Raw genomic sequence first — 70772 nt, forward strand, 5'->3', positions numbered from 1 at the left:
CCAAGTTCCACTGAGTGGACAGACAGCCTGTGAGCATACAGCACCACAGATTCATAAATTGAACCTAAAACTAGATCCTGCCCCCTTGGACTCCCAGCTCAAAGCATTGCTGAGTTGAGGTGGAATCGAGTGTGTGAAAGAGCTTGTGAAAATAATAACCACAACCACAACCCTGAGCACACCTGGTGTGAAAGGTTCTCCGGAAAACCCTTTCAGGAAGGAACCAACTTACCCCAGGTTCTAGGAAGCTGTGAGTCCAGGACAGAGTTCAGCTTCTGTCCCCGGAGTCCTCCTGTGGTTTCCCATGAGTCATGCAAAGGCTAGGGGCCACCAACTGCAGGTATCGTTCACGTTCTCTTAGAAGGGGGGTGTGTTGCCCACAGGGTTATTTGGGAAGCCCGAGAGCTTCAGAAGCTGCCTAAGAAAGTTGGAGCTGGTGGTTCCTTTTTTTCTTTTTACTTATGAAAACTTCTGACATCAGTGGGGACATTCTGCTTTTTATTGCCCTTAGAATTGCTGTGATTAAAAAATATATATGTTTTTGTGCTTGAGGATGGAAGCCCAAGACCCCAAATCTCAAGTCTCTCTGGAGTGACCTTCAGGAGACATGAAGTGAAAGTGTGGTTTCAGGATCAACCATGCTAAGCTAGTGGGAAAGGGGAACAGGTTCAGACTCCTATTTGCTGGAATTTTTTCGTGGTAGATAAAGTGAGGAAGGGAAAGTTGGAGAGTGGGAACAGGAGCCCGAGCCTCTGAATTGACCTCATTTTGTTGATTTGACTTTGAGTCCATGTCAGTGTTTTATACAATCACAAAATCAAATCAAATCAAAGTAGAAAGCGATCTTTACAAACTAAAAGCAAAATTTTCTTCCTGCTCCTTTGGGCTTAGAAACAATAAGAAACGCTTGGTGTGGTGGTGTACACCTGTAATCCCAGTGGCTCAGGAGGCTGAGGCAGGAGGATCGTGAGTTCAAAGCCAGCCTCAGCAAAAGCGAGGCGCTAAGCAACTCAGTGAGACCCTGTCTCTAAATAAAATACAAATAAGGCTGGGGATGTGGCTCAGTGATCGAGTGCCCCCGAGTTCAATCCCTGGTACCCACCCCCCGAAAAGAAAACCCAATCAAAATCAAAGTGGAACAATAACCTTGTTAACTTAGTAGTTGAATAGATGAGTCAACAGAAAGGGATGATTTCATGTGACTTTAAAGCATTGTAATCAAGTGTACATTCCTAATAGGTTACACCTTAAGGGATCTTACAACTATAAAAAAAAGTTTAAATAGTGTTCAATAATAATATTTACTAAGTATATTTACTAGTGTTGTTTACTAAGTATTTTTATTTGGTGATAATATTGTGTGCGTTCATTTGAAACATCTGTATGTGTGGATATATATGTGTGTGTTCACATAGATAATTAAATTATGTTAACATTATGAGGAACCAAGACATTCAGTGTAAAAAGAGATGCAAGTAGAAAATTAAACAATTATTTCAAAACCCTGTAGTTCTAAATTTAAGTGGACAATATTGACATGAACTTATGATATATTTTTTTCTCATACTTCCCACTGAAAGTTCTATAAATAATCTAGAGATGAGCATTGTTAGCATTCAGATATTTGGCTCTAAAGACCAATTTCCAATAAAAGGAACCAGTGTTCCTTGGAGAAATAGCTAATTGAAGTTCTGAGAAAAGAACTGTACAAGGTGAACCTAGAGCCCACTGATTTACCAGAAGCCAAGAACACCTTCAGGGACTTTTGGAGTTGTGTCAGAACTCTGGAGGCTCTCCATGGGCAAAGATGGGAAATGTCGAGCATCAAAAAGAGTCACAATGACTACAATTAACAGAAGAACGGCAATGAATCATACATGTCAAAGCCCACGAGTTAATTATAATTTTGGTCCATTGCCCTCATGGCTTCTTTGTGAAAGATGCTCAGGCACCAGCTCATTATTTTGAAAACCAATCAATAAAGGAAATGAAGGAAATCTTGATCCTGTCTGGCTGGTGTGAGCTGGACTTCAGGGTAAGCACGCAGAATGTTCCCCATGGAAGAATTTCAGATAACACTTGCAGAACTAGGAATTAAAGATGACGGCTTTCAACCCCCAGTGAAAGACAGATCTGAGCCATGCTCATGAAGGGCTACTGGAGCCATCAAGTGGATGGCTGGGGGGGCGCTGTACATGGACCTGCAGGTGGAGAGTCCGTGGCCTGGGATTGGGTCCTCGTGTCCCCAGAAGAGAGGCCTCTCCTAGCGCATTCTTGCTAAAATAGCCACGTCTGAAACTGGTCCTGGGATTGTCCACCAGGCGACCAGCACGCTGGTTTCATTAAAGAGGTTCGTGGCATAGAAGTTAACTAGTGAGATCAAAATAAAACACACAGACTCAGTTACCTTTTTCTATGACCAGGTCCGAGACGGCTCTCACCTCTCTGGCTCACACCTTGAACCACCCGGTGGGGCAGCAAGGCTTACTCAGGGCTAGCAGGAGAGAGAGAGAGAGAGAGAGCACGCCAGGGAGTGGCCTTTTATTGGGGAACAAGAAATTCAGGGGAAAATTCCATCCAATGAAGGTCGAGGGGGGCAGCATTCCAAGGTCAGGGTCAGTGATTGGCCTCAGGGTCAGTGGTCAGTCACACCCCCATAACCACGCACGCAGCGTTCTCTCGGGACACTCTACACCAACAGCAAATCCCTCCTCTGGAATTCCCTCCTACCGCACTTCCCCAACCAATGGGAACTCTCCAGGAGTCCCAGAGCTCCAAAGTAGCAGGCCTAGGCGGACAGCAGGGGTCTAATCTCTAATTGAATGCACATCTTAACATAATCATTATCATCTCAATGGCTTGCTGGGGTCACCTTTCAACCAAAAATGCCATGCGTCATTCCTACTTGGCTATGGCTCTCAGCAACTAACCTAGAAACTTGTGAGCAGAAAGGACTTGGGGCATCCTCGCAAAGTGACCGTGTGACCCTTATTTGGATCCTGAGTCACACTAACTGTATCAGTATATTCTTTTGGGCATTTGATCTTTGCCACGGCTGTCAAAAGCAAGGCAATAAGTGAAGACTTATTAAAGGACAACAAACCAAAGGTGTACATACCCCAAAGGCAGTGTGTGGGCACCCCTGGCCTCTCAGAAGAGGAGGCGAGTGACACCTGGGAGCTCAACTTCCTGATCATACATAGGATCATCCTGGGAAGAAAGGTGCAGGTCCCCAAGCAAGCTTCTGTCAAATTCAGATCCCACGTCAGTCATTTGACATTTGGGGTCGGTGTGTTTCTTTCTGATTGAGCAGTCCGGCCATAAGTCACTTGAGGGCACACTATGTAGGTCTTTGAATGTGGTGGCATTTAAATGGACCGTAGTTTTGTCCTAACTGACCTACTACAAGCTCACACTGGTGGCTCTGTTCATCTAACCAAAGAGACAAGCATGGCTGGTGGTGCTGAGACGGGGTTTCCATCCAGCAGGGGGCTCTTTCTTGCTCCAAGAGCCCACCTGCCTCAACTCCGAGGAACAGAATCGGCTGGTAAAGGCGTTCTGTGTTGTTGTCATGGTGATCACAGATGTCAATCATCAGACCAAAGACTGAAGGGAAGTGAGTGGAGTCGGGACACAGGAGCGGACCTGACAGTGACCAGGATGTTCAGAGACCCCCGAGGCCACGACAGGCCTTACCAAGTGACCCCCGAGACCACGACAGGCCTTACCAAGTGACCCCCGAGGCCACGACAGGCCTTACCAAGTGACCCCCGAGGCCACGACAGGCCTTACCAAGTGACCCCCGAGGCCACGACAGGCCTTACCAAGTGACCCCCGAGGCCACGACAGGCCTTACCAAGTGACCCCCGAGGCCACGACAGGCCTTACCAAGTGACCCCCGAGGCCACGACAGGCCTTACCAAGTGACCCCCGAGGCCACGACAGGCCTTACCAAGTGACCCCCGAGGCCACGACAGGCCTTACCAAGTGACCCCCGAGGCCACGACAGGCCTTACCAAGTGACCCCCGAGGCCACGACAGGCCTTACCAAGTGACCCCCGAGGCCACGACAGGCCTTACCAAGTGACCCTTGAGACCACGACAGGCCTCACTGGTTGCCAGCAGGAACTCCTCCAGAGACCTTCAACCCCTGTGAAGTCGCTAGGAGAGGGGTGCTTCCTGCCATGGTGGCGAGTCCTTCTGTCTCTTGTCCTGAGCTTGGAAATGGACCTCCCTGGGTCCCTGCTTTGGGATGAACACCCCCCTCCCTTGGCCCCGAGGTGGCCCTCCTAGCCTGCCCCTTCAGCAAGGCTCCGCAGAGGGACGGCCTGAGGGTGAGGCGGAAGACCTGGGCCCGGACAGCAGAGGGAAGCCTGAGTGCCCTTCTCCCAGCCGGGCCCAGTCCTGAGGATGTTACTTTCCTTCCATAAGAAAAAACAACCCTGGACTGCCATCCTGGATGCTGGAGGGAGAACTTCTAGTGTGTGCGTGCGTGCGTGTGTGTGTGTGCGTGCGTGTGTGTGTGGTGGGATGGGGAAGACCATAGGACCCCGAGTCCTGCTTCTGTTCTCACGCCCCTTTCCTGAAGAGCTGGGGTCCTCCGGGAGCTCTCTGCAAGGCCCAGCTGCTGCAACCACCACGCCGACCTGAGGGGGGCGCTGTTGGCCTGTAACCCCATAGCCCAGGTGGGCTGCAGGGGCCAGTCCGGCCTGGCGTTTGCAGCACTGTGAGGCTTCCCCTCGCTTTAATGGAGGGTCCACAGAAGCCTCCAGAATGAATAAAAGCAATAACAACATGTCTGTGTCCTCTACATGGACATGGGGAGGTTGAGATAAATAGAGCGTGGCTTCAAGTTCTGAAAGACAATATAGTGTACTATCTAAGTGCAAAGGCTTGGAGCCAGGGTGCTGTGTGATCTTGGTGTTGTCCCTTGATGTCTCTGTGCATCAGTTGTCTTATTTGATTAAATGAAGAATTTAACAGCATCTTTTTCCCAAGGATGTTGTGAGAAACGAATGAGTAAACACTTGAAATACACTTAGAGTAATATTAGGAAACTAACAGGCACTCAGTAAGCACTTATGCTAGTATTATTCCTATTTAATGCTCCAGCAACAATTCTCCCAGATTGGTATCAGAGTTTTAAAAAAAAATCCATGCACCTCCTTTTTAAAAAATCCACATGCTTTCCTATCACAGGGCCTGGAGTGTGGGCTCTTAGGTAGTGTCAGAAGCTTCTTCCTCCATAGCTCGAGGGGACCTGGTCCTCGATGGGACATTTTCCATTCAGATAGCTTTCCTGCCAACCTTCTCCCTCCCCAGGACTCTGCCACTGGCTGCAGAAGTGGCCGCCAGGAGATGCTCGTCAGTTTCTTCCCGGGCTCAGCCATCCGGGTGTGTCCCAGCTCATCCCCCGGCTTGGCACAGAACCTGTGTGGCTGCCACTCATCCGGCCCAAGCCCTTGTCCTGGTTGCTGACGGTGAAGCTCCGCAGCTCAGCTTGACTTATCCCACACAATACCCATGATTTAACCCGCACGCGAACCTCACTTCCCTAAAGCCACCCTGCGAATATCTCAGCTGCCAGGGAGCAATCACGTTGTACGACTGTGTAGCGTCCCCCTCTCCCAGAGTGGGCGTGGGGTTTGAACAAAGACAAGCTCTGGACTGGGTTTGCTGAGGCAGCAACTTGGAGCCTTTGGACTTTGCGGGAAGGATGGGACAAAAGAAGTAGGGAAGGTGATCCTTCCAAAATGGAAACCCACTCACCACCTGCTCCTCCCTGCAGGCCCCCTGACCTAATAGAGCGTTTCCTTTGTTTTCATCTCTTCCTTACCCATCCAGTGACGGAGAGATTCCCTCCTGGGTTAGTTAGCTGTCAGTCACTATAACACATTCTCTGAGATAATCAAATTATAAAGAGAAAAGGTTGATTTTGGCTCAGATGTTGGAGGTTTCAATCCATGATTGATTAGTCTCAGTGATTTTAGCCTGTGGCAACCCATATGGCCGGGATCACAGGGTGGAGCAGCCTAGTCACCTGTGGTCAGGAAGAGAGATAAACAGAGAAGTGGCTTGGGTTGGAGACTGGGGTCCTGCAGACTACTAGGCCACACCTCCAGTCCCACTACCTCCCCAAAGCACCAGGCCTGGGACCAAGCCTTTAACACATGGGCCTTTGGGGACATTCCAGATGCAAACTGTAGCACTGTCCGGAGGTGACAGAGACAGCTGAACATAGTGCTGGGCAGATGAGGCTGATGGCAATTCATGAGTCACCTACACATACAACCTGGGAAGGGGGAACCTAACAGGGCCCTCGGGCTTGGAGGCTGCACCAGGAGCACAGCGATGCTGTGGGTGTGTCTGGCCGCTAGAGGGCGCTGTGCCCGCTGGTTCCCTAGAGCAGGTGGGGGGCTTGCTTGAATGACTTCGCGGGCTGGCAGGGAACTGAAACCCACCCTCACAGTTAGGAGGACGTGCGTTTGCTCGTCCTGAAGAGAAAGGCTGCATGGAGGGACGTCCATCACGGGGGACGCTGAGGGGAGGGACTCACAGGCAGGCCCAGGACCCGCGGGTCTTCCTGGATGCTCACAATTTAAACTTACGCCTTAGACCACATGGGATGTCCCCCACTGGGAAGCATAAACCAGAGAAAGGGTCCTAGGCTTGTCCCCTTCGTTCTTGCCTGCTGCAGTCCGGCTGCAGCAAACTAACGGACTGCAGCACTTGCCACCCACATCCCATCAGCCACCAGATTGATGCTTCTGTGTCTTTAATGTGTGGAATCTGTCCATTTCTCATCGTCTCTCCTGCTTTTTGCAAAATAGCACCTCCTCTTGGTGGCTGCACCCAGCCTTCTTCCTCACCAGGGCGCCCAGCTGGGCCAGCGTAGCCTCTGCCCCGTCCACCTCTCTGGTCATCTTGGTCAGGCCTGATTGTGCCACGTACACCTTGCGCAGTGGTGTGATGCCTTTGGTTTAACCTCTAATCATGCTTCAGTGTTGTTCCTCTCCCTAGCAGCCTGCCAGAGCCTTAAAAACAGACGAGACTTCTGCAGCCCTGTGGTCCCGCATCGGGCACATGGGGAGCGCTTGGGAACCTCCATCAACTGAGCCAGGCATTCCACGCAGAGGAAGAGCCTCGCTGTCCTCTGTGACTGAGGACCAAGGACCAGCTGTAGCACAAGGACACAGAGAATTTAACCTGTAGATAATGTATATAGTCACGTGCTGCTTATTGACATTTTAGTTAATGGCAGTGCACGGAGGGCTCATGAACTTGTTGTGGACTATATCTCAGGACTCTCAGGGTGTGAACACCTGCTTCTCTAAGGGCATTTCTCGTGTATTTTCCATATTGAGCACCAGCAACTGCTTTCAGACAAAGAAAGGGTGAGCTGGGCGGGACGAGTGGCCCCTGGCCAGTGCTAGCAGACACAGATTGCTCTCCAATATGGCACCTGAAAGGGCCGTTCCAGGTGATTTAGACCCACTGCTTCTACCCATCAGCTGGCTTTCTGCCTACCCACCGGCTCAGATGGGATTTCACGGTGGTGGGCTCCGGCCCTGCTATCTGCAGGACAATATACCAGGTGGACTCAGGTTCTAAGTCTTGATTTTAAGATCTTTTTCCTTTCCTGAATTATGTGGCGAATCCTCTTAACTCTCTGGCCCTTGTAAGACAGATGGTGAGAAATAAAGGAACTAGAAATACGGATACAATTTAGGACGGAAGTTCAGAGTCGAGGGACCCCAGCCCCCTGTTTTATAATGAGAGGGCTGAGGCCCATAGAGAGGTATAACCTTGGGCTGGGGCTGGGGCTCAGCGGTAGACAGCTCACCTAGCACGTGTGAGGCCCAGGGTTCGATCCTCAGCACCGCACACAAATAAATAAATAAAACAAAGGTATTGTGTTTTATTTATTTATTTATGTATTGCTCAGCTACAACTAAAAAATAAATAAATAAAAAGAAATGTATGACCTTGTGAAAAACCACAGAACTATTTTTTTTTTTTTAATGTAGTTCTGTTTATCTATCCAATGATCTTTGAAAAGAATTTCTGATCAGGAAAAGCCCAGAGGGGGCAGGCACATCTGTATTGGCTTTTTATCTGGACATGAATAATGCTGACCACTTATTTTCTCCATCAAACACCAGCCTTAAAATTAAGGCTTTGATTGAATGGTTAAATTTGCACCTTAATAAATTTTGAATTTAAGTTTCTGAATAACAGAACAATCTGCTACAGGAGGAAAGGTGAGATCAAGGCCCCTTGTGGTGGCGCTGAGGTCAGGTCCTGAAGTACAACCCCTAGAAAGAAAGTGGTACTCGAAGCCCATGTTTTATGAAACAGAGATGTCATATTGATGCTCCAAGCCACTTAAGGAGTAATTCTGTGCAGGTTTCCCAAGCAATTTATTGGACAGGCCTGGAGATTTGTAAAATGGATTTTATTCAATTCATATTTTGGTTCCTAATCCCCCTTCATGCCAAACACGTCACATTTCAATTTGGTATTTCAGAACCTATTTAAATAAATCACAAGAGCTTAATGGAAAATCAAAATCAAATTAAATAAATGGGCTAACTGCTCAGCTGCTAAGTTTTACTTCATCCATAACAGGGTTAGGAAAAAACCACAGAGCAATTTACAATGACCCCGCCTGCTCAGGGAGAGACCCCTATATCCACCAGCCCCTCCTGGGCACACTTAACCCATCTCAAATGACACATGGAGAAAACATCTGTTCTTTGAAAAATGCCTACCCAAGAACAATTCTGATTGCAAACCCACATCTATATCCAATGCACATCTTGGTGTATTTTAATAGGAATGGGGGACAGAGCAATGTGAGTTCTTGGCAAATCATAAAAATTCATTTACCAAGCCCAATGCTTAGAAGGGGAGTGAAGCCCCTTAGTGTGAAGACAGTGCCATGGAATTAAAGCAGAAGAGGAGCTGAGAGCCAAGAAACCACGTTTTCCTGAACCCAGCCCCCCAGGGCCTCCCAGGCTCATGGGTGTCTCTAGAACTTTCCGTTTCCTCTCCATTACGAGTTCTACCATGGCCAGACCAAAGTTCCTGCAGGGTCCTTTCCCCTCTTCCTTAAGGGGGTCTTCTTGTCCTTGTTCCTATTCATCTTCTCTTTCCTTCTGTCTTTGATGTGTCTCGGGCAGTCTTCATGGGGGGCGTGGGAAGTGGATTTTATTGCAGTAACAGCTCCAGATTTTATGGCCTTAGGAAAGCAAACTTTGATTTCTCCCTCCTGGGGCTGCAGGTCAGCCAAGCCTCTGCTGGATTCTACCCTCCTGAACTTCTTGCTCCACTGGACTCGATCAGGCTTGGTTCCCTGAGACCTGGGATGGAGGGGCGATGTCTTCCAGGGGCCTCCTTTTCTCACAGAGGAGAGGAGGAGAACAAGACAGGAAGCGGAGAGTCACACGCCTGAGATTCCCTCCCTGGCCTGGCAGGCTGCTGTGGCTGGGGGCCACATCCACCGGCCAAGTCCAAAGTGGAGAGGGAGAGGATGGGAGAGATTCCAACCTGGGCTGGGGACTCGGCATTCGCTCTGACGGCAGAGGGATGCAGTCTCCACAGTCGGGAGGGAGCAGACGACAGGCATCTCCCAGTTGTTTTTACAAGGGAAAGATTAAGTATTTCTCCAGGTTTTTTAAGGCTAGGATGCTCTGACCTTATCTCCAGTGCTCAAGGTTAGTGATTCCACTTCTCTGGAGAAGAAAGAGATGTAACTAGTCAATGGTCATTCTGGTGATCCTTGAGATTTATTGTGCAACTACTATGTGCACAGGCACTTCATAAATTCATAGAGTGAGGACTCACTTTGGACTTTGCAAAAATATGTAACTTTTTGTGACTGTCTTTAATTTCAACTCCAGTTTCTGTTCAGCACTCTCACTGTGAGACACTGCCAACATCCAGTCCACATCCCTGCAGTGATGGAGTGGGTGGTGGAGAGGGTGTGGCAGGGCTATTGCTTGGGTGAGCTTCACCTCGGAGCCTCCGTGCTCCTATCTGGTTCTGGTCCCCATTGTCACCTCATCCTGCAGAGGCCCTTTGAGTCTGGCTACCCTAAGTGGCTCCTGTGTCTTCTTGGAGCCTGGGAAATGGCCATCTTTGAGATGTCACCATGCCAGCCCACCTGGCTGGGCTCAGCGGACTTCTAGATCCGGGGGACTTCACAGGGTTCACAGAGGCTCTTGAGTTTTTAAAGCTACAGGAGTTTCTGCCAGTCATTTTCCCTCCCTGGGCTTGAACCAAGGTGGGGTAGGGAGGGGCAGCGGGCAGGGCTCTCTCTGAACCAGGATGTAGTGCCAGCCCTTGATTCTCATTAGCCTTTCTTCTCCCAACTCACAGAGTTTTATCTGGTACGGTTGAGATGACTGGGCCTTCTAGAATCTTCCCCAATGTACTGTCTATGGGGTGATTTTGTGCCTGGATTCCTTCACTTTTATTGAAGGTGGGGAAGTTCCTTTAGAGGCAGAGAAGTCACTTTACAACGTTGACTAGGGAAGTGTGTGTGAGGGGGGCAGATTTTCAAATCCTCTTTAAGAGATGATCCTCCCTTCATTCAGCTAAAACAACGCTTCAGAAAAATAATTTTTTAAAGCAAAAAAGGGCAAAATGGGGACCATATTAGACCTTTGACCCACTATAACAAAATTACAGTAGATAAAGTGGCTCATAATATTCATTTCTCCTGGTTTCAGAGGGACCGGAGATTTAGCATCTGATGAGGGCCCCCTTCCTGGTTCATAGATTCCCATCTTCTTGCCGTGTCCTCACGTGGAGTAAGTGGCAGGAGAGCTCTGTCGGGCCTCTTGTATAAAACAGCACTAATCCCATAGCTGAGGCTGCCCCTTCATGACCTATTCACCTTCCCAAGTCCCCACCTCTAATGCCCATCAACACCTGAATTTGGAGAGGGGGAAAACACAGACTTTCAGTTTGTAATAGAGAGCTTCTGGCATCTTAACACCAGAATAAGATTGTAATAACTTGTGAGGGACCAAATCAAACATAATTTTTAATTCAGAATATTCTAGTAGGTTGTAGGAAGGTGGTTTTAATTGTTGAGACAAAGTGGAGACTTGTGATTTTCATCTCTTGTTTCTCTGTCTACAGAACACAACCCAGATGGGAAAGTATGAGGAAAATATCCCTTCCTCTGGGATCTGGATCCCAAAGATCCACATGTTAGTCAGCTGTCTGTTACTATGACAAAATACTTGAAATGATAAACTTACAGGGAGAAAAGGTTTATTTTGACTCATGGTTTTAGAGCTCTCAGTTCCTGGTTCCTTGGCCCTGTGTCTTTGGGCCTGGGGTGGTGCAGTACCTCATGGCAGGAATACAGGGCTGAGGAGGCCCGCTCACCTCATGGTGTCTGGGATGTAAAGAGAGACAGGAAGGGGCTGAGGTCCAGCGTCCCTTTCAAGGGTGCAGTCCCAATGTCCTAACTTATTTCCCCTGAAACCCACCTCCTAAAGGTTCTGCCACCTCCCAGTTGAGCCCCAGGCTGGGGACCAAGCCCTTAGCATAGTGCCCTTGGAGGACACTCCAGATACAAACTATAGAACTCAATGTGGCGGCCAGGCTGTTCTGACCTCATGGACGGCTCAGGCCTGGCATTTGGAAATCAGTCTGTGTGTGCCAAGAAGGCAGCTTAAACATGGCGCACCCCTCTCACTTTCTGAAAAGACCTGGTCAGGGTAAACAGTTGTTGGATCTTGTCTGATCCCGCCTTCTGTGGTGCTTCCTCCCTTTGAAGAGATCTCACTCCATTGCCGAGCAGTGGGAAATGAACTTTGGTAATGAAAGCCGTGTTCACACACACACACACACACACACACACACACACAGTCCACATAAATGATTGACCTGGGCAGGACTTACCATTCTCTTCTTTCTCTGTTGGAACCATGTCACGTTCCTCTGTGTCCCTTTTGGTTTCCCTCTCACTGGTCACGCATTGTGGTGCAAGGAGTCCTCACCAAGGGACAGGCATCAGGAAACAAGACGAGTGTTCTTTCTGTCTGGCTGTTCACCTTTTTTGTTTTCAGCCTCTAAACAATTTGAAATAGATAGAAGTAAGGACACTTCTGATCGTGACATCTGACTTTTTGCCTGTTAGGTGGCTTCTCCGAACCACATACAATGGGAATACTGGGAATATCAATTGGGGATAACAAAAAGCGAGACCCCAAACTGCATATACGGCATTATCCCATTTGTGTTAAAATATATACATAGAAAACTCGCTGGGAGAAAGTACACCCGGGTGCTGATGGCCGTTATCTCTGGATCGTGAAATTACATGACAATTTAAATTTCATCTTTATATCACCCTGCTTGGTCTTTCCTCTTTTTTTTTTTTCACTGAATTTGCTTCCAAATGACTTTTTCCATTTCCAAAAATCACTTTCATTCTCAGAGGACAAAGATTTGCTGACCTATAATAATATTTTTAAGTGCAGAGCTGGCTTGAAGGTCGTCTAAGGGCTTCCGGGGTGGTTTTGAGCACCAGCAGTCCCTGGGATAACCAGGTAATGTGACTGACCCGATGGAGCAGGGTCCCTTCTGGTGCCTAGTTTCTGGCTGATCTGAAAATCAGGCAGGTGCTTTGTAGTTGTGCCTGTAAATGGGGACGGGGGCTGACAGTCATCATTGTTCTTTGTTTTATTTTTAACTCCATCCAGATCAATGTACCATGTGAAGGTGGCGATTTGACCAGTCATCTGGAAAGTTCCTGTATATGAAAAGTAAATATACGTCTTACAGAAAACAACAGTTCATTGAATGCTCTAACAAATCTTTCTGCTTACATAAATAAAAAGAGGAACTACGCTGCATCTGAAACTAAACGGTGAGGAAAAAATGTGATTCTGAAGAATTTTCTCTGATCTTAAATATAGAATATGAAAATCAAAGATGATGTGTTTTGTGAATAGAAAAGCACGTCAAATTGTCAAGTTGGGTGGCAACATGGGCTTTATCCAAGGTTTTACTTCATAGGTCTTTTAGATGGTGGATTCTCTAACTCCCACTTTTTCTGTTAACATATTTTAGAAGGGAAAGGGAAATTTTTATGTTTAATGTCTCATGGAATTGACCATTGAATAGCAGTAAGGTATATGAAATTGATCATGAATAGAGCAGAAATATCTACCTGATTTATGAAAACTAAATTTCATTTGCCTTTCCCCTAGGTGTTCTGTAAATATTTGGAAGTCTCTTTTTTGTGTACTGTGTTCACAGTCTGAGTCTAGCCCCAGGAATACAAAGACAACGTATTTCCATTTTAAAAAATGGGAGTCTTATTCTGATAAAGATGGGAGATACTGGTACAGAATATTTGTAATCAGCATATTTTATGCCCATACTGTCCTTGCAGGATCCCTGTTCTCAATGACTTTGGAGTCTTACCGGTAAGGTTTCACATGTACAAGTATTAAATTCTATATCAGGTTGAGTTCTACAAAGCATTATATTAGATATGAACAGGTGCAAAAATACCAGACACACAAAAAGAAGAGTTTGAAATGACCAAGTTATAAAGAGTCTGGAATAACCAGGCAAGTTTTCATGAAAGAGGGGGATTCGAAGGAGTGGAACAGGCCGTAATTTGGCTTAGACCTTATTTTGACACTTTCATTAGTCATCGACTACTGCAATAAGGTTATGTAACAAATAACTCCCCGAATCTCAGTGGCTTACATCACAGACATTTATTTTTCTTATTCACAGGTCTGAGGGTTGGCTGGGGTTCAGCTGATCTTGGCTGAGCGCAGCTGATCTTGGCTGGGCGTAGCTGGGCCAGGCTCCAGGCTCCAAGTCTACTCTGGGCCTGCTTTGTATGTTTCATTCTGGAGTTGGCTCTGCTTGGGGCACAGTCTTCCCATGGTAATGGCAGAAACAAAAGAGGCCAAGTCAAATCATACAGCATGTTTGAAACCTCTGTCACATTTCATGCACATCTGTCTTCCAACCTAAGTCATTTGGCTGAACCAAACATCCAGGGGGTGAGAGAAAACCCGCGCTAATTCTAGTGAAAGCTACTGCGGACTCAACGCAAGAGCTGTGGAGGTCCAATTTTGCAACAGGGAGAAATGAAGGGATGGGAGACAATTATCCAGTCGACCAGAGTCACGTGTTTGAAAAAAGCAGTCGAGAAATTACAAACAGCAAACCCCTCACAAAATATGAACCAAGCGCAGGATGTGGAGCGGATGATTGTGTTGTCTTCATGAGTTAGGAAGTGCCAGGGGACTGGGGCTCAGGCGTTGGCCTTCCTGGAATGGAAAATGACAGTGGACTTAAGTTAAACGGGGACTTGCCTTGGGAGCAAATGGAGCTGGGAGACTCAGCACTGGCAAGTTGTTGGGGAAGGAGGAGGACCTGTTTCTGGATCTTCAGTGGGAGAGACCGTCAGGGAGGGAGCTTGGTCCCTCTGGGGTGCCTGGACAAGATGAGTGTCTCAAATCTTTTTTGGTTCTATGTTTCTATGATGTCAGTGCTACTTCCTTCCCCAAAACCCCTGCGGTGGCCAAGCATCACTGTCCCACAAGTGACAAGACCCGTGACGGCCTCTGCAAGTTCTTCTTTTGGTTTCTCGAGCAGGTGGCTGATGGAGGTGGAGAGAGAGGCTGAGGTCTGTTTGGGGGTTGCAGTCTCCGGATGTCTGACTGATGCCAAGGTCACCCTGGAAGCCTGGTCACCAACACCTGGCAGCATCCTTGTGCCGGAGAGTGTGTGCGGGAGGAGCCACAGACCCCCAATTCATGCAGACTGGACCCCAAACATGGGCCAGCTTCTGCTTTCAGTGTTGCCGCACAGGACTGGGGGTGGAGCTCGTTGGTAGGGTGCTTCTCTTGCAATGGGTTCAATCCCTACCTCCACCCCAAAGTTGCCATATGGATCAAAGGACCTTCAAAAGTCACCAAGGTGAAACTGAAGCATCATTGAGCATCAGTATCCTCTATGAGCAATGGAAATGCCAGCTAATCTGTAGGCTCCTGGTGCAGACTCAATGAGAAAACACATGGAAAGTCTCAGCACGTAGTCTGCATGCAGTAAGTGACAACTTTAGAAACAACAACAACAACAAATAGACCATAAACATCCATTATCTGGAAGCAATCAGATGTGTTTTTTTTTTTCTTTTTAAAATTATTCAATTTGGGGCTGGGGTTGCAGCTCAGTGGTAGAGCGCTCACCTAGCCCGTGTGAGGCCCTGGGATTGATCCTCAGCACCACATAAAAATAAATAAATAAAATAAAGGTATTAAAATAAAATAAAATTATTTGATTTGGTTTTATATAGACACTGCTAGCCTCAGGCTGTGCCGCCAAGGGCAGGTTGAGGTTCCAATAAAAATATAAATTAAAAAAATTCCTCTGCTGCTCCCGGCTAGGAAAGTCTGTTTTAAAAATTCCTCATGAAAACTGTCTATCCATAGGCATCCTTATCTGGCTTGGGCCCCGCTGCAGAGCACCGTAGGCAACGCGCCAACATCCCTCTCTCCATCGCTGCCCCCACCCCCGATCCCTTAGCCCACCTGGCCTGTGGCTTCCTCCAGGGAGAGTACAATCTTACTCATTGTTGAGGATCCACAGTGCTTGGCCACATGGGTTGTCAAACCCCGTGTCCCCAGGGAAGGAGCACTTGCTGAAGAAGTGAATGAGCACATCCCCACTTCGCCCGAATTCTCAGTGCGTAGCCACCACCCACCTCAGCTCAGGTGCCTCACCGATTTTCGAATCGTGGGCTAAAAGTCAACGTAAGCTCTATGATTATAACAGGTGTCGGAGGCCGTCTGCCTTGTACGACCTGTGTCCCAGCTGAGTTGAGAACAAGGGCTTAGTGTGGTGACAACTCTGGCTAGACCATCCAGGTGTATGTGTATGTGTGTGTGTGTGTATGTGTGCGTGTGTGTGTGTGCGCGCGCGCGCGTGCGCGCGTGTGCATGAAAGTGCATGCACACGCATGTGTTTGGCTGAAAGTTAAGCTTCCGTAGGCCTTTCATCAGATTCCTGAGCACTTACCTATTTCCTCTCTCAAAGCATAAAACTAGACTCAGAGAAACTTCCCCATAGGTATTTTAAGACTAAATTTGGCCTCTTGTGGGTTCTACGTGAGAACTCACCGGAATGTCACCAGACATTGGCTGTCTTCCTGTCCCCCAGTGACCAGGCCAACCTGGGCAGCTGTACCTGTTTACACTATCAGGAGGATCAGGGTTGGCCCGGCCTTGGCGGTGGCCGTGGTCTGTAGGATCAGTCCTTCCGCCAGGCATCCAGTATTTGGGTTTTGGCTTCTGGAATTGCTTCCATCTGTCCTTAATCCCTGAAGCTCCCCATTAGTCCTCCTGCCAATCACTTGCTTTACCCTGATCCTGGTAGTCACCCTAGGTTTTTATCTCAGTGAAAAGAAATGGAGGCCTGATTCTCATTTCCTGTCTTTAATCCATGCTTCTTGGCAGGAATTTGCATTTGCAGTTGTGCCTGTGAACTCAGAGGCTGAGCGGGGCCAAGTGGCCCTATCCTGTGTGAATCTGGGGGCAGCCAGGTATGAGAGGGGCCTCTTGACTAGTCCTTCCGCCCACAGGAGCAGGGCAGCAGTCCTTGACCAGGAGACAAGTGGGGTTTGACACCCTAAATGGTCCCTGGAACCATGCTCTGGTTTCAGCTGTGCAAAGGGCAAAGGGGACACGTGTGTCATAGTTCCAGCCAGTGGTTCTCAAGTCTTTCTTGCTTTCAAGAGAAGGCAGTGATCTAGATTTTTCTGTGAAATACCCCAATTGCTAAACACCGTCTGAGTTATTTAAAAACCCTGGGGTGGTTCATAAAAAAAATCCCAGGGGCGATTCCCAGGCCTGTGGGCTGTGCTGTTGGAGAACTGGGCTTACAGAGGCCCCTCACAGGGGTCAGTGTGACTCCTCACGGTGCTGTTATGATGCTCCCTTGGCATGCACAAGGCCAGCCATCAGGGGGTCAGTGGTCAGGGGCAGGCCTAGACCACGTCCTCTGACTCCAGTGTGTGGATGTCGCCACAGGGGCAGATTTCCCAGTTGTTCAGTCTCCTTGATGCACATCCAGATGTGCTTGGCCTGCTGCACCAGAGGTCTCACTCCACTGGGCCCCAAAGAGGAGTCACAGTGCTTCCTATGAAGCTCAGCCCATGGAGCTGGGGCCTGGGTGGCCTTGCAGATGGCCTCAGAGCACCCCTGTCCCCAGCCGAAGGTGACACTCTCCAAGTCTGCTACCTATAAACAGGCAGGAGCAGGTTGACCCGCTCTGCTGAGGGGGCCGAGGAGGACAAGCTCACTGTCTTTCCCTTCCTGGCTTCTCCTTGGGGTACCCTGGGGAAAGGCCATCTGCCATGCTGGCTGTGGAATCTGCACTTGGAACCAGAGTCTGTTGGTGTCATCTCATCTACGATCTTTCATCCCTTCATTCCACATGGATGGGGACGGGGGACAAAGAAGAGCATCGGTAGACCTCATGGAATGCACGTGACAGAAAACCCAACTCGAGCAGGGTGAGCAGAGACGGGAAATGAGGGGCTCACGGGACGACAGGAAAGGAGCAGAGCTTGATCCAGGGCTTGGGAATATTTCTAGGAACTGACTGGCCAGTCTCTCAGCTCGGCTTTCTTCTTCTCCTTTGGCCTCGCTTCAAGACTGCACATGGTGCCAAGGGCAGATGACTCCAGGCCTATTGGCCTCTGTGTGTAGAGTGGCAGCCGAAGGCTGTGGCAGGTCACCCACTCAGTTGTGTCAGGTGCCCATCCCTGAGCCAGGCTCCCCGGCCAGTGACCAGATCAGCCATGGCTGCCACATGCCCACCCAGGTAAGACCCAGGAGGTGCACCCGAGCTGAGCCTGGGGCAGGGGTACCTCCCCAAGGAAGGCTGGGTACAGCTGGGCAAAGAAGGGCTCTGAGTGCGGGTAACTTCATTACCGATTTCTTTTTTATGTTTCTCTAGGTGAGCATTAAGATGCTATTAGAAGTCAGGACTTGATAGGAACATGTGTGCCGGGAATCCTGGCTCCCTCCCAGGGTTCTTCCTTCCCCTTCCCCACACTCTTTGGAGGAGACCAACTACAAGACTTTTTTATTTGTTCTTCTTGTGCTTCTTTTGTAAAGAGAAGCAGATGTGCTCTAGCCTTGTGTTGTAGTCAGCTTTCCCACTGCTGTGATGAAAAGACCCGAGGAGAACAATTGTAGAGGAGGAAGGCTTTATTGGGGGCTCGAAGTTTCAGAGGTCTCCGTCCATAGACAGCTGGCTCCATTTCTGTGGGCCCTAGATAAGGCAGAACATCATGGTGGAAGAGTGTGGTGGAGGAAAATAACGCAGGACACTGCCTCTGGGAAGCAGACAGCAACAGCTCTGCTCACCAGGGAAAAAATATATTCCCCAAAGGCAAGGACCCAGCGACCTACCTCCTCAAGCCACACCCTACCTGCCTACAGTTACCACCTAGTCTAGTTAATCCAACCAAGTGGATCAATGCACTGATTAGGTTAAGGCTCTCATAATCCAATCATTTCGCCTCTAAACTTTCTTGCATTATCTCACACATGAGGTTTTGGGGGACACCTTATATGTAAACCATAACACCTTGTTGTTTCTTTTCCATCTTTACAAAAGATACCATGCCACATACACTCTGGTGCACTTGGCTCTTTCACGTAATAAGATCTCCTGGAAGCCACTCTTCGTCAATCCACAGAGCAATCCATTGTACATATGCACCATATTTTATCCAACCAATCTTTTCCAACTGATCTCCTATGCTGGGCATTTGGGTAGTTTCTAATATTTTGCAATGATAAATAATGCTGCAGCGATTAACTGTGGGTCTATGTTTTAATGTTACAGGAGGCACATATTTGGAGTAAATTCTAGAAATGAAGTCACTGGGTCAAAAGGTAGGCGTGTATGTAGTTTGTTAGATATTGTCGGGCTGGGGATATGGCTCAAGTGGTAGCGCGCTCGCCTGGCATGCGTGTGGCCCAGGTTTGATCCTCAGCACCACATACAAAGATGTTGTGTCCGCTGAAAACTAAAAAATAAATATTAAAAAATTCTCTCTCTCTCTCTCTCTCTCTTTAAAAAAAAAAGATATTGTCAGAGTGCCCTCCCTGGGAATTGGGCCCTATTACATTCTCACCAGCCAGGTGCCGTCTTTTCATATGTTTCAGGACCGATTTCCTGTCTCTTTCAATGAATTGTATATTTATTTCTTTTGTCTATTTTTCCATAGGATTTTTAGTCTTTTTCTCAATTTTTAGTTTTTTATATTAGTTATTGGTCCTTTACAATCTTTCTGTCAGTTTTTATCTGTGTCTTGTGTCTTGATCATGTTTTTGTTTTTGTTCTCCCCACCTTGGCAGGGGGGGCAGTCAAATTGACCAATCTCTCCATCTTGGTTTTTAGTCCTATAAAAAAATATTTTCCCGTCCAGATTGTATATCAGTTCTTCTCTGTTTCCTGCTAGCAATTGTACAGCTTTGCATCTGGACCTCTGTTTCCTTGGGCACTGATTTGTGTAGAGTGTGAGAAGTAGATAGGACTCTATTCTACTTTTCAAATGACTCTGCAGTTGTTCCAATATCCTGTATTAAGAAGATTTTATTTGCCCTGGTGATTTTGGGGTACCCCTTAATATTACCTAGATTTCTGTAAGTAATTGGGTTTCCTATTTCTTGGCTTAATTTCCATTGACCTGTATGCATTTTTATGTGTTCATAGCACACTGTTTTGATTGCAGGGGCTTCCTAGTGTGTATTAATATCTCTAGGATCACTCCTTTTTTATATAGGAATTTAGAGACATTGCAGAGTATGTGCAGGCTGATAGGGACGAGGACATAGAGAGTCGGGGCAGGAGAGAGGACAATTGGATAGATGTAAGTGGAGAGGACTTGGAAAGAAGCCAGAGAAATCAGATTCAGGAAGTTCGTTTGGTTTTCTAGTGAAATAAGACAAAGGTCATTGGCCAAGTGGGGGGAAAGAGGAGGAGATGAGAAACAGTCATCTTGCAGGGGGCACTGCAGAGTGAGTTGACTAGGGGATTACCCAGCAACGCTGGGGCCCTCTTGAGGTCTGCGGTCATAAACACAGGGCAGGACCAGTCAATATAAACGAGTGTTTTCCTCCAGCCTTATATAATGGCTTGGTTTGGGAGTGGAGTGGGCAAGGAGTTGAGTTAAATAGAGCTGGCATTCAGTCTAAGAGGCATGACAGAGGGCTTAAGTGGTGGGAGGACCATGGGTGCAGGTGACAGAATGATGGGCCAGGGATCCAGGTCAGCTGATGGGGACAGGAGTGGAAAAGATGGTAGCAGCATCAGTGGATTCGAGATCCTGAAGAATCCAAAAAATACCAGGGTCTATGGAAGGGGAAGAAATAACTGAGTATCCATCCATCTAGGGTATCATCTTGGGAGTAGGTGGACAGGGTGAGGCAGAAGAGATGGTGACATGAGACTCAAACTGCAGGGTCACCAAGTGCAGGTGCAGGATGCAGGGCGGGCTGTCTTTGCGGTTGGGATGACAGGGCGGTGGAGGAGGTCAGTGAGCCAGATCCTCAGCTGTGGCTGGGAGAGTCTGGGAGGTTGGAGACCACAGCAAAGAGAATGGTGCTGGTGGTATCTGCACGATTCTCTCACCAAGGACCTGCTGCAGAACGGCAGCAAAGGACAGTCCTGGGCTGTGTCACCCCTAGAAACCGCAGACCCCTCTTTGTTCTCTTTCCTTGGCAGCCTGCCAGGGTCAGGCCTAGCAGGGAGGTCTGAGCCTAGGGGCTTGCCTGAGAGTTGTGACTGTGGGGCTTGGCTTTCTTCAGGCCCAGAGACAATCAGAGAACCCCGAGGACACCCCCAGGGAGCCAGGGAAGGTGCTTCCCGGAGGGCCGGCATGATTTCCACGGGGAGGGAGCTTGATTCCTTGACAATCCCTGTTTCTCCCTCAGGGAGACTTGGAACCCTTCCCGACTATGGACCCCTGGTCACATCAGGCTTGGCTCCGAGGCTGAAGCCACAGGGGGGTCACCAAGTCAGACCACTGAAAGAAAAGTCCACCTGGTGTCATACAGGGACTCCAGGAGGTGTGAGGGTGTTCCCCCAAAAGTCAGTCAGGCAGAACCCCACAGAAACAGCAGGAGCCCCCCTCAACCAAGGGGGCCACCTGACCCCAAAGCCCCCTGCAGCCCCTTCTCCGGGAGTCCTTCAGGGCAGGAAACGGCCCTCCTCCTTCAGGCTCTCTTTCCCAACTGGACTCGGGGGAATCTCCAATTACAAGGATGCGGGAGGACCCCACGGGTCCCAGCAGGTGAGCTGGACCTGCGCCATCCCCTGAGGGATGAAGTTTATGGAAGGGCTGCCTTGGTGACCCCATGGGGCTTCAGCCTCGGAGCCCAGCCTGATCTGACCAGGGGTCCGTAGTCGGGGAGGGTTCCCAGTCTCCCTGAGGGAGAAACAGGGATTGGCCAGGAAATGACGCTTTCAGTGAAGGGGAAGAATCGATGGACTCAGGAAGGGGCTCAGGTGTGAGGGGACAGTGGGGCGCATGGATTTTAAGAGCCGGGTCTTTGTTAAGAGTTAAAGATCATGGTCGATGGCCACTCAGGATGTTAGAAATGAAGGTCAAAGTCGTGTTCTGTGTCAGTACTTTGGAAGTTGGCATCCATCCTTCTGAGGTTCACCGACCGAGGCTGGTACAGACGGGAGGGGAGAACGGGGGTGAAAAGCCATCTCTGATTCCAGGCGGTCTCAGGAGACCCTCCAGGGGAGGAGAGGCAGGGTCCTATCAGCTCCTACTGTCAGGATGGAGTCCCAGGTGGACAGAGTGGCCCAGATGCAGCAGGAGAGGGGGACAGGAGGAGAGGACGGGCGTGAGACATCCACACACCCTGTGGGCTCCTTGGCTGAGTTCAGTGAGAAGTGGTGCTGGGGGTGACCAGCCCTCCTCACTTGGACCTGACAGCCACTGAGGCCCTCCGCCAGCTCACACCTGAGGCCCCAGGGGAGGAAAAGGGGGCTTTCGTTTCGGATGAGATTGGGACACCCACCAAAGCTTGTTAGAAACCCGGTCGATCAGCCCAGACGCCCTTTGACAAAGAAACTCTCAAAACAAACCCAGGGGCCTCAGGGACCAAGCCTCAAAACAAACTCAGGGGTCCGGAAAGCCCCAGGGGCGTGCTCTGGCTCTGTGGGGCGGTCTCGGTCCCACTGGTCTGGTTGCCCAGAGTGCTGCGGGTCTGCGCCAGCTGAATTCCACTTGGGAAAGGAAAAAAAAAAAAAGATCAGGTGCTGACGTCCAGAGCCTTGAGTCACAAACGGACAGCAAGCCCAGCCCTCGTGGGTTGGGAGACCCGGGTTCTGCAGACAGCAGCACAATAAGGGGCCAGTGTTTGGGGCGGTGCCTCCGCTGCACCTCCCACCCGGGCACCTCCAATTAAGCTCCCAGGGGAACAGCAGGGGCCAAATGATGGTGGAGAAGTTTGTCTTTGGCGTCCGTTTGCTCCGGCTTCTTACCCCTGAGCACGATTTTTCCTCTCTCAGGTGACAGCGTGGTTCCCATGAAGCCCCTGAGCACCTCAGGCTGCCCCAGGCCAGGAGGATCCCCCCCTCAAGTCCTGGACCAGCCTGCTGCCACTACATGCTGCACCCGATGACACAAAGGGAAGTCGCACACTAAGAGCCATCGATGGGTTTGGTGTGAATTGCTCATGGTTTGGAATCATCTGCAGCCCTCAAGAGATTTCACGTACGCATCTCAATTTGCAGCTTCTCTGAAATAAAATACTCAAAAGATTCTGCAACGTGGGTCAGATGGGTGACTTGTCCTTCTAGGTGGGCTATTGCTGTCTAGTTCACCACATTTCTAACATCCTAAGTGGCCATCAACCACGATCCCCACTGTTCCTTCTGACTTCCCTTCTCACATAGGCCACGTTTATCATCAGCAACTGGCTCTCTCTCTGCACTTATCTTTCAGGCCCTGGAAGTACCTGTGTTTACAGTCTCTGCGTGAGACCTCCCAAGCTTCCTTCCTCGTCGTCAGCTGTATGGCTCTTTCTTCTCTTTACTATAACAAAATACCTGAGACTGGGTAAACTTAAAAAGAAAAGATGTTTATTTAGCTAATGGCTTCAAAGACAGAAAGTCAAAGATTGGGAGTTCCCATGGATTCAGTCTGTAGTGTGGAGCTCCTTGTCTGTGTTACCACATGGCAGATGGCGTCATGTGAAAGGAAGAAATTAATGGTGAAACAGAGAGCCAAAGAGTGATTCGAGGCCAGGCTTACTCTTTTATAGGAACTCATCAGGGTCCCGTCACTTTGTCCAGGGGCAGTGTTCTCAGAGACTCACTAGGGCCCCAGCTCTTGATGGTGTCACCACCTTCTTAACCTCACTACACTGGGACAAAGTTTCCAACACATGAACCCTTTGGGGACAGACTCAAACCACCTGTAAGCCATGGCATCTGCTTCCACTCACAATTTGCTGACTCTCGCCAGCTTCCTCAAGATGGGAACCAAAGAAGCTCTAGTTAATCAGCAAACTCACAGAGAAGTGGGAATGCTTCTTAAGGAGATGATCTTTCCCAGTTAACTACACCCCAAGTAACGGTGCGTGAAGCCAATCCCAGAATCTTAGCGGCACACAGCAGAAAGGGGCCGAGTCAGGGGTCAGCCTGGGAGGAGGGTGCAGGCTGGGCTCAGACTGGGGTGGCTGACCTGGACACTTTCTCCTCCAGGTCCCGGCAGTGGTGCAAGAGAGAGAATGGAGTCACACACCTGGATCTCTGCCTCCTCCTGTGACCAGCAAATCACACAACCAAACCCCAGGTCAAGCGGTCAGGGAGCATTTCCCATCCTGGTTCAGGGTCATGGCAAAGTCACCAGGCGTGTGACTCAGAACAAGTTGACTTCACCTAAAGAAAGACCCGGCCTCTGCCAGGTATGACGTTCCCAGGGCCCAGAGAGGTGGCTGCTAGACCCTGGGAACGTCATACCTGGGAGAAGCGTCTGAGTTTGCCTGGGGTCTCTGGCCACTGGACCGTCTGGCAATATGATTTATGATTTATGATGGAGGTGGTGGCACCCGTTGTGCCTTTGGAGGGACTACAGACTACGGGTCAGCCACGTGGGCAGAGTGTAACTGAGCTCAACCACCCGGACGCTGAGGTGTGGGCGAGCTGGTGACGTTCTGCGCAATCACGAGGACCTGCAGGAGGAGGTGATGCTCTCTGTGCTCCACAGGGAGAGGACACCGGGAAGCTCCAAGTCGTTCCCCTCCTGGATTCTGCAGTTCTTCCTTGACTGGTTTTACGCTGTCTGTGTCACTGTGGTGAAGGGTATTCCTGAGCACCACGGCTTCCTGTGGCTTCTGAGAGCTATTTCAGTGACTTGTCGAGCCTGAGGGTGGTTTGGGGAAACTGCAAACTCAAGTTGATGTTGGAAGTGACTCAGGTGGGGTTGGATTGTGACCTAACTTTGCAGTTGGCCTTAACCCTCCCAGCCTAGAAACAAAGAGCAGGGAACACGGACGCCTCTACAGCTTGGATCTTGAGTGTCCCCCAAAGGGTGATGCTATTGGGAGAGGGTGGAAACCTTGAGAGAAACTTGAAGAGGCGGGGCTTAGCAGAAGTCTTAGATGATTCGGGCAGACCCTTGAGGGGGATAATGCGATACAAGCCTCCTCCTTTTCCTCTTTTTTCGCCAGCTCTGAAGTGAACTGTTCACTCCTCCGCATGCTTCCTAGCATGATGTGCTACCTTGACACAGGCCCAGATCAATAGGAACAACTGATCATGGACTGAAACCTCCAAATAACCTTTCCCCTTTGTAAGCTGATTATCTCAGGTGTTTTGTTACAATAATGGGAAGCTGACTAACACAGAAGCTGTTAATGCAAATTGTCCACAAAATCCCTGCCAAGTATATCTCTTTTCTTCCATCCAGCAGACATCTGCTGAGGCCAGTGCTATTCTAGGATCCGATACCAAAAGAAGCAAAAAAGAACAGCCCTAGCTTCTACTGGAGGAGACAAAATATAAATAAACATGTGAGATAATGTCAGGTTTGGAGAAGTCCCATGGGACCAATAAACAAGGCAAGGTGGGGGTGGGCAGAAGTCAGCTCTTTGCATAGGTAACTAAGAAAGACTCTTCTGGGAAGATAATATTTGAACAGGCTTGAAAGAAAGAAAGAGGAAGTTGGGCTGTATTTAGCCAAGAAGTTTCTAGAGAGAAGGCAAGTAAGGGCAAAATGCAGGGAGAAGCAGGTGAACAGGGACCCAGGGCAGGAGTCACCAGATGCAGGGCCTTCATGCTGCGCAGGGCTTTCTTCGCCTGGTGTTTGGCGGGCTGAGCCCGTGGGATGCCCAGAGCAGAGGGAGTCCTTTCTAACATGCCTCCGTCAGGCTGTGAACACCTCTCCATGTCTCCCGTGGAGCTTGCTTCTCCCTCGTGTCTGACATCAGAATCATGCTCTGCCTCTTTCCTCCATCACAGAGGAGCGTCATCTCTGCCGGCTACTGGTTTGTCAGAGGGAAAAAAAGCCCCAAAGAAATAACAGTGCAGGAAAGAGAAAGTCCCAAGAAATAACAGTACAGCAAAGAAGAGTTCTATTTGTTTGGTTCATTGAGAGGACAAAGAAGTCCCTGGCTGGAAAGTACGGGTGACTAAGAAGTAGCGCTAAGGGAAAAACCTAAGAGGGAGATTTTACTAAAGAACATGATTTGCATGTCCACACTCCACGTCTCCCTGCCAGCCGGGGGTGGGGGGGTGGGGGGGTGGGGGTGGGTTCTCGAGAGCTCAGCGGTCAAGGCTGGAGATGCAGGAGTCCAGGAGGCTGTCGGTGGAGGTCCTTGGGTGTGAGAGAAGGGTGGTGGGAGAGGGGCTGGGGCCCTGCGGCAGCACGTAACTGAGATCGCCACGCAGGTCTGACTGGGGGTCCCAGAGTGAGAAGGTGGGGACCTCAGAGCTGGTCTTGACCAGGGTCCCAAGTGGAGGCTGCGGAGGCAGATTTGTGGGCAAGACTAGGGTGTTCTTGGCATTCCATGGTCCTTCTAAAAAGGAGGCCCAGAGAGCTCACTTGGGGGAAGAGGGAACCCCCTCTTGGGGACTTCCTCATTCTCCGGCCCTCCTAGTGGGGGTGGCAGACTCGCTGTCCCAGTCGATCACAAGCGTATTTTGCATATTCATGATGTGCTCGGCTGTCCACAAATGTCTGCTCAGGTCCCTGGCCCTGGCCCTCCTGCAGGACATTCCTTAAAGGGCACACCGCACTCTCGGTTCCTTTTTCTCCTTATGTCCTCCTTCCCCGATCATGGCTTCGCTTCCTCCTAGGACTGTCCCCCACCCCTGCACCCCACCCGGCTTCAGAGCTTCAGAGAGAGGCTGTGCAGAAGTGGGGGCACAGGCCCACTCCGAGAAGCAGCTCTCCGCCGCGGACACCTCCCGAGAACCCTCTGTGCCCTCCGACCTGGGCCTGCAGCTGAGGGTACAGTGAACCAAGCCTCCGCAGCTGGGTGCCCACCCTCCTCAGGCCCTGCCTTGGGAGGGGCAGGTGGGGAGCTCTCAGAACCTTCTGGAACTTTCTTCTCTGGTCTCCAAACTCTGACCAGGTTCTCAAATGTCTGCATTCAAAATGTGATGACATGCTCGGTTGGCATGGTCACCGAGAGACACAAAGCCACAAGGCCCCGGTCCTAATACAAGAAACAGCCGGATGGGAGGGGCTGAGGGTGAGCCCAGGCGGCCCAGGGCTGGCTTTGCTTTCTGCCCAAGGTGAATGGCAGGGGGAATGGGTGACGGCCACATTTCCTGGTGACTTGGGGCTTCTGTTCTGTTCTGTTCTAATGACAGACAGAGCAGGAAGAAGTGAAGGTGACAACTGGTGGTTTCAGACAGGCAGGAAGTCCTTCCTTTGCACCCACTCTCTCCTTTTCAGTGAAAGTGAAAACACACCCATCTCTGAGCGGCTCCCTTTCCTGTGTTCAAGGAGGACCCTGGTGAGGGCAGGGGGCCCGTGGCTTTCCTGGGACGCCGCTCAGACACCTCTCTAGTTGGTCGTTGAGATGAGCCTGGAGTTAACCTGGAATGTGACCTCAGGGACGGCTTTCCCAGAAGCGCCTCATGTTCAGGAAGAATTCAAGAAGCACCAAGTCACACTTTCAGGTTATTGAGCAGTGGGTGAGAGTCTTCTGTTTTCACCAATATGGGTTTCTCTGTATTATGAAAAATGTGTTTTGGAAATTCCTAGAAGGGCTGGGTGAAGTCTCACACACGCTCAGCTGCATTTGCAACAAATAAATAAATAAAAAACAAAAGTAGGGGCATCAGAAGGGTCAGAAATTAAGAGAACACTGTGGACCAGCCTAAGTTGGCTCTGGGGCTGCTGTGAGTTGGGGAGGGAGCAGCTGGCCAGCTTGGGCAGCCAGGAGGCTTCGGCTTTGGTGAGGCCCAGATGAGGCCCAGATGAGGAGGCTTAGAGGCAGAAACCTGAGGATGATCAAAAACAATGACCTGTGCACATGTGTGACACCGAGGAAGCTTCCTTGAAAAAGAAAATGCTCCCTTAGAATTCTTAGTCGTAGGGCTGGCTGTAGTGGCACATGCCTGCAATCCCAGTGGCTTGGGAGGCTGAGGCAGGAGGATCACAGGTTCAAAGCCAGCCTCAGCAACTTAGTGAGGCCCCAAGCATCTTAGTGAAACCCTGTCACTAAATAAAATATAAAAAGGGCTGGGGATGTGGCTCAGGGGTTAAGTGCCTTGGGTTCAATCTCTGATACAAAAAAGAAAAAGAATTCATAATCGTACCTGTGTCTTCACACATACTTGACGACACTTAAATTTATATTACTAGTGTGGTCCAGGACACACTCCAGCGAGAAATCCACACAGAATACTGCTATAGGCTGGTAATACCTTTGGGGCACCTGGTTGAAATAAAGACAATCTCTCTAGGGGGACCCCAGCTTCATCCCAGGCCCTCTAGCATCCACACAGGAAGTGCCAACTGGAGATTAATTTGTAATCACAAACTGCCAAACACATGAAGAAACCAACCACCCCCTCCCAAGAGTTAGCAGGCAGAACAAAAAAGCCATATTAAAACCCCAATAACTTCAGATCAAATGTAATTGTTAAATATTTTCTTTATGAAATAAGCATGACTATAAGATTAGCATATTTAAAAGAATAAGTAGTAGACACGCTAAAATACAAAGTCCAGATGGAGTTAAATAAGAAGTGCAGTATAACTCAGACATCAAATAATTCCAGTTCAAAATGTAATATGATAACCCAAAGATGACGTTTCACTTAATGAAATGACCAGTAGATGGAAGGCCGGACCCGAGGGCTCTTCAGAAGCCTGTGAGCGGAGAGGGAGACGCAAACCTCGTGGCAGGAGGACTCGACTCGTCAACTAGGAGCTGGGCGAGGCCCAGCACAAGTCCCCAGGGTGTTCCAGGGGGCGGAAATGAAGAGACTGAGGTAAGACAGAGCTTCAAAGTGGGAAAAAAAGAACTAGAAATGCTATTAACTGCAGCAGGTTAAAGAATACAGAATCCTCTCCTCCACCCAGCATGGGAACATCACCAGGTTCAAGGTCAAGGTCTTAGGAAACTTACAGATGAAAGTCGGGGTTGCCTAAGCAGGAATGTGCATCAGGTTGTCGGAGCTCTGCAGGGGCAGCAGACACAGCCAGAAGGTCATGGAATAGTACAAAATGCCGGGAGAAAATGACCATCTTCTGCATTCCCACTGGACGGCCACTCACGAATAGGGGTGAAATTTTCAGAGAAAACTTGAAAGGCATTCAACACTAAAAGTTCTGTGCTAAAGGGCTTATTGAAGAATATACTGTAGTGGCCCCCCTTTCTCCACAGAAAAGTCTTAGCTGGGATTCTCCAGAAACCCTCACCATGGCTGATTTTAGGACTATCGGCAAAAGAGTCTCTACAAAAGAGGTCAGTGTAGATAAACTCCCTGTTTTCCTGTTGCCCTGTTTTACTTGGCCACTGGCCGGGAATAAATCAGCACTCCAGGTGCTGGACACCCCCTTACTAGTTTTTCACAAACATGTATCCAGTAGAGTAGTTTGTAGAAATGTGCAAACAAGGCCTCTGGCCTTGAGCTGGGCTTCACAGAGATGTCTACATTTCTAAGATAAGAGAAGGGACCAGCTGGGCTCCATGGTCACAGCTGGCAGGGGGAGGTTAGAAAGGGGAGAAGAAACTCTCCCCTTCTCAGGTTTTATCCTTGAAGAGTTAACTTGCCCAAACAGTGAAAGAAAAGGTGCTTTTATGTGAACTTCTGCAGACTGTGAACTTCTGAGCCCCTCCCCTTCCATGCTGGGTATAAAACTCTGAAACTCCCTGAACTCAGGGTTTAGGGGATTAATTGATTACAGCAAAAGCTGTGCCCTCTGAGCCTGGCTGCAGCCAAATAAATGTTTCCCACTATCTTTGGTGCCCTACCTTGTCTGTCCCTACAACAATACTTCAAAAGAAAGCACCCCCCACCCCGCAAAAATAAGCAGTGAGTTAAATTTGAATAGATTTTTGAATACAAAACAAAGACTAATTGGAGAAAATAAAGGGGAGTGTAGGAAGGTTCTGATGCAGCCGTGTGTAAGGTGGGAAGGGATGGGCAGAATTCAGATGGGCGGGCATTTTGTTATGAGAAGGCGGTACTGATTGATTTTGGAATTTATGAAAGCAAGTTTGCATATTAAAATACTTAAAGGTGATCGCTTAAGAAGAGAAATGGCTTCCAAATCAGTAGAGAAAGCATCATGAAGTGAATCGGTCAGTAAAAATGGATGCAAGGAAGAAAAAAAGGACCAGGGGAAAATCAGGTTACGTGTAAAGTATTTCATAAGATGCCTGAAATAAATCTAAATATAGTTGAATTCTGAGAATAAGCAAAATTAAACTCTCAATTAGCAAGACAGAATGTTAGTCGTATTGGATTGGAAAAAACCTAACTATATGTGTTTTTAAAAAAAGAGACACGTTTAGAATATAAGGATGAATAAATATTAAATGTTGAAAGTATGGAAAATTCCAGCAAAAATATTAGCCCAAAGAAAGTGTCCTGGTTACATTGAGAAGAGACAGGATTGTTTTTGGAGCAAAAAGGAATATTGAGGGAAAATAAGTCACTAAATGAAGATAAAACGAAACAAGGCTCTGGAATGATACAATTTATAGGCTCCTAAAGAGCATTAAATTATATGAAGTCAAAAATTGACAGAATTTCAAAATAAATAGACAATTACATAGTCACAGAGAGAGAACTGAACACGTCCCTTTTAGTAAATGACACCCACATTGGAGAAAGGAAAGGACACGGAGAATCTCATGACACAGGAGCAACCTGGTCAACTAGACCTGGGTAGAGAAGACACCTGTTTTCCAAGAGCACATGACACACCAAAGATCACACAGAGACACGACACAACTCCTGATACGTAACAGAGGATCGAACAGACGAGGTCCCCAGGGTTTCCAGCTGTTAGACACCAGCAGCCACAATTGAAACCAAACCATAAACTTGGAAAAAAACTTTTGTATTTTCTTTGTGGTACTGAGATTGAACCCAGGGGTGCTTAACCCCCGAGTCACATCCCCAGTTCTTTTTTTTTAATATTTTATTTAGAGACAGGGGCCTCCCTAAGTTGCTGAGGTTGCCTCAGCCTCCCGAGCCCCTGGGGTTACAGGTGTGCACCACCATGCCTGGCCTTTTGTAACTTAAAGAAATATCTAACACTGAGTTTGAGAACACAATAGAAAAGAACATTAATAAACATCACTAAAATGAATAGTAATAAAAAGTAAATATCTATTTACTGGAAACCTAGAAAGATAGAGTTTAGAAATTCTAGATGTGCAAATAGCAGCCAAAGATGTAAAAGAACCTCAGAGTAACTCTATGGCAAGATGTGCAAAACCCCTCTGTACAAAGTTTTAAAAATTCTCAAAGACTTGAATGAATGGAAAGATACACAATATCAACAGACTTGTGAAACTGATTGCTAAATATGTTAATTTTATGCAACTTATAACTTGAATGTTTCCAATTAAAATTCAAACTAGATTTTTCTAGATTCTCGGGTTGATTCTAATTTATATAAGGTGAAGTGAAGAATCAAGAACACCAGGAAAAATTTGAAAAGGAAATTAAACGTAAGAGGATTCCCCCCACATCACCATAGCAAGAACTTCATCAAACCAAGAGGGAGTGTTAGTACCAGAGAGATGAATGGAGTCTCAGAAGGGGCCCACGTGTGCATGGAAAGCTATGTGTGGCAGAGATGTTATTTCAAATCAGTGAAGAAAGAAGGACTTTTAGAAGCCGCATTGGAACAACAGGATATCCATATGGAAAAAAATAAATTAGATGTCTACATAAAATCATATTTAAATGGATTAGAAGCCTCCATATGAAAAAGCATGACTTTAAAGGTTTTGGAAGAAAATAAATGAAAATGTTCTTATGATTTCAGGCTAGGAAAAGATTTGTTAAACACAACACCAGAAGCACAAACCATAAATAAAAAGACTGGTACCTTTGATTGCATTAAAATATATTTAAAAACCTTTGTACATGAAAGATTTCATAAACAAAGTGGAAAATACAAATCTTAAAATGAGAGAAGGAATTTGGCGTGCACATAACCAAGAAAGGATTTGGCCCAGAATTGATAAACAGCTCTAATGGAGAAGATCAAAGGATATGAAATGGGTAACCCTCCAAAAAAGACATCAGTGACCTCAGGACATATGTCACAAATATGGTATAAATTACACAAAAAGGATCCACTAGTTCACATTCAGTAGATGGGCAAAAATGAAATAAAAGCCACTAGGCTAAGCTCTACCGAGGAGAGCATAAATGGGTGCGTGCACTTGGGGGGCCAGATGGCGGCATCCAGCACGGCAGTGCTGAGCCAGGGAGCTTGCTCACCCCCAGCCTGTCTGCACCACGGCTTACGCACAGAAAGGCGGGAAGGAAGCACAAATGCAGACAGGAGTTCTGGCTGGTGGAGGACCACCCAGTATCAGTAATGTTACTTTCTCAGAGATAAACTGTACACTGATGTGTTCAAGCCCATCATCTTCTGTACTTATTTTTGTATACCTAAAAATATCCTGATCAAAATTTAGGAAAAGTGGGTGAGGGTTCTGGGGAAAAGGCCCGGACACACGACTGGTGACTGTCAATCAGCACAGACATTTCCAAGGGCATGGAAAAGCCTCGCAAAGCGCCATTCTTTTTAACTTCCTGGATGAACAAAGATGACAAAGGTTTGGGAGTAAGGGAGACAGGCACCCTCAAACAGTGCAGGTGGGAACAGAGGTCTAGGACACCTCTTGGAGGTAATTTTGTTACCTCCAAGTTAACAAGATTGGAAAGCACCCCTTATTGCTTCCAGGGATATATTCTAAGAAATCAACTGAACCCAGGCGCTTAATCATTGAGCTCCATTCACAGCCCTTTTCCTTTTATGTTTTGACACAGGATCTTGTTAAGTCACTTAGGGCTTGGTTTGATTGATGAGGCTGGCCTTGAGTTTGGGATCCTTCTGACTCAGCCTCCCAAGTTGTTTAAAACAAAAGTTTATTTATTTACAGTGAAGTACATCACAATAATAGCAGCTTTGTTTGCAATATTAGTAATTAAAAAAGAACCTAAATAACACTAATTGGTTCTAATGGGTGGTACGACTGCACAATAAAATATTAGACAGCCACCTATAAGATGATGCTGAAATTTTTAAAATGTGGAACTGCTTGCAAAATGTAAACTAACATAAAGTAGGGTGTCAAACAGTATGAAGAGTAAATCATTAAAAATACCTATCTGTGCATGGAAGTCGATACAGTAAAACGCTAATGGAAGTGACTTCTGGATGGATTAATAGGTGACTTCACCATCTTCTACAGTTGTCTTTCCTGAAAGTGTTGGATGTGTGCTGTGTGTATAATTATTATTGCAGTGGAAGAGGTTGTCCCTTGCTGAAGTAATTTAAAGAGGCCGGATGATAAACTTCTAGGCTAGCCAGGGAGACAAGCTCTGCAGAATTATGCCATTCCTATGAAATCTAACCAGTCTCATGATCCTAGCATCTGGCCCAGAGTGAGCGCTGGACTTCGTCGGTGACGTCACCACGGACAGGCTGGGCCTGGCGGGCAGCTGCCGACCCTCTCTGAATCTGGTCTTGCCTCCGTAAAATGGGCATAACCAGCTTCAAGGCCTGAAGCCGGCTTCGTTTTGAGGGTCAACGCCTGTCACGCGTGTAGCGCGGTTTGCAAAGCCGCAAGCGCGGGGCGTTCCGCGGGGATTGTTGTCGCCGCAGCCCAGCCGCATCGGCGACGCTAGCTCTGGGCGCTGGGGGGCGGGGACTGGGGCTCGGACGGGGGCGCCCCGGCCACCGGGGGCCAGGCAGGGCGCGCAGCCCGCTTCCGCCGCCCGCGGGGGATTCCCCGGGGCCAGCGCGCAGGGAAGTCCCCGAGCGCGGGGTACAAGAGGCGGCGCGGCGCGAGCGCGCCACTGGCCGGCACCCGAGGCGGCGGCGCAGCGCTCCAGCCATGTCGCGCGGCCTCCAGCTCCTGCTCCTGAGCTGCGGTAGGGCCCGAGCGCCGGTCGCCCCCTGCCTCCTCGCGACACCCGCTCTCGTCGCTGGCTCACGGCTCTCTCTCTCTCTCTCTTGCAGCCTGCAGCCTGGCGCCCGCGACGCGGGAGGTGAAGGTGGCGTGTTCCGAGACTGTGGACCTGCCCTGCACCGCCCCCTGGGACCCGCAGGTCTCCTACGCGGTCTCCTGGGCCAAGGTAAGCGCCCGTGCCGCAGCCCGGGGTGCAGGCGGGTGGGCTGGCTACCCCCTGGGGGGGAGTCGGGGCGTCTCCGGAGGCTGCACCTGGAGGACCCCGTCCTTCTGACACGCCCTCCCGTCCTCCTCCAGCCTCAGCCGCATCCGGCTCCAAGGCAGACTTGGGTTTGGTTCCCCCAAGACCTCAACCCTCTGTCTGCCCCTAAACGTGGCCCAGGTGGCACATCCCAGTGAGATATTTTGGAAGGACAGGGAACCTCTCATTGGGCCTCGATTCTGGGGCCACCTGTGGTTGTGGCCGGTACACGAAGGAAGCAACAAGGGCCTGGGTTTGGGCATTGGACAGGACCAATGTCCCCAGAGTCCTGATTTCGTGTGTCTTGTGACTGTGATGACCACAGACACGGGAGGAGGAGGGACGGTTTGACAAGAAGGACTCAAGACAGTCAGAAGGGACTTAGCTGTTTCATGGGCTGTGTGTGGCATTGGTGGTCACCCCCTTTCTGGGATATCCTGAGCCTCCTTCCCCAGCCTTTCTGCAGCTGGGAGACGGCCAAGCCAGGAGGGCATGCCAGGGTGCGGGAGCCAGCGCCCTCATGGTAACAACGTGTGGCTGCCCACTGTGAGAGAATTGAGTTGTGGGAGGCTTTTAAAAGGTTTTCTTTCAACTAGAACAGTCTCAGATTCTAAGACGCCATTCCCGTGGCTTTTGAAAGCCCAGCAGATGCCGTTTCATCATGCTGGTCCTTTGCTCCCCTTCCTGAAGTGGGGTGTCTGCCACCATAGTGCCTCCATTTTAAGCCAAATGAATGTGATATCCCAGCAAGCTCTCTGGCTCTCTCTGATTTGCTGTCTTACCTTGGGAGGAAAATCTCTTTGTGTTTGTTGTTTTCCACAAAATGCAGGGCCTTCCTTGGCCCACCGTAAAAGGTACTATGAGAACCTACACATGAGACTGGCCATTAAATGATGCAAGGCAGCACAGGAATTGTGTGTTTGTGTATGTGTGTGTGTGTGTGTGTGTACACGCCATGTTCTCTCCTATCTAGATTGTCAGTTCCCTGGGGACAACACTACACCATAGCTTTCGTGCATTCTGTGCTGTACCCAGCATTTGCCCTGTTAAGTGCAAAGGTGCTCAGTGAACTAGCGGAGATGGTGCTGCCGTCTGGGGCACTGTACTGTGCACTGTGAGATCAGAGAACACAATTCCAAAATTGTCTGTATAGTCAAAAAAATGGCAATGAAAAAAAAATACTATAGAAACTATTATTTGAGTGCTGGCCATATGCCAGGCTCTGAGGTAAATAGTAACATGTTGTCCATTCCTATCCTTCCAATACAGACTCAGGAGGTCAGTACTATTACTGCTCCTACAGGTGCACAGTACAGGTGAGGCAACTGAGCCCAGGGGACAGAAATGACTTGCTCACGATCACACTGTCACACTGCTTGCTCAGTGGTGGAGTTGATTTGAACAAAGCATTCTGAGTCCAAATCCTGGGCTGTCAGAAGTTGGCCCTGATATCTCCGTCTTCTACCTTAATTACTTAAGGTAAAGAAAATAAAAATGCCCCGGGGCTAACCAGGCATGGACTTAGTCATCTCAAAGAAGGAGGAAAACATGAAACCACTATCCCTTCCAGAGAGTAATTAAAAAAAGAAAACATTATTAATATCCCCAGGGGAGTAATTAAAAAGTACTCGTGAGCCGAGTAGATGAAATTTCAGACTGTGGAGTTCAAACAGTTGTCAAGTTAAATCTTCTTGCTCAGGGTCGTTTGGAATGGTTCAGTAAACCATAGCAATTAACCTTTGACTTCTTGGATGTCAGCTGATGATGTAACTCTATATGTATTGGACACACAGTTCTTGCAAGATTTAGCCTGAAGGTCTCTCAAAACTCTGTCCAAAAAAAAAAAGCAGCAGTCTCTAGGCATTCTGGGTTTTCCCTCCCCTTGGCCCATGGAATAGGTTCACTGAAGAAGCACATCATGGTTATTTTTGAGCCCTAAACTGTGGCTGGAGGAGCTGTGTTGTGCCAGTGAACTAATCAGGAGCCTTGGAAGTGATGTGTTATTCCTCAAGTGCTTTTTCCGCAGGCCTGAGCGTATTGTGTGGCTATTTGTTATTTTTCAACCCTTTTGCATTGATTGCACTTGTACAATAGAAATGGATAGAGCATTCTGGAAACGAGGCTGATGGTGAAATACTGAAAGACTTCATTTTACACAAGATTAGGCATCTTGTTGCTTTTCTACAGCTTTCCGGTAAAGTGTTTCAGTGAAGGGGAGGGGTACCTGTAAAGTGGGGAGGGTAGCCCTGGAGCCAGGCCCGGCTAAGCTCCTGTGGCTTCCCTCCACCTCGCTGTCCTGGCTTCTGACCTGGGAGTGGGCTGTGGGTGGGGCAGGTGCAGCAGCCTCCCCCCACCCCCACTGTCTGCCAGATTCCGTCACATTCTTGCAGGCCTTCTGCAGATCACAGTGATGGCTGTGGTGACTCATAATTTAAAATTCCATTCACTCCTCTGTCCTCAGGCACCAGAGAGCATCCTGTCACTGTCCAGTTGGCACTGATGACTTGTGGTTAACAAAGGACCCATGTAAACCATCTGCTTTTTGTTTTTTGGGTTTTTTTTTTAATCATTTGCCTTTTACCCAAAACTCCAAGCAGACGGTATCCAATTAGTGTTTGTAACATTAGGATGAGTTGGGAAAGAACAGCGCCTGTTTTATTCTTTTATTCTCTGTTTCCAAGATGCAATGAGAGAGGTCAGAGGGCATCAGTACAGACACACACAGGAGGTCAGAGGCAAAGCCCAAGGTGGACAATGTTAGTCCAGCTCCCGTTAGCTCGGTTTTCCTTCCTATGGGCTGCAGGCCTCCTCTCTGGGATCCCCAAAGGGGATCATCCCTTCCTTTCATGTATCTTAGAAAGCAGTATGGGTGATTGAGAAGAATTAGAAAAATTAATAAATTATATCCACAGGGATCGTAGTTCAATTTAGCCTTTAAAGTTCTACTAGATTATGGTTCTATGGGGAGGTATTTTGAGAACATATGCAAATAGACTTTGATCCATCGCTCTTTGTTTGAATTCTGGAATAAGAGGGCATATCACCGCACCGTGTCTGCGGGAGGAAGACCCTGCATGGGAAGGCTGCGCCCGTGCTCCATGCTGTGGGGCACGGCCCTGGCTTCGCTAACGAAGCTGTACTCCTTGGAGAGAGAGGACGGTGCTGGACGGAGGCTTTGGGCACGGTTGAAGTCCTCTGCTAATAATAATGAACGTGCACTTAAGGGGAGGTGCAGTGCCATCTCGTGTCATGCGGAGGAGCCCTGAGGACCCGTAATGATACAAAGCGAAAGAGGATATCCAGTGTCGTCTCTGGGAGATGCTGTGGGGGTGAGGACAGTCATGTGTCACAAGACGAGTGTCTTATTTAGATGATTTCCAAAGGAAGGGGGAAAGAGGAAGCAAGATTGTGATTTCAGAGAATAGGTCAGGCTTGAACTTCAGCAGATCTGGAAGAATCCCGCTGCGGAAGACCATGCACCCACCCGGGGAGTGTTCTATTTCTGACATTCATGTTAAGGGAACTGTTGGGCAGCAGGTTAATGGCTTGCGCGATGCTACTTCAGGGACAGTCACCATGCAGATCTCTCTTGTCCTTGACTCGTTAGGAAGCTATCTTCCCTGTATGTCGATGAACTCCTGTTGAGTGGACTTAGATTTTCTGTCTCGACCATCTTGTGTGATAATGACCTAAAGGGCGCGGGCGCTGAGGACAGGGATTGCTGTAGGAGGGGCTGGAGTTGAGGAACGGTTGGGGCCGATGTCATCAGCCACTGACTCTGATGGACCCGCAGAGGAGCCAACACATGCCACTTAGTGCACTTCTTCATTTTAGAATGCCATCTGTCAAAACTGGACTTAAGACTATGTTTCGACATCAAATAGAGGTCGAAACTGAAGGAAAACTGAAGTGTGTAAACAATGTATGCACTAGAATCACAGAAAATCAGGCCATCCCCATGGGTGCCTGGGCTCTCGGCCTGATGGAATCACTCGAAAGGGTTCTGTCTTAGGTCAGACCATGAAGGACATAAATTTGTTTCTCTTATATGTATACTTTTATTATTTAGCAAATCTTTGTAGGTCCCCCATGTGTGCCAAGTCCTGGGGCTGGCATTGGCCACCCCAAGACTGGCAGAATTGTGCCAGAGGAGCATCTTGAACAAAGGCATGGACATGGGAATGCATGCGGTCTTTTGGAGCCCAGTGGGGTCCCTGGTGATCTAGAAGGGAGAATGACACAGCTGATGGCTGAGAGATCAGGTTAGAAAGTAGGCTGGGGACAGATTGTGAGGGACCTTGAATGACCAACTATATAGTGCCTTGAACTTTCTCCTCTCAGCAGTAAGAAGCCATTGAAGGATTTTAAGTGAAGAGAATGATCCGAGGCAAACTCTATTTGGAGAAACGCATATTTCTCAGGGCAGTGGGCAGGAGTTCACCCAGAGGAGTCTCAGGGGCAGTTCCGTTCGGTCAATGCCGTGACGTTCCCTTTAGGTTAATTCAAATTCAGGCTCAGATACACCTTGGAACGTCCTTCTGTCTTGGGCTTTTCTTTGTCACTGGTCCTATCTGTGCGCATCTACAGAGGCTGCCTCAAAGCCGGTGGAGGGAGTCTAACCAGGTCCTTTGAGAATGGTGGCCCTTTGGATGGTGGTAGGTCTGAGTCAAATAGCTAAAATCTTTCCGCTTAAAAGAGGGTAGGAAAGAAGCCGGGGAGCCAAGGGTGAAATAGAAAAACCAAACCCCGCTTGTTTTCCATGAATATAAGGAGGAACCTAAATCACATGAGGACTGGATTGTCCCAGTTTCGTTCTTGGTTCTGTCACCACACAAAAAGGGGGAAGTTTGCAGGAGGTGACAGTGACGTAGGGGAAGGTTTTATGTAGGGCAGGAGTAAAAACAGATCCATTACCTCAAAGATGGGTTCCTCCACCTGAAACCGTTCCATGGCCCCTTCCTGGACACTTCTGCAATAATCCTGTATTTTCTATAAACAGCTCTGAGCTCAGTCCAGAGCTAAATCAAGACACTTCCCTAAGTTTCCTTGACACTGATGGGTTTGCCCCTGGGTAAAGGTCCCGTGTGTGCCTTGTGGAACCAGCACACGCCTGGGACCCCCAGGTTTGTTACTGTCACTTAACGTTTTCTTGGAGCACCAACTACTTTGCTGTCCCAGGTCTCCTAAGAGGGGCTCCATTTTAAGAGCTGGTGGCTGTCTAGGACCATGGGTCCTGATGGGGAAAACCATTTGTGGCAAGAAGGATGTTAGTTGTAATAAACAGTTCAAAATCACCCAGGGCCAGCCCTTCTGGGTCAGTTCTGGAGAACAAAAGTTCTGAGTCCAACCGGGGCCTGAGGTCTCATTCCTTAAGGAGCAGGTGGCCCAAGGGACAAAGCAGGATTGGCTTTGTAACCTTTTCTGGAAGCTGGAGCCACAAGGAGACAGCTTCCTGTGTGTCACACTCATGTGGTGACACAGGGTACCCCCATCAGTGAGGACTCTTTCAGTCACAAGATACCACTGGAGTCCTAACCCTGGGTACTTGTAATTGTGACTTTATTTGGAAATAAATTTGACACCTTGGGTTTGGACTTCTGCCTTCCTGACCTGTGAGAGAAGACCTTTCTGTTATTTTAAGCCACCTGGTTTTGTGCTGCTTTGTTACAGAAGCCCCAGCAAATAAACCTCCCAAGAGCTTGGTGGCTTCCCATCTCTCAACCCTTCTCCCTCCCCATTGGTTTCCCTGCCAACCTCCACGTGGCTATGCAACAGTAGCTGGTAACTGCAGACTTGGGTCAAGGCAAGGACCGTGCCTCTGTTCTGCCATGTCAACAAATGTCTGATTATTCTCCGGTGGCTTTCATTGGGGCGTGTGCCCATCAGAACCAGTATCTGTGATGTCAGACCCGAGTTAAGTTTGTCTCCTCTAAAACCATGCGTGGAGCTCTGTACAGGACCTGAACCGGAGCTGGTCGTGATGCCCCTGACCCACAGGGTGCTGAGGGAAGAAGGATGATTGTCCTGAACAATGCGTGGTGCAGGGTCTCCTTCAAGTCCCACTTCAAAGGTTTCTGCTGCATTTTTAGGATGGTGTGTTAGAAAATTCAGAATGTGTTGAGTATTTTGGAAAGACGTGATGAGTGGACAAAAAATTTCTCCTTAGACAAAGATTGGGACTTCTAGGACAGCCAAGAGGAGACAGGAAATGTCTGTAAGGAATGACAGCTGTGTGGGTGGCATGGGGAACTCAGTGATGACACGTCTCTTACCGACGCTACCAGCTAAGTAGTGCTTTTGCGTGTTTTCTCCTGTGATTCTTCTAATGACGCCCGTCCAGATAAGGAAATGAAACTCAGAGGTGAAGGGATTTACTGAACATGATCCTGCTCACTGGTGGGGAAGCTGGGACTTGACTTCGGGCCTTTGGATTCCAAAGCCAGCGCTCTTGTAACTGTCTCATGATTTCTGAAATTCACTCATTTATGCAGAAACTACTTTTTGAATCCATCCTGTGTGCAAGGACCTATTGAGTCTTCTGAATGACACCTTGGCTAAGAGAACAGTAGCATTTTTAGGGCTTGCCGTGTGATTGGTACCATTCTTAGGGTTGGATGCATCCTCATCAATATGTTCATCCCTGCTGTGAGCTGCAGTCTCCCCTGGTCCCAGCGGAGCAAACCAGCCTGGGAGTTGTGTGGACCCTTGGCCCAGAGCAGAAGGAGCTGTGGCAGGCGTGGGGTTTGCTTCCAGTTCTGTCCCAACTCCAAGGACTGTGCTTTTAATTATGCCGTCTCTGCTGTGCTCGTAACTCTCGTTAACAGCCATAAATCCAGCTCTTGTCTGTTAGACCCAGTAAATTTCAAAGTGGAAAATCATTTTTCTAATAAAACTACACTTAGAAGAAAACGATGTTAATGCTCATACATTCTCCCCTCATTATGACATCAACCTCCGAGCCAAACTCTTTTGCACGTTATAAAAAGCTGTTTCTGTGATGAATGGGGATTATATTGGCACTTTAATTGAGTTAGAAACCAAGGTACATGAATGTTAGTGCACACAAAATGCAATTAAAAAAAAGCTGCTCCAATGTGGTTGGAATACAGCAGATTAATTTAATGTCACCTTTAAATGCTTAGTCTCTACGTTTAAATATGTTTGATCAAGTAGATGAAATATTTATTTGTATGTACGTATGTACACATATATTTTCCCCCTCAAAAAAAGATTTCTTCCTTTTCTCTTAGGCTTCTATCACATTTTATTTTTTTTTAATAGATGGACACAATACCTTTATTTTATTTATCTTTATAATGTGGTGCTGAAGATCGAACCTAGTGCCTCCCACGTGCTAGGCAAGGTGTTCCACCACTGAGCCACAGCTGCAGCCCCTCTATCACATTGTTAAGAGCTAATGAATGATAAAGTTGGATTTTGGTTTAGGATCAAACCCTTTCATTGCTATTGGAATGGAACTCTTGCCCTCTGGTCCATTGAAATATGGTAATCTCTAGGACGTGAGCACGTATTTGGATAAAATTATGTAAACTTTTGTAACAGGGCATTTGTTACAATAGTTTTTGGCTGAAATGCTGGTTCAAGTTCAGCCATATGCATGTATTTTAGTTTTTGTTCTAATTCAAATTTATCCATCCACACACACAAAAGACTTAATTCACATGCCCTTAAAATCAGTATGTGTATTTGCTTGACATAGTATTCAGCAAATTAAAGAGAGTTTATTTTAATTTAGGGCTTGTGGTTTCCTTAAGTTCAAATCTCTCTTGCATAAAAAGATATGGTATTTAGGTTATTCAGTCAAAGTGGGGACCTTGAGACAAATCAGAGTCCTGAGGCTTTCTGTAAAAGAGATAAGCCCATAGTTTGCTCTTATTTAATTCAGCACAAAAAAAATTGTCAGCATAAAAATTAATGCACAGAGTGTGGATTTCTTAAAACATCGTTGGAATGAATGTTTTGAGGAATTAATTTGTCCAAATTGTGTTGTGCTTGAGCACACTTGCTACAATATTAGCATTGTGAAATGTGCATTAAATAGTTGCCGTCAATTATGCTTGGCTGTGAATGAATCTGAGGGTTCCTTTTGTTATGAATTACTATTTCCTAAATGCTTTAGCAGAGAAGCAATGAAACACTTTGAGATTTGGAATGTTTAAAGAGTGTTTCTTGCCAGTGGCTGCTTTGGAGCCAGCTCCAGTGTTTATAAGAACTCATAAAACAAAGCAAAGTTGAGGATCCATTTGCTGTTCCTCTGCTCTCCTCCCACTGGAATTTCTCCTTCAGTCCTCAGTCTGCTTCTGCCCCAGCTAACTCTTCAGACAAGGAAGAGCCACGTGTGCTTGGACACATGTCTGTAGAGAATCATTTCAACTTTTGCATAAGAACTTCCACGATAACCCTGCTGCCCTCTTTGCTTTGAGCGTGGAACGATAACATAAAAGCTACATCTCACACTTTTGTACTTTGTCCCATCCAGGACATGAATCATCCCTTTGTTCAGCGTATCCATGCTATATACACTACCTGCCTGTTAGTCACATAGTAGCCATCTCAGTTATCAGACCAACTTTCAGCCTCTCATGGTGCTTGGGTTCAGGTAACCCTTATTTTAATTATGGCTCCAAAGAGCAAGAGTGCTGGCTATGGACATGCTGAGGAGTGTTCTTTTTGTCCTCCTGTGGTCTCACCCTGCCTTTGTGTTGCGGTTTGAACATAACTATAGGCTTTGCCAGAGGCACCTGGAAATCTTACCATCAAATCTTACTATCGACAACATTTTGTTGTTGCTGCTGCCCATTTTTAGAGTGAATTCTCCTCTGCAATTGGTAGGAGGCTACTGCAGGGGGTTCCCACACCTGGCTCACTTGTGGGGCCTCTTTATGTAAATAGGGACCACTGTTCATGCTTCCACCAGCTGCAGAGAGCTTTGTGGGTTTTGATCTTGACTTGGGGGCTGGGGGAGGGGGTGCTTTCTGAGTTGAGGGAGGGGTCCCTGGATGGGAGAGGAAGTCCCCAGGAGAAGACCAGAGGTAGTTCATCTCCAAATGGTCATTGCAGCCACGTTTGTGTTTGGAGGTTGATTCAGCAAAGAGAAGCAGGATGCTGTGTCCCTGAGAGGGTGCAGTCTGGGGTGGCTTAATGAGTTCAGATTGGCCTTGAGGGCAGCTGGGCACAGATGGTTTTTCATGGCCACCCTGATAGGAGGAAGCTGCTTTGCTGGGCAGCAGAGGGGAGAGGAGGGTTGTTGACAAGCCAGGCCCCTGACTCTGTGGTTCAGTTGGATTGGAAACCTTGTGCTAATTCCAGCATGTTCTAGAATCATCTGGATGCTCTTCATTCCCTCCCAGCTTCCCTGGCCACCTTTCCTTTTTTTTGAACGTCCAAAGGCCTGAGTCTTTTTCTTGATTATTTAGGAAGGAGCCTTTAAGCACAAGAAAGACCATCAAGAAATGGGATTTATGTCCACAGACTCACCCTGGGCAGGGCCATTTGTCTCAGCCTGGTGCGGGGAGTGAGTGATAAATCTGCCACCAGATGTCTCTGTAGTCCACTCTACCCAATGGCAGCCGGCACCAAAGGTTGGTACCTGAGCTGTGGGTGGCCTGCCGTGCAGTCCCTAACTTAATAAGCCAAGCAGGAACAGGGTGTGCGTATGTATGTGCGCACGCAGGCGCGGGTATCAAGTTTCCTTCACAGGCTGCTCCCCTAACACCTTGGTCATCTGTTTCCCTGCCCTGAGTCCCTTCTAGAACAGCAGCACTGCAGAAAGAATGCTCCCGAAACAGGAGGTTGACCCCCCCCCCCCAGGTGCTGGCCAGGACAGTGGTAGTGAGGCCTGCTCATTTGTCTCTTTCCCTAAGGCAGCTCCTGGGTGCTGTTGCAATGCTAGGGACAGGTAAGGGACGCCATTTAATCCAGGGCCCCCGCAGGTCCCCAGCCAAGCAGCGAAGGGCACGCGGGGGCTGCTCGGGGATGCTCCCATTGAAGCATGTCCCCGAGACTCAAAACAACGATTTGCCTCACTGTTGGTGCAAATCCATCCTAGAAGCGTTAAAATTTCAGGGATGTAGCAACTGGCAAATGAAATGATGTCTGGGTAGGACGGCGAATGGGCCGTGTGTCACATCTTTGAAGTAGGACATGCTGGCAACACCGACCAGTCGAGTCACAAGGACAATTTAGGAAGAGAAAAAACAGCCAGATTCCTTTTCTGGTCTGTGGTGCTGTGACGGCCCTTCCACACGTGGCTTACGGTGACCACCTGAGGAACTGACCGTGCCATCCCTGTGGCCCTCTGTCCACCTGTCGTCCTCTCCCCCTGGGTGGAGAAGAACGGCCCCGGGAGGCGGCTGGTGACGGGTGGCCTTGTTTCCCTGCACCCTGTTTGCAGTTGTCTGATTTTGCTCTTAAGAGACTTGGGGACTTTTCCAAATAAAAGGCTGGGATCCAAAACCAAGAACCCATCTGGGGGCGAGTTGGTTTCTGCAGAAAACGAGAGAACATTTCCTGTAGAACCAACAGCAGCAAAATTGAATCCAAAGTGAGTCATGTCCGACCTGTCACCACCATCCTCAGTGACACTCTCCCTTCCATAGGGTGGAAGTTGGGATCCTGGTGCTGAAATCATAAAATGCAGAGCTGATCTTATTCCAAGGAAAATAGAGCCCTCGCAAGTTTTTATCAGCTCTTTCCTCCTCCCCCAGAATTCACACGTACGAAAAAAGCAACAGATCTTTCTTGCTTTAGAAACATGAGTTTTGGATGAGTTTTATGAAAACAAGATGGAAAACCTCAATGCGGGCTCCAGCGCTCGCAGGTTTGGATGACAGAGTGTGATGAGCTGTCGTGGTTTCTCCACAGCTCCCTCAGGGCAGTGAGGAGACACCGGACACGCTCCAGGAGGACCCGCACCATGGTCAGAGGGGACAGAACGACTCTTCCGAGGCTTCCGTGGACAGTCCCTATTCCCTGAAGATCAAAAACACTGCCACATGCAACTCGGGCACATACAGGTGCACTCTGCAGGAGCTGGGAGGGCAGAGAAACGTCAGCGCCACCGTGATTTTGAAAGTGACAGGTGAGGTGACCTGTTGGACTTGTTTGCCTCTTGCAAAACACATGCATGCCCTTTCTGTGGGTCCGGAAGTCGATCCTCTCTTTCAGAGTCTAGCTCTGCGGCTCTGATCCCATCTGGGGCTGGCGGCTGAATTCTACGCAGGAATGGGCCTTAATCGACACAGTGACTTCTGCCCAGTACTTGTTAGGGGGTTAAGGCCGGAAATGATAAATGTGTCCTAGAGTCCCTGATTGTGTACAGTAGCTTATGTCAGTTATCTGAAAGCCATCAGAGTCCAGACGGTACTCCTACGCTCGCAAGAACACAGTGCTGTCTAAAGGGGCAGTGGTTGCACTTTCTCGCTGTCATACCCACGTGCACGCACACACGCACATCTCTTACACACTTCTCCGTCTCCAGCCTGTATTCTGGTTGGTTTTTACACCCTACATGCTGTGTATGGTTTGGTTTACTGCCTGTCTCCCCTAAGAGAGCTTGCTTTGACCCGTATACAGTAGGATCTCAATTAATATTATTCACAGGGAAAGCAATCTTGCAGGGGAGAGCAGAGACGGGTAGGAGTGGAGAGGGGCTGAACAGAGCGCAGCACATTTCCTCCACTGCTCCTTCCCGAGGATGTGCTGCCTAGGAGTTAAGGGGTCAGACTGGAATCATTTAGATCTGGTTCAGCTGTTACCTCTGAAGCTCATTAGCCTATGGCCTTAGGCACTCCATTGCTCTACACGAAGCCTTAGTTCTCTCATCTCTAAAATGGGGGCAGTGATGTCTAGGACATAGGCTTGTTGCTAAGGTTAAATGAGACATCGCTTTAAAATGCTTATGGCACTGCCTGGGGTAGCCTGATCTGTGTTGGGCACCACAAAGTGCCTGCTCCTGCTCGGGTTCTAAGTAGCTTGTCTCAGCAGCCACCCCGCAGCCTGTGCCAGACTTGTTTTCCTGCTTGGCACATTGGCTATTGTGCCTGGGGGGAGGAGCCTGCGCCTGGGGGGAGGGGCCTGCAGCCTCGGTCCTTGGCCTCCTTCAAGCTGCAGCCTTGGCCTTACCATCTCGAGGGAGCCCTTCTCTCCACCTTTTCTGCCCGGCTTGGTGGGAGAGCTCAGTTCTACCAAAATGTGTTCACCTGGGCAATAGCAGGGCAGCTCGCCCACCTCATTGCATAGTTCCCAGTCCCCCTGCGGTGGGGACGCTTAGCAATCTACCTGACCTGAAGCAGCTAAGGTTGCTGATGGAGTCACACACTTAGGGTGGTTTCTCTGATGTGAAGACAAGAGCCAGGCCTGGCCCCACCTCTGAATTGCAGGCAGGATAAACCCGGAGCAGACTTGCTTCAGTCCTGAGCCCCGGCTGCTTTATCTGTAGTACCGGCATACTCAGATGGGCCCCGAAGACGGGAGACCCTGTCTGCACAGCCTGTCACCTGCAGGTGGCTCAGGGTGGCTGTGAGCGCCGCATTGCCACAACCATCACTATGGTTTTTCGTGACAGCAAGGGTAGGACTGGGAGAGTTGGGCGAGGAAGGGAGAAGGAAGCATCCTCGGCTTTTTATCGTGGTAGAAAAGCCCTGTTGGAAAGGCTCCACTTACCCCTTCTTATTTTCTGATTTATTTTTAAGGATGCCCTAAGGAGCCTAAGGAAGCAACCTTTCATAAATACAGAGCTGAGATCGTCCTCCTCCTCTCTCTGGTCATTTTCTATTTGACACTCATCATCTTCACTTGCGTGAGTATCTGTGTCATCATCATCGCTGACCATGAAGACATCCCCCGGGGCCACCAACCCCGGGATGTTTTGTAGATAGTGTGACTCACTCCATAACGGGGAGCCAGATCCTTCTCTGAACCCCGGACTTCAGAGGCCCCTGGTCGTCCACCTTGTTTGGGTCATGTGGCCACACCCAGGGAACTCTGGAAAGCACGTGGAGGAAGTTTGAGAAACACCAGCAGAAACTGCTGACCCCCTGGCTCCTCCTAGTCGGGGTGGTGAAATTGCCTTGCGACCACATCCCGGGCAGAGGCCTGTTCTTCCGCGAGGAGGGAGCAAGCCCAGCACTCAGGGTGGACCTGTCCCCTCGCTGGCCCTGGTTGGTTTTCTCTTGGGGACTCTTCCTCTATATATTTGGTATTTTCACTCCCTCCTGGAGAATTAACCTGAGAACATGGGGGCACACAGGAAGTCCCCTGGTGTGGCACTGCTTGGGCATCCTGGCCGTGACCTTGAGCTGCTGGTCACAGACTCCAGCTTACCCCACCCCCAGCCTCTTTCTGCACGGCTGCTCACCTGGGCTGACCATGGTTGTCGGGGAGCAGGGCCAGCTGTGGCCCTGACCCACTGGAAAGTGATCCATCCCACCAGGAAGGGCAGTCTAGCTAGGGGGCAGGACAGAGTTACGCAGGAGCTACCCCAGAGCTGGTTCTTGTCACCCACTGTACCTTGTATGCACTCTCTGGCTCTGCACTCAGCTCTGATTTCTATTTTTAGATATTAGTCAATCAACAAATACCCCATCGCACCCCACAGATAGATACAATTATTGTATGGGAATCAAAAACTTAAAAATAACAAAAAAAAATCTTACAACAAGATGAAATACTCGTCTTTCATAACCACAGCAAAACATGAGGGACTATACTTTCATGATACTCATGATTTGGTACTGAGTCATTACATAATGGACCAGGATTTTTCTGGATGCATCAGTTTCTCAGTGATTTCTATTGATGAATATAAACAAAAATTCTTAAAGTGAAAAGGGTTTTTGTGCTTTACAGTGTCAGGAATCAAACCCAGGGCCTTGTGCATGCCGGGCAAGCCCTGAACCACTGAGTTCACCCTCAGCCCCCAACATTTTTAAATAGGAAGAATATGTTTGCAAAACAACAACAACTACTACAACAACAAAAGACTCTCATGAGAACCTACTGTACTCAAGGTTCTATGCCAGGAACTCTTTGGGGTTTACAAAGGTGTCAAACATTGTTCCTGCCCCAAGGAGCTTCCATTTTGGTTGTCAGGGTTATTTGCATATAAGAAGATAATTAGAATTACCAATCGGTCCATTTGTAAAATGAGCGACTTTGGTTCTTGTTGGCCCCTTCCCTCCACACCAACTCTCCATACAGATTTCTCACATTAGAGGCTTGAAAGGGCTGTCATCCCTAGTCAGCCAATCTCTGGCTGGCGTCTGGAAGCAGCAGAGAAATTGCGCAAGTGCCTTGTACAGGGAGTGAGGTGACCAGCATGAAGAGGGCTTCCTGTGTGGGTTGTCCAGCCAGTGCTGAGGGAATGGCATTTAAATAGAGTTCACAACGGCAGCATCTCCCCAGCCGTTCGCGTCTTGACTTGTTTCTTTTGTTTCACTCTTTTTCAGAAGTTTGCACGACTACAGAGTATTTTTCCAGATTTTTCTAAACCTGGCATGGAACGAGCATTTCTCCCAGTCACCTCCCCAAATAAGCACGTGGGACCAGTGATTCTTCACAAGACGGAAGTGGTGTGAGCAGGATCTCTACTGTCTTTGCTCATGTTGAGGACTCAGTGGCATGCCAGATGCCAGACCGGAGCAGAGCAGAATGAGCCCCACGCTGGAGATGGCATCCTTGCTGTGAAGTCCTTCACCTGCCTGAAGACATCTGAGAGTGGATCCCACCCCACTTTCTGCTGGCAAAGTCTCGAAAACCATTCCATGATCATGTAGCATGGGGCCATCTCCACTTTTCCATGGCTACCATCTTGGTGTTTTATGCAGCTATCTGGTCAACCTCCTGGATATTTTTTCAGTCATATAAAAGCTATGGTGAGATGCAGTGGAAAAGGGTCTTGGGAAAATTGAGTGCCCAAAGCTGGCCCTGTGACAGACTGCTGAGGACAGCTGTCCTCTTCCACATCTGGGAAACATCTCTTTGAATTCGCTGTGTTCTGTTACAGCAGCCCACATGTCTTACATCTGGGAGAAATCCACAGGCCAAGCTACGAAGCAGTGAGAAATATCTAGCAAATAATTTCCCAGTGTGAAGGCTCTGCTATTACTAAGGAGGATTATGTGCACATAGAAATAAAGGTGGAGGAATTGTTCCCCAGCAGGGTCTTTTCATCTTGGAAAGACATCCATAAAGAAGCAATAAAGAGTGCCACATTTATTTTTATATCTATATATAGTTGTCAAAGAAGAATTTGTGTTTTTCTTCTTTTGAAATCAATATCTTGTTAACTGAATTGCTAACTGACCAGTAACCCGAATGTGGAGAGAGAGAAGTCAGAGTAGGTGACCTTGGGACAGATGTTCAGTGACCTGCTGGAGATGCTGGACCAACCTGCCATCTGCTTTCCAGCCTCCGTGATCCCAGTACCCAGCCATGTGGTCCTGGGCAAGTTCCTGATGGATTCTTCTTCCTCAGGCTGCTGCATGGACTGACTAGAACAATGTGTGCGAAATGCTTCAAAAAAGCATGAAGCTCTGCATAGATTCCACCCTCCACTGGGTCATTGTCCTTGCTCTGTCTGTGGGGTTCTGAGGGCGAGAGGAAGCCTTTAAGTTCTCACGTTTTCCATCATCCCAAACAGAGAAGGCTACAGAGAGGACATTCCCAAATCCTTCTGTATGGATTCTTCCTCTTGGGGAAGTAAGGAGACCAGTTCAGCGTCCTGTTTGTGCACCACCAGTCAAGGTGTGGACATTGGGAGTTGCTGGCCCTGGCCAGAAGAAGTTCACAGAATGTCCCAACAGTGTTTGGGCAGCTGTTGACTTTCTCTGAACAAACTCGGCCCCATCCCTGCTTGCTTTCCAAAGACACATTGTTCCTTTAGTAATGTGTATGTCACTCACACTAATATGGAAAGTGCCAAGGTGATTTAGTGTTTGAACCTCTGTGTCGTCTCTTTCGTGTTATTAAAGGTCTGCATGTGAATAGGGAGTGCTTTTCTTTTTTTAAAAATTTAAAACTACCCAGAAGCCTAGGAATGGGTGCTAGGATGTCCATGAACTAGGTGGAGAACCAGAATCCAAGATGAAGTTATGGAGATGAAAGATTGACAGGTGCATTCTTCCCCAGGAGGGAGGGCCCACCTGGCAGGTGGGCAAAGAGTCTCCAGACCCACCCTGAGCTGCATGGCTACCAGTTAGGATGCAGTCCCTTACCCACCTGCATGACCATGGGAGTAGGGATGGGAAGAAAGGGGGAGAGTGATATGTGAAGTCAGGGCCCTTGAACCTGGGTTTCATGGGGTTTGACTCTAGATCTTTGAATAGGTCCTTTACCCCTAAAATGTTAAAAGCAATCTACAAGTGGTTGTCGTAGTTATGGAAGTGTCATAGATGTGTGGCTCTTTACAAAGATGAATACATACATGTACCTGTAAAAGCTGGAGGTTTCTGTTCAATGGCAGCAACTCCATCCTCAAATACTTCACCAGAAGTACTGGGGAAACCACTTGGCATGGTAATTCAGAACTCAGAGCAACTCTTATCCACCTGGAGTTGTGCTGGTGTGGACAGGCGACTTACTTCTCAGAGCCTCGGGTGGAAGATCTTTAGAATGAGAACAGCATCTGCCTAATAAGTGTCTTGTGAAAATTAAATGAGATAATACGGAAGGGCTGAGCCTAAAGTCCAGCAAAATAGTAAGCCCTGAACGATGCCCGGATGAGAGAGGAGACAGAGTCAAGGAAATGCAGCAACCGGGGATTTTCCATAAATACATTTTGTTAAAAGGAACAAATTGACGTGGTGTGTGGTTCATGTTGCCCTCAGAAGAACCAGTAAGTGGTGAACTGAATTCTGCATGGCATGTCGGCCCCCCTGGTCAGTTTGGACTGACTTAAAGTAGGAACATGATCAAGATTCAAGAGTAGTGCCAGGTGTGGTAGTGCACACCTGTGATCCCAGCGGCTCAGGAGGCTGAGGCAGGAGGATCACAAGTTCGAAACCAGCCTCAGCAACTTAGTGAGGCCCCAACCAGTTTATGGAAACCCCGTATTAAAACAAAAAATATAAAAGGGGTTGGGGATGTGGCTCAGTGGTTAAAGCTCCCCCACCCCCAGGTTTAATCCCCAGTACCAATAAATAAATAGAGATTTAAGAATAGGTGGTTTCAACATTTCACACCTAGTATTTGGGGTAAGAAAATGTGTGTGTGCACGCGTGCATGCAGGAACATGTGTGTGAAAGGGAGGAGGCGGGGAGAAGGGCTAGGAGGGCCCTTCTTTATCAAGGAGAGTGGATTGGTCTTCTGCTGCCTCATTGGATCCGGTCAAGATCTGGGAGAGCATGGTGGCTGATGGGGACCATATGTAGTCTTTGTCTTCCTGTCAGGGAAAGCTTTGATCTCTGGGCTTCCTTTGCCTGTGGGATTCCTTCTGCAGTTATGATATTTCGTCTCGGGATTTCCCAAGACACACAAGCAGGCATGAAAATCTGCTTCACATTCTTCCAAATGATAACCTGCGGGGTTTTGTATTCTTAGTAACACTTAGCAGAAAAGACTGAGCCACGCTCCCAGAATCCAACTCAGCCCGGTTATTGGCTGGGGTCTCAGCCTGTGGTCATAGAAACAGCAAGTGACGCCACGGATTGACCCCACAACAGAGGTCTCGGAATAATTCGGAGGATCTCAGAATAATTCAGTCTTTCCTCGTTGGCAGCTTTATTTGGTTGCATTAACTGAATAATTGTTTGATGCTTTATCGCTCCTATGTAAAAATAGCCAAAGGCCTCAAAATCTTAGGAACCCTTTAATTCACTAGCGTTCACCCACCATAGCTTTGTGATTATTTGCTGAGCCAGACTCGATCTAACTGGTGGGTAAGATTCAATCTGCGAGCTCTTCTTGGAGAGTCGATTATTTTTTATTGTCCTCTCAAGATGTGCTTATTTCCTAATTTTTACCTTTAAATTATATAAGAAACTAAAAATTTCACCACCTGATCTTTTGGTGTGTGTGTGTGTGTGTATGTGTGTGTGTGTGTGTGTGTGTGTTGTTGGGCAAAATTAAATGTAAACATATTGGCTATGTTTAAATATAAATATACTCGCCTTAGGCAAGAGGCTCTTGTAGACACTGCCATACTTAAAAGGCAAGAATCCATCCTTCCTTTCAAAGAGCTTAAAATCAGTAAAAGGAGAAACGAGCTCAGTGCTGTGTGCACGGTTAATTGTTTTACTTGATATTAGAGACGTATAGAAAGGATAGGGGGAACACACCCACAGAGTTTCTGGGAATATCTTAGAAGGCTCTGCAGAGCTGACTGCATTTGAATGTGGAGGAGAAGCAGGATTTTGAAGGGAAGGGGTAGAGAAGGGCGGCAGGTGTGACGAGGGCAGAGTCTTCAGGGCAAGGAGGTGGAAGGGAGGCTGGACGGGGGCTGCCTGAGAGTCTGGAGGCAGAGAGGACCCCGTCCAGCTGCAGCAGGGGGGCAGCATTGAGAGATGGCTCTTAGCACAGAGGGTTTGTGTGGGGCAGCATTGAGGACCCTGAGCTGGGCGCTGTCACATTAGATTCAATTTGGGGAAAATAACCAGGAAAACAAAGTAAAGGGATGAACACAGAGCTGGAAGAGGTGGGAGGCCGGAAGACCCCCCCGGGGAGACTGACAGCCCCAAGAAGCGCCGAGGAAGAGATGGCGACCGGCTGGCTCCTCCGCTGTGGCGTCCTCTCATCAGCCCAGCTGCTGTGCAGACGTTGGCAGCCTTGGTGTTGGACTTCAGCCCTTTAAGAACAGTTCTTAAGGTCTCCTTTCCCTTCAAAGTGACCAGATGAACAGAAAGACCTGGTCCCTTCTGTCTTAACCTCTCTCCATCAGGCAGAACTGAGTCATAGGGCACAGGAAAGGTCCCCGTGTTTCCAGTTGTCATAGAACCAAGAGACCGACCGCCACTGCTGGGCCCAAGGACGGCTCCTCCTGGAGGCTGGCTCTTCTCTTCAACTCTCCAGTCCTAGAAGAACATTCCCGATGTCCCCCAAGTACAATTTTTTTAGTCAGCTTTTTCGCTGCCACGACTAAAATACCCGACCAGCACAATTTTAGAGGAGGACAGGTTTGTTTGAGGGTCCACAGTTTCAGAGGTCTCACTCCATAGACAGCTGTTCCATTCCTTGGGGCCTGAGGTGAAGCAGAACATCATGGCGGACAGGTGTGGCAGGGGGAAGCAGCTCACTTGGTGATCAGGAAGCAGAGAGAGACACTCCACTTGCTGAATACCAATATATGCCCCAAAGCCATGCCCCCCAATGCCCACCTCCTCCAGCCATACCTTACCACCTCATTTACCATCCAGTTAATCCTTATCAGGGGAATTACTCACCGATTGGGTTAAGACTCTTATAACCCAATCATTTCTCCCTAAACCTTCTTGCATTAACTCACATGTGAGCTTTTGGGGGACACCTCATATCCAAACCATGAAAGGATTGTATTTGACCAGTGATTACTTGGCTTAGGAAATGTGGCAGGCACCATCTTTGGGGTTTTTTGGTGTACATAGGTACAACCCGATAACTAGCATTGAATTTTTTCCTTGGTTCTGAGCCTTGGTAGTATTGTCCAGCCGATTACGTGTTATGTAATTGCTTCTTAGTGATATTTAAAAAACAACCTTGCAGCAGTTGGGTGACTGGCAAATCCTGCTAACAACCAAGAGACACCTTCCGGCTGCACCACAGGTTGCACATCCTGGAGAAAGGAGAACACTGCTGAAGAGGCACGCTGCCCAGTGCTTGATAAACTACCCGGCCCCACTCTGTCCTTCAGAGAGAAGGCCTTCCTCTTGCAAAGGGATCTCTTTTCTTTTCCACTTCTTTATTTCATTCTCCCCCTGGGATTCCAGGCAGTGCACAGTTAGGTAACAAAGGACTATCAGGAAAACATCATCGTCTAGGCTGGGTCTATTTGTTTCCATGGTTCCTGAGAAGTTAGGGTGAAGGAGAGAGGCGAACCTCAGGCACTAGAAGCAAATCTTCTATTCTTTTCTCCTTTCAATGCATAAACACGTACAATATCCCTCTGGGCCAGAGAGACAGACCTCACTTAGTGGTTCATTTAGATTCTGCATGAGAAGGAGATATTGTTTTTTCTTCATTATCAGAGGGGCTATTTCATCAAATTGACCATTTCCCCCCACACTCTTTGCCAAAGTACCCTGTTTACAATCTACTCTTGCAGATTACAGTACTTAGTACAGACAAGGAGAGAGAAATTCAGACGCTGAAAAGCTTTGAGACGTCCCACAGAGCTGGAATGCTTTTTTCAAAGGGGGAAAAATTCTGCAAATGTTATGCTCTTGCCTGTGCCCCCAGAGCCAGCTGGACGGCCCATAAACAGCTCCATTCAGGAATAACAAAGGCCCGTGTCAGAAGTCAAGGGACAGGAGGCTGAGAACTAATAATAATTTTGCACTTACACAGCAGTTTTCATCCGAAGACCTCAGAGTGCTTTATAAACATTAATTAAATTGCCCAACAGCCCTGGGAGGTGGCTGTGTATCACTATTTCCAATTTGCAGGGGGTGGGGGAGGGAAGCATGTGTGTGGTGTGAAGCTGGTACCAGGGTTGTGGGCTCTGACGAGGGAGTGGGAACTTCCCCTGGTGAGTCCAAGGCTGCTGCCGCCAGGTGAACAGGGTCCCTGCCGGGACAAGGAGATGTCCTGGTCACTCCCCGGCAGCAGGCAGCTCGTTGCATAAAAGTCGAGTAGGGCTCGGAGGGTGCAGCCTAGTCTCCTCCACAAGCTCATCACCATGTGCCCAACTGCCACCATTACAGACTCACTCCCGTAGTGGGACTCATGATAGCAAATGGTTTTACTTCGGGTGTCGTCTTTGATGGCTTGTAGCTGTGGCCAGGCCAGCAGCCTGGAGCGTTGTGGTCTGTTGAGAGAATGTTCCATGGTGGATTATTGATGTCTGACCTGCACATGGGTGAAGGTAGTTGTGGGGTTGAATTGTGCCCTCCGACAAGACATGTTAGAAGTCCTCACCCCTGGTCCTGGTGCACGTGGCCTTATTTCACAGTAGGGTCTTTGGAAATGTAGTGAAGTTAGAATGAGGTCATGCTGGATTAGCCAGTGTCCTTAAAAGAAGAGAAAAATAGGGCTGGGGATGTGGCTCAGCGGTAGAGCAGTTCTCTGGCATGCTCAAGGCCCTGGGTTCTAACCCCCAGCACTGAAAAAAGAAAGGAGAGAAATATGGACACAGACACCTGGATAAGAGAAGACCTTGTGGAGACAGAATAGCTGCTGGAATGACACATCTGTCAGCCAAGGAAGGTCCCAGATTGCTGGCGTGGCCCTGCTACACCTTGTGTTGGACTTCTGGCCTCCAGAACCGTGGTGGGGTGCATTTCTGCTCTTCTGGGCCAGCCAGCATGTCGCACTTTGTTGTGGCAGCCCTGGCAACAAACACTGTGCTTTAAATATTGGAAGCCTCCAAATGCAGTTATTATTATAACACATCCCACCATCTTAATAACCAAAGGAAGCTTTCCTGGAGGGACTGGGCTGTGCTAACACACGGCTCCACTGATGATGGGGACAGGCAGGTGGGATGCCCTCATGATGGGGGTGACAGTGACAGCTTGGTGGTTTCCTGCATGGTGGGTGTTGACAGTTGTGACAGTATTGGGCCAATCCTGTTTTAACATGTTGGATTGCAGTTGTGTAAATGTCTTGAATGCATTCCATTTCTTTATCCTCACAATGAAATTGAAAATGCAAGTGTGCACCCAGAAGTCACGGAGGCTGGACTAAGTGTAGGGAAAGGGGAAAAAAAAATCTGCAGAAATGAAGATCCAAACTCTGGGAATACCATTAATCTGGCATGGAGGGGGGTGCAGCGGTTGGGCAAGTGCTTCTATTGTATTCACCTTTAGTCTTCTCTCTGTAGGCTCCTTCTTTTAAAATGCCAGCAATCCCAGGTAACATAACGCATAAAAACAACACTGAAAACAAAATGTCCTTTGGAATCGGAGACTTGTGAATTGGAAACCAGGCTCTAGCATTCATATTCGATGCGATTAGGCAAGTCACGTGACTGACGGGTGCCTCAGTTTACTCTTTGGCTAAACGATGTAGTCATATTCTCACGGGCTGGTGAGATCTAAATGGGTTGATATTTATATCAAAGATGAGTCTAGAGAAGGTGCTGAGTGGTGTGTGGCATTGTCTTCTGCTCTGGAGGTGCAGGAGTGGGTTCGGGGAGTGGCAAGCTCACGTGGGGGCAGAGGGCAAGGCTGGCGCAGATGCCCCAGTTGAAAGGTGCTCCCTGGCTGGGCCTGCCTTTGGGCTGTGGGTAAGGGGAAGGCGCTTCTGTCTCCATTGGGCTTCCGCAAGCCCCCCTCCCAGGAGCGTCCTTTCCTCCTTGTCTGGGGTCTCCCAGGGCTGGGAGCAAGGACTTGAGCTTGTCCAGAGTGCGCCAGCAGCAGCAGCAGTGGGGCGGTTTCCTTCCCTGCCTTTGCTCTCTGAGGCGGGGTCCACGTCCCAGAAATGAGGAGCCAGAGCAGAGGGTCAAGCTGTCCATGGACTCTTCTGTGTAAAGAAAGGGCGCAGAAGCTGCTTCCGTCAGACTAGGCCAAATGCTGGCCCAAGTGGAGGAAATCAGCAACCTCACCTTGTTTGAAAGTAGACTCTGAACCCCAATTGAGTACACCTCCAATTTACCCAAACTCAAATGATCTCCACCAAATGGCTTCTCTTTCTGTATTTTCTTTTTAAACAAGTTTTGAGCGTAACTTTTCCCAGGTCTCCGTGACCCAGGCCATGAGCAACAATCTTGATAAAAATACCTTAGACGTTGTGTTCCCTTGAAATAAGGCTGGTGTTCCCCAAACCAGCTCAACACCTCATGGGTTCAGAAGCGGCTGCCGTCAGTGTTTTCTGCCTGGACAGACACTGTCGCTCTCTGCTGTGCTACCCCCAGGGCTGATTTAGCCACCGGCTCCTGCTTTGACTGCAAGAGGTGACTCATTTCTACCCCTGCTGCTGCTGGGCCCGTGAGGGCTGGAGAGACCTCTATTGCCAGTACAAGCTCTCTCAGAAAGAAGCTGATTTCTCTCACTCCTAGAACTGGGGCACTCTGCTACCCTAGTGCTTCATTCAGGAACATCTCTCCCACAAGAGCCCAAAGCCTTGGTAGGACCCAGCTGTGCCATCTGTCACTACACACAGCTGGGGAGGGGCCCTTGTCTCTTATCTCCAAGATTCCTAATCCCGGGAAGGGCTTGGCCCTTCAGATTTAGTCCTTAACAATCTCTCTTGCAAAAACGGAGAATGAAATCACTGAAATGAAATCACTGCTGTCAGGCCCAGACAAAATCAGAGCCAGGAAGTAATGAAGTGGGAGGGCTCAGACCTTCCTATCTGAGGCAAGCACCTTCTCAAGGACTTTGTGAACTCCCTCTTATTCTATAAACATCCCCTGCCTTGCATGTCTCACACATATGCCCAGATTTCTGTAAGAGAGTTCGACTTTAACACCAAGACTGCGACAATTCACACAAGATGCACGAGGTGCTCTGCAGGACACTTGCTCAGCAAGGACACCCTCACCACCAAGGGGGGTGCCAACTCCTGTCTGGGTCCTCTAAGAGCAGTGAACCCCGTACCCAAGTAGCTTATGTGAATGTCCCTCTGTCGCCTTTAACCACCTCCCTCTGCCTCCACCGGTTTGATCAGGCTCACAGTGCACTGGGGTTCGCATATTGCCTTTGCAGCGCTGTGCTGTTCACAGGCCAATCCCATTGTTCTTGGAGAATGTCTCCTTCACTCATATGTCGGTTGACAGAGGGCTGTTGAGGTTGGCAGTGACACATCTTAGATTCCCCACATTCCTTTCCCACTGCAAATGTGCCCTGGACTTTTTGCTAAAGGTACACTAGAGCTCCTGGTGGCCCCGGCTCGGGGTCATGTCTACATTCCCTTGGGCTCCTATGACCTTTCTTGGGAGGATGTGGGACCCAATGTCCTGCAGTGTCCTTCAGATTTAGAGAGCATTTCCTGCGGGACCTTCCCATGATTTAGCTCAGAATAGCAGGGATGTGGCCCGTGAGGCCAGCTTTGGGAGTGGGTTGTAGTGGCATCCCCTTTCTCCACAGAAAATCTTAACTGGCTTCTCCAGAAACCCTCACCATGGCTGATTTTAGGACTGTCGGCAAAAGAGTCTCTACAAAAGAGTTCAATGTAGATAAACTCCCTGTTTTCCTGTTGCCCTGTTTTACTTGGCCCTGGCTGGGAAGAAATCAGCACTCCAGGTGCTGGACATCCCCTTACTAGTTTCTCACAAACATGTATCCAGTATAGAAGTTTATAGAAATGTGCAAACAAGGCCTCTGGCCTTGAGCTGGGCTTCACAGAGATGTCTACATTTCTAAGATAAGTTACAAATGGGCTCCATGGTCACAGCTGGCAGGGGGAGGAAAGAAAGAGGAGAAGAAGCTCCCCCCTTCTCAGGGGTTGTCGTTGAAGGGTTAACTTGTCCAGAACAGTGAAAAAAAAAAAGCTGCTTTATGTGAACTTCTGCAGACTGTGAACTTCTGAGCCCCTCCCCTTCCATGCTGGGTATAAAACTCTGAAACTCCCTGAACTCAAGGTTCAGGGGATTAATTGATTATAGCAAAAGCTGTGCCCTCTGAGCCTGGCTGCAGCCAAACAAAACTGTTTCCTGCTGTCTTCAGTGTCCTGCCTCGTCTGCCCCTCAATAAGGTGGGGTCCATGGAGGACAGGAGAAGTGAGGAGGGGGCACTTTGGTCCTCTTTCCCATCCCTGCCTCCTGGAGGACCATGGCCCTGGCTGGGGACGGATGCTTTCCTCTGGCTTCTGTTTTTCTTATGAAAATCCTACCACTCCCAATGTCAGATGCTTGGTAAAGAGATGGTTGGGTCAAACCTCAAATATGGTGACAGTAAGCAAAAGAAGCCCAAGGTTCTGGGCACAGAAAATGGATCCACTAAGAGAAGGGGAGAAAAGAGGCGCGGTGTCGCTGCTCTTTGCTCGGGAAGGCGGGATGCAGACTCTGGAGGACAGGGCTTCGTGCCAGCCACTTTACATCCATTAGCTTCCCCTCCTTATAGATTAGGTAACTGGACCTCCGAGAGGTTAGAGAAGGTCCCAGGGTCCCCGAGCAAATGCGCGGAGCCAGGATCCAGACTCAGGTCTGCAGATCTGTTTGATTTCCCCGCACTGTCTCCTTCCACCAGACCCCCCTCCTCCCTCGGTGGGGAAACGTGCTCCTGGGAACAGGAACGTAGCTCTGGTGGCCTTCTGCAGTGAGCCTGGCGGCCCCTCCAACCCCAAACCTCCTCACTGTTGATGTGGCTTCCAATCAAGTATCCACAGTAATTTCTGAGGTGACAAAAGCGGCACCAGTCTGCTGACATCTGGAAGGACCTAGGGCTCCGGGGGCCACAGACTCTGTCCTCAACCTGTATGTGCCATAGATCGCGGATGGCCTGAACCAGATGCCCTTGGCAGGAAGGGCATGAGCAAAATGGCAGCCAGGCTTGGGAGTTTTGAGAGAGAGAGAGAGAGAGAGAGAGAGAGAGAGAGAGAGCACGCGAGCGAGCACGCGAGCTGTGAGTTATGTCTCTTTGGTCAGGCTGATCTGTGCAGCAAGCCCTTGGGGAGCCGCTAACCCGGTCTGACAAGTGACCTTGAGAGAATTACAGCAGTAATCTTTTCAGTTGGTTGGAGCCAGTCTTGGCCAATTTCTCCAGAGCCTTAGGTGCAAACATAAGTCCGTGACTCCACATCGCACATGCGTGTGTTTGCCTGGGCCGGGGCTTGTTTGGCATGTTGATCCTGTGGCTTGTGCGAGCGACGTCGTTCTCCTCCCTGGTGGCAGCAGGTCTGGGGGCCGCCCCTCCCCTCGCTGCCCGCGCAGTGGAGCACTGAGGACAAGGGTCTGGTTCCAAGCCCATTGAGCACGTGCCTGCGTTCAGTGACCTTCTGCACCAGCAATTCTGTCCTTCGGGGATTGAAATTGATTTTCCTCCTTTCTGTGTGTGAGCACAACCTGGGTGCACAGCTCTGATACCAACACCATCTCAGGTGTGTATTTAAAGGTGAACAGCATTGAAAAGATAAATGAGAAAAGTTGTTTCAGGATGGCCCTCAATAGCCTCTGTGAATGAACGAGATGTGTGCTTAAATTTCCAGAATACATTTTAATTTCTCCGTGTCTTTTTGTGTGCAAGTACGTGTGTGTGTGTGTGTGTGTGTGTGCTGGGGTGGGGGGGGGGTCTGAATCTGGGTGAACTTGAGCAAAATAGTCTAAATTCTTCCCTAGAAGGCTTCTCTGGGTGAGACAAGCTCTTGTCTCCTGGTACAAGATGTAAGGAGGTATCCTAACAGTAATCAAGGAAAAACGTTTAATGTCATTTTTTCTTTTAAATTTGAGAGAGAGAGTAAAAAAAATCCACAAAAAGCAAAATACCAAAATTTTAAAGGAAAATCCCCCAATTACTGATTTTCCCTTTTGCTTCTCGTCCTGGTCTGACTTAGCAGGACACTTATTTCTTTATATAAAGTATTTATCATTTTTTTTAAACATTCATTTTGGTTTTTAAGATATTGCACAAAGATATAATTGATCTTGGGGACTGAGTTTCTGGAGGTTTCTTCTGTTTAGTCCCCTCAGGGGAAAAAGTTTCCTCTATCCTTAGCCCTCTTTAGGGACTGCATGAATCAGGGGTTGGGCTGCTGTTTGGATTGACTAGATATCTAGCTGCATTTACTTCCAGTCTGCAAACTGAAAACCATTTGTTTTAACTGTTCTTCTAGTTCAGAACTATGAAAGCCCAGGATGACATTCCTATTTTGTCATTTGCTTCATCAGAACTGCAGCCATCTGGAATGCTGTCTCAGTCCACTCTGTGCCACTATAACAAAATGTCTGAGGCTGGATCCCTGGTAACAGAAAGAGGTTCATGTAGCTCAGAGTTTGGAGGTCCAAGAACGTGGTGCTGGCCTCAGCTTCTGGTGAAAAGGCATGGTGGAGAGTCTCACACGGCAGGATCACCTGTGACAGAGGGGTCACGTGGTGACAGAGGAAGCAAGAGAGAGAGTTGCAAAAGCCAAACTTACATTATAACAACTTGCTCTCATGACAACTAAGCCAAGTCCCGCAAGACCTAACTGTGTTAGTCAACTTGCCGTAGCTGTGACAAAATACCCAAGATAAGCAACATGGAGGAAAGAGTTACTCTGGCCCAGGGTTTCAGAGGTCCCAGTCCCTGGTTGGCTGGCCTGTTGCCTCTGGACCTGTGCTGAGGGGCGTACGGTGGTGGAGGGTGGTGGCACGATGCTGGTCTCCTCGTGGTGTCCAGGCAGCAAAGGCAGAGAGGAAGAGGCCAGTGTCTCAAGGGCACGTCCCATCCTTCCTCCCACCTGCCTTCTAAAGGTTCCACCTCCTCCAAGTGCCACCGCAGGCTGGGGACCAAGCCTTCAGCAATTGGTCTTTGGGGGACTTTTCAGATCCCAACCATCACACTAACCCACTCCCACAAGGTGGTGTTGATCCCTCTGAGAGTGGTGTGCTCAGTGACAGTCACCCCAATGGGGTCTCACCCCTTCACGGATCCACCATCTCTCAGTACCATCACTCTGGGGTTCAAGCGTCCCGCATAGAAATGTGGGGACAAGTCGTAGCTGAACCAAAGCCAGTGCCAGGTAATAAGGGTAAAGGGGAATCAGTTTGCTCGGGGACAGTGTGGCTCTGTGTATCCCATCTAAGAATCGCCAGACCCAGGGAGGGCACCCCAGGGCTGTGGTAGACGTATGAGTTTAGTTTGGACTCCTGGTCCTTCTTGATGGGATTTACAGAGGAGCCTTGGCCTCTGCTCCCACTGTCCTGTGCCCCCAAGCACTTCCCTCATGCAAATCATCACTGCTGGGTGGGTGGGGGATGCCCGGGGACAGCTGATACAGGTACAATTGTAACAGGTGCCCTTTAAAGATGTGGCCCAGCGACTTCTGGTGCTTCCAGAAAATCGAGCCATTTCATCATTGTAAAATGACCTCTATTCCAAGGCTCCACTGCTCACCAGAGGATTTCCTGGCAAGTCCATCTGACCCACAAGGAAATGTCAGTTCCTGGCAAGAGGTGGGCAAGAGGCTAGAAGCACCCAGCGACCACTCTGCTCAGCTGGTAACGAGCCTCCACGTTCCGTTGCTTGGGGCTTTCTGGGTCTGTTACCTGGCAAGGCTGCAGGGGCGGTGCTGGGAGCTTGGAGTTGGACCCTCTGGAATGGAGGTCAGTGAGACCCTCACTCTGGTTTTTGGGTTTGACTTTTCCTGCGTGTCCCTTTCCTTCTCAAACCTGCTCTTCCTCCCCCTATCTACCTTCCCTGGGAGGTGACCTCATGGCCTGTAGCCAATCTGATGTTCCCAGGTTTACCTCCTCCACCAGCTCCCTCTGCTGCCAGAGCGGCCCTTTTCCATGCTGATGTGACCTTGACCTTCTATAGAATCCTCTGACATTCAAGGCCAGGCACAAAACCCCACCTGGGCTCTGAACACTCCACTGTGTGCAGGGCTCCCTGCAGGGACGTCAGCCTCCTGGTGTCTGCTGGCACCTGCCCTCCTGTCCTGCTCCACCTCCTGCCTGAGGGTGCTGCTGTGAGCAGGGTGCTGGAGAGGCCCTCGCGTCCAGCACAGGAAACTCGTTGTCCTCCTGTCTCCTGGTGCCAAGCCCCTGCACTCCCTCCTGCCTGGGGCTCTCTATTTTAGAGCTGCTCTGGCCCATTGCATCTCCAGATAAAATCCCTGCTTCTCTTGGCTGGGCACAGGGATCAGTCTCCTGGCTGGACAAGTGTAATTGGGAGCTTCCTGCCTCTTTCATGATGTCTTTTTGTGCTCAGTGTCCTGCCTCCCCTTTGGTGACACTTGGAGTCTCTAATCCCGGAATCTTCTAGGGTTTTTAGACGGCAGATGAACTTATTTATCATGGGCATCCCTTGCACGGGGCGCTTAAGGCAAGTATTCTCAGATTTGCTAACTCCCTTGGTCTGACTTCATTTTTCTTATCTGTAAAATAATAGAAGTTTTACCTTATTTTCAATTCCATTAAAAGAGTGCAATGAACTAATGATCCCTCGGGTGACTTCTAAGCTGCAGACTACCTTGCCGTTTGCCAAGGAATTTAGGTTTGGGGTTGTTCACGTAGATAACATGGAGAAAGAGGGTGAGTTCTTCTGGTACTTACATGGTTGCAATGGAAGATACTGTAAATCCTGTGTGTACCAAGGAGCCTGGGCAGAGGGCCATTTTCAAAAGCAAAATGAGGGTCACATGAGCTATTTTGAAGACCCATCCATGACGTCAGGGTAAGGCTGAGGAGCCTGGTTGGGCAGGTGTCCTTGCAGAGGTCTTGGGTAAGTTGGGGTGGCCTCTGTGCAGGGTTGTGGTTCTGGCAGAATCTTGGGTGACTAGCTCTTTTTATCAGATGTACATGCATGAGGTCCCCTCCTTCATAACACTCGGGCTTTATTTATTATTATTTTTGGTTAGTGCTTTTGGTTAGTGACTCCATTTTGATTCTGACAACTTTCACTGTGGAATATGGTGTAACGTTTCCCTTTCTTCCTACTTGACTAGGGCTGAAGGGGGGTCGGGCATTGTTGGCATGAGGACAACAACCAAATGAACTCATGCTTGTTTTTAGGGCAAGGTAAAATGTTAATTGTATGAGAACCTGTTTTGTGTGATATTCCATGGTGATTGGCATTTTGATCAAAATGACTCACGACAATGTTAGTGTCTCAGATAAGAGGTTTTGTGGCGAGGACACAACCAGGGAGTCTGGCTGGAGCACAGTTGAAGGACCTACTTAGAGCAGTGTGAGCGATGTCACCTTTGGGCCGAGGTAAGAGCCTGTGTGTCCCTTCTGTGTCTTGCAGGGTAATGGTATAAAGTTCAGGGACAGATGTTATTGAACCAATTAAATAGTTTAAAGCCCTTAAAAAGACCAAGCTTTCCTTGTGCTTTCCAAGAGTGGGCTGTCATTTTTATTTAAGTACATGTGAACCACAGAGGTCTGAGCCCCATTACTACTCAATGGATGGGACTGTTCTTTGGCTTTGGGAGATCACCCTGATGGCTACTTGGGGAGCCATGTGCGGCCCCTGCTGGCAACAACCCGTCAAGGGGGGCGGCCCTTTCCTGGCGAGCACGGAGGGGATCTTGGAACCGCGATGATTTTGGAAAGGAAAACCAGCAGATGTGCCCCCTGCCTGACTCCACAGCCTGCCTTGGGACCCGTTTGCACCTTCTATGGGGCTCTGATACCCCAAGGCACAGTTGCTTTGCTTAATTGTTATAACTGTGTGTGTGTAAGGAGAACTCTGGGTGCAAGTGCCAAGGCTTTTTCACTTGGCCCCAAAATAGAAAGATCTTTCAAACAGAAAATGAAGTTTAGTTTGGCATCCTCGTAGATCATTAGCCTGAAAATGCACACTTGGCTTTGCTAGTGGGTTTGGGGAAAGGAGTCAGAGCTATGCAGTTCGCACATTCTGTCCAACGAGGCCCCTCCTATCCCACAGAGCCAGAGCTGGCTGGATCTCTGCTTGGGACCTCAGGCTCCTGCCCCTTCTTGCTGTCAGGAAGGGCTGGTCCTCTCTGGGGGCACCCCGTTTGCCTGGCACCCATTGGCTCTGCTGGGTGTTCCACTCTCTCTGCTCCACATCACTGCCCTCCACTACAAATACCAGGTTGTTAAAAATGGCCCCAGCGGTGGTTTCTTCTCCCCTCTGAGTCCCTTCTGGACAAGCCTGTGACCACAGGGGACTTTGCCTCATTTGGCACGTGGCTCCCACACCGGCTGCTGACCCATTTCCTCTGTGGCTGACTTCCCTCCCCTGTGGAAAGACTTGTACTCATCGCTGGACACCCCCAGCGGGCGTGGGAGGGAGTAGATATCATCTGCCATGTGTGGGTCACTCAGATTTACGGACAGCTTGTTTGAAAGCTACACCATCAGGCCATAGCGCTCTCCTAATTGTGACCAAAGCTATCTCAAAGTGTCCTTTGAGGAGGGGTCATCAACTCAAGCTACAGTTAGTGCCAAAATGAAATAGAGATCCTCAGTCAGTCTCGAGTGGAGTCAGATGGAGCCGGAAGGCAGAGTGGGATGCTGAGCTCTAGGGGGCAGGGGAGATGGGGGCTGATAAGTTGAGGGATGGAACGAACCGGAGGATTCCAAGGAGACAAAGAGGGGATTCAAACATTGATTCCTGGGTCTTCGTGCTGAGGAACTGACAGGCATGGACTGGGGCAGGGCGTGACTTAGGGTCAAATATGTGGCATCCACACCCTACCTGTGTTGGTCACTTTGGGATGTGACTCAGCTCCAGTGTCTTCTGCTGTTGACGCCATGAAGACCAAGCCATTTTGTCTTTGCAAGCCCTCTCTGGACCCTGTGCGAATGTGTTCAGAAGTGTGAAGGGGGTGTCCCTGTAGGATCATGAAGATGGAGCTGGGTCCAGCTGCCTGGGCTCTGGAGATGACTGGAGGGCATGCCAGGACTTTACCAGCCATGGCCTGAGGGGATCATTTCCCCACGGACCAGAATAAGCGCAGCATGGGTGAGCCACTGAAGAGAAAACAACTCAGCAAGAACTCCAGGGCACAACCAGGCAGCCTGTCCTAAGGGCCTGGTGTGTTGTATTGACTGGACCTTTCCAGATGTGGCTCTAGACGGAGGGCGCTATATCCAGATGTTGTCTGACCAGGAAAGAATTTGCCACTCTTGGATCTGGACTTTTAAAGATTTGTTTATAGGATGCCTTTTTCCTTTTTTAAAAAAATTTTTATTTTTTAAAATTCTTCCCCCTTTCTGTTTCTTTTTAGCAAGCATTGTACTGGTGGTTCAGTTTGTTTAGAGATTATTTGGAGCCATATGTAGCTAGGCCACTGCTTTATGTTGTACTTGCATTTCATTTTAATAATTCAGCATTTTATATTCAGTCCCACTGAATTTCATCTTGTTTGTTTTGGTTTATTATTCGGAAGGGCCAAGATCTTTTGGAGACAGAGGTCTGTCTTCCAATATGCTATGTTCTCCACAGCTTTTTGATATCTACAAATTTGATATTTGTGTTTGATATGCTTTTATGGACAAAAAATGTGAAAAGCGTAAGGTTGAAGAAGAGGATCTGTAGAATCCCATTAGAAATCTCCTTTAGCTTAATATTGATCCATTAATCCAGTCTCTTTGGGTAACTTTAAACAGCCAGTTATTGATCATTGAATCCAATATGCCTGATACAGAACCTGCCCCTCCTTGGTGGCTAAAGGTCACGCTGCCTTCCGGGCCCATCCAGTCCACGCCGCCTTCCATCTGTGGGGGCTTCTTTGCCGACTCTCCTATCTAGCCAGCCTGGCTCTATATCCTCTGGTCTTGTCTGTGCCCCCTTGGAGATAACCTTGACTCCAGTGCAAAAATCGTATTTCCTTTGGCAAGTTGTAAAAAAGCTGGGTTCATCGAATTCTCTAATTATACCATGCAAGCTAAGATGATGGAAAGAATTTTGCAATTTGCCATAGTTCTGGAAGTGAAAGGAAGTCCTGGGGTTGAGACACGCCGGACCTTCCCTCCCTCCCAGGAGAGAAAGGTGAGGAGAAGTTTGCAGCTTCTCTTGACCTTGGATCACTCTGAGGAGCTGAGGAAGGCTATGGATTCTCTCTCCAGAGAATCATCTACAAGCAAAGAAACATCTGTCTTCCTTTCAGGTGTCCTAGGCCTTCCAGATCCTAGAGAGGAGGGGCTGAAGCTGGTTGCTTCTGAGAGAATGAAGAGGGTCTGCAGAAGACACAGGAGAGAGAGGGGAGACTCAGGACTGCCTATTTCTTGAGGCATCTAGGTCTCCTTCCAGACCATTCTGAAATGCCCCACTTTTCTTGGGGTAAATGAGGTGAGCCCCCTTTTCCTGCAACTAAAGGGGATGAGTTAAGTAATCAGGCAACGTCGACCCAGCCATCCCTGCCCCGGACCCTGAAGTCACATCATCAGCGTCATACATCCTTTTCCAAGGCTTCAGGCTTGTCCCCTCGCCCTCTCACCGTGCCACCATCCCTTCAGCATCATTTATGTGCCTGTATCCTAATGACATCTGGGCCTGACGCCCAAGGTGCTTCCCAAACTCTAGATTCCAAGCCCTGCCGAAATCTCCACTAGATTGCTCCATACATATTGCAACAGGAACATATTCCAATCTGAACGCACTCTTTTCTTACCGCAAAAAAAGAAAGCACAAACAAAAGTAAAGCTCACAGAATTGATCTCCTCTAAATACCCTTGGTTTTCTTTTTTGGGTCTGCAGTAGCCATTCAAGCCGCTTAGGCAGGGCTGGGGCCGGGGCTCAGTGGCAGAGCAGTTGCCTAGCACATGGGAGGCGCTGGGTTTGATCCTTAGCACCACATAAAAAAATACACAAATAAAATCAAGGCATGCTGACCACATAAAACTAGAGAGAGAGAGAGAGAGAGAGAGAGAGAGAGAGAGAGAGAGAGAGAGACTTACTCTAAAAAAGAAAGCAACTTAGGCAACACTGTTGATATCCTTCTCTCATCTAACTTCAATCAAATTTGTCAATACATGTGGCTGATTGTAGCCTGTGGAGGGTTCTCGCATCTGGGTTTCTTTGTGCACACCACGACCCTCCTTCTGCTCTCCTCATCCATCACCTGGATGAGGTTTGTTGTGAAATAAAACCCTAATCTGTCTCCTGTCTCCAGTCTTGACCAGTCCAATCTGTCCTCTAGTCGTAGCCACATGGTCACCCTGAGTTACAAACAGAAAACCCTCCCGCTAAAAACTCTTTAAGTAGTTCCACGTGATCCCCAAGATAAAGTTCCTATGTTCTGTAAGTTATAGGGACCCTAAGCTCTATCTCCTGTTTAGAGTTTTAATCTCCTGTCCCTCCCTGCCTGTCACGGTCTGCTCCCGCTAACTGACCTCTTACACTTCTGACTCAGACCATCTTATTACCTGTCCCAAGATTCTGCCAGTGACCCTTTTTTCTAGTTAGAAAAAAATTTTGCAATCTTCTCCTTTTTAGCTAAATTCCATTTGGAAGGGACAGTCTGAAAAATACATATATTTCAAAATTAGAGATGTTTTCATAAAGAAATTAGGAAGGCCTGAGCACTGTATGCCACGTGGCAGATCGCTGTCACTCTACATCCAATGACACCAACACGATGCATTCGTTGTTCGCCTGTCTGTGGTCTCTTCATGGCTCATTTATACCTCAGTGACATTTACCCTGCCACCTCTCCAACTCTGCTCACTGTGACTTCTGTTCCTCTGCATCTCAACTCACCTGTGATAGGGATTTAGGATCGGGAGAGAGAGAGAGAGAGAGAGAGAGAGAGAGAGAGAGAGAGAGAGAGAGAGAGAGAGAGAGACTGATCAGGAATAGTTGTAACTCCTGAGTGACATGTCCTTGGCCCACGTGCCTGTAAGGGGAGAACCGTGCACAAGGACAGGGAAAACTGGCCTGAAACTGAGTAGCTCTGTGCTGGCTCCACCCCCACTGCCCCTAGACCATCTGCTATAGCAATTAACAGTCCACATCAAGGGGCTGCTCTTTCTCTGGAGATGGCCCATGCTGTCTTGACTGTGCCTTGCTTTATCCTGAAGGCCTTTCTCTTGAGATGGGACCCTAAGCTCTGTCACTGGGCTTGATCCTTAGCATCACATAAAAAAATAAATAAAATCTTCCTCCCTTGATAGTGCACCTACTTTCCTAGATAAACCTCTGTCGGTGCCTTTGTCTGTTCTGAAATTCTTTTCCAACTGTTACACCAAGAAGCCTGCTGATCCCAACTCAAGTTCCCCCTTCTCTCAGGGAGCGCCTCAGAGTTTGGAGACAGGTCTTCTCCCTTGACAACCATCTCAGTTTCTTTTTTAAATGGAGGCTTGCATGGGTCTCCTTTGGATTTTTTGTCTGGTGTCCTTCAGCTTAGCAGAAGCAGACTTAGTTGGAAACAGCATTTTTCTAAGGGCCGGCCTTCTTTGGAAGGCGAGATGAGTCTGAAATCTGGTGTCATTTTAACTAATAGGTGGATTTTAAAGAACACATGCCTTTAAGGATATCAGGTTTTTTTTTTTTTTTTTTTTTTGGTTACAAAAGTAATTGCTGCTCGATGAGGAAATATTAGAAATTGCAAAAGAATCTAGAGAAGGCCACAGCCCCCTCCACGTTGCCAACAGCCACAGGCACGACATACTTTTCCCCTTTCTCCTTTGGCCAGAACCCCCACCAGAAACCAGGAAGACTCTCCCAGGACCACTTGGAAGGCTGAAATCCTGTCTAACTTGCAAAAAATTCTGGAAAAAGTCACATGTTTTCTTTCAATAAAGGTGAGCTGCTGCAATATGGAAACCTCTGGTTATTCACTCCTTTTTTTTTAATGTTGAATTGTTAAATATTTGAACAGCTCATACATTAACATGGTGTGGAATTCTAGGAGTATAGAATCTTAGTGTGGTTTTAATATGTCTACAAATCCCTTCTCATTCTTCCAGTTGAAAGACAGAATCCAAATCCCTTCCCCTTGAATAGGGCTTTAGTGACACAATTTCTTGGGTATCCCTTTGCTTGAAAAAGATGCAAATTCATACTCTTTTGTCTTCCTGTTTACACATTGCTTTATACCTTGTTCTCTTCCTTCACTTGTCAGTACGTTCTGGAGATCTTTCATTCTTTTTTACAGCTGAATAGGATTTCCTTGTCTGGGTCCCTTTTTAATGGACATTTAGGTAGTTTCTAATCTTTCCCTTTTACATGTTGCAACACATAATCTTGTACATACACCATTTTGCATATGTACCCGTATAACCACAGGATAACTGCTGTGAAATGGAATTGTGGGGTCAAAGGGGAGGCACATTTGTAATTTTAATAGATATTGCCATATTGACCTTTGTAGCCCTCCAATTTATTTCCCTTTGGTGATAAATGAGTCCTCTTTACTCCAAGTCTCACTAACTGAGTATGTTATCAGGTTTTTGGATTTTTGCCAATCTGAGAAGCCAAAAAAAAGAAGTACCTTAATGCAGTTTTTACTTGTATTTCTTAATGAGTGATTGGACATTTTACATATTTAAAGAGTCTTTATATTTACTTTCCTATGAACTGTTTATATCCTTTTCTCACTTAAAAATGGATTTATGGTCTTTAAAAATTAATTTGGAGGAGAACATACATATTGGATAAACTAAGCCTTTGTGGTAGAATAAATACATTCTTCTTCGGATTCATCATTGGTATTTTTGACTTTTCTTGTAATATTCATTACCCAGGAATTTTCTTTTGATTCTTTTTCCATTATAGAATTTTATCAGTCTTTTCTTTTATGGCTTCTTAATCTTAAGTCACAGTAGAAAAAGTCTTTCCCATCCTTAAGCTACTAAATAATTCTATTATGCTTTCTTCTACTGCTTTGTTATGTTAATTGTTTTACCTTTGGAATCTATCCAGGTATGAGGTGAGAAGTACGAATCCAACTTTTTTTTTTTTTAAACATGACTTCTGTGTTGATCTGACAAAATTAATAATCCACTCTCCTCACTCATTAGAAATGCCATTCTGTATCATATTACATTCCCAGATGTGGTTCTATTTATTTATAGACACTATTTTGTTCTATCAATTTGTCTGTCTCTTCTGAGGCATACCATAGTTTTTAGCTGTGGAGGTTTGAGTGTGTTTTAATATCTGGCTTACGTTTTCCCTATGCAT

At 48.3% G+C, this 70772-nt stretch overlaps 1 protein-coding gene and 1 long non-coding RNA gene across 5 annotated transcripts; one reads left to right on the plus strand and one right to left on the minus strand.

Moving 5' to 3' along the window:
* Positions 1 to 8434: 8434 nt before the first annotated feature.
* Positions 8435 to 12081, minus strand: LOC139706284 (uncharacterized). The gene is made up of 2 exons (XR_011707893.1): positions 11920 to 12081; positions 8435 to 9734 (listed from the first exon to the last, which is right to left on the minus strand). It is a non-coding gene; the product is annotated as an uncharacterized lncRNA (long non-coding RNA).
* Positions 12082 to 27098: 15017 nt separating this feature from the next.
* Cd83 (CD83 molecule) lies at positions 27099 to 49956 on the plus strand. 4 transcript variants are annotated; one of them, XM_071613697.1, is made up of 5 exons: positions 27099 to 27213; positions 33761 to 33876; positions 44836 to 45052; positions 46665 to 46771; positions 48420 to 49956. In XM_071613697.1, the coding sequence occupies exons 1-5, from the start codon at positions 27114 to 27116 to the stop codon at positions 48546 to 48548; spliced, it is 669 nt and encodes a 222-aa protein (XP_071469798.1). In that variant the 5' UTR covers positions 27099 to 27113; the 3' UTR covers positions 48549 to 49956. The 4 variants fall into 4 exon arrangements, with proteins under 4 accessions (XP_071469798.1, XP_071469799.1, XP_027803968.3 ...); XM_071613698.1 differs by having other exon boundaries at positions 48423 to 49956; XM_027948167.3 differs by lacking the exon at positions 27099 to 27213 and adding an exon at positions 33598 to 33672.
* The last annotated feature ends 20816 nt before the right edge of the window (positions 49957 to 70772 follow it).

Source organism: Marmota flaviventris, chromosome 6, assembly GCF_047511675.1.
Source record: "Marmota flaviventris isolate mMarFla1 chromosome 6, mMarFla1.hap1, whole genome shotgun sequence".
Classification (NCBI taxonomy): Eukaryota; Metazoa; Chordata; class Mammalia; order Rodentia; family Sciuridae; genus Marmota; species Marmota flaviventris.

Bases quoted from the DNA above. Each gene is read 5' to 3' on its own strand.
- Cd83 (XM_071613697.1), top strand. From the start codon at position 27,114: ATGAGCCTGGAGTTAACCTGGAATGTGACCTCAGGGACGGCTTTCCCA. The intron at 33,877-44,835 runs GTAAGCGCCCGT...GTTTCTCCACAG, and splicing joins ACGCGGTCTCCTGGGCCAAG to CTCCCTCAGGGCAGTGAGGA. The intron at 45,053-46,664 runs GTGAGGTGACCT...TTTATTTTTAAG, and splicing joins CGTGATTTTGAAAGTGACAG to GATGCCCTAAGGAGCCTAAG.